Below are 72,089 nucleotides of genomic sequence, written 5' to 3'. Positions count from 1 at the left end.
ATGTCATTGCAAATGTATTCCTTGAGTCATATCAGATGTTTTATCGATTCCAAATCCTTAAATATGTTAAAGCAAAATGCTAGTTGATTCTATTGAGGCTTGAGATGTGTTGATAGAAGCATGGGAAAATGTGATGAATTGTGTTGATCAGACCATGTTTAATGATTGTGTGAATCGTCTTAAATACGCCTCTAGTTCATGGCCTTTATTCTTTGAATATGTGAATCATTATTCCATGCAATACATACTTTGTAAAGGCCTGTACGAATAAAGTAATGCATTTAGGGAACATAACCACAAATAGATATGTGTTAGTGATTTTACTTAGTTGTGTTTGATAAATATTGTTTGATATTGTTGATGCTTTTCTTTTAGGGTTGAGTCTGCTCATTAGAGCTTGAAGAAACTTTTGGACAGTAGAATGAGAGATATTTGTTCTTTTTGGGATGTTATTTATAATGTTATCTTGCAACACAACAAGATTAAGGCATCATTTGAAATAAGTCTCAGAAAACTGTCCGAGGACCAAGAGGTGAAGTAGCATCGACACATCATTAAGAGTCACAGACATCTAATTCACAAGGAGATGAAAACTGCTTGTCTCGAAATGTCATCCCTCAATGAATCTGAACAATAAACCCTTATCGGCATAATCATAAGAAATGTTCGTGAGAGACATTAAAGTCGAATTCAACACAATTTGTTGAATTCCATCATGGCAGGGTCTTAATTTATCTAAGTTTTTTTTTCCTGTGAGAGAACAACTTAATCTTCCCTTGATCCTACATAATAATATTTATTTAATATATTTTTTATTCAAAATAAGCAATAATAATTATAATTTAAGTTTTGTAGTCACCCAACCCTGCTAAATTGCATAAGTAATATGTTGAACATAGTGCGCGAATAAGGAATAAGTATGTGAACCTCCAAGAAATTCACCAACTTCCTTATCTATTCGAGGAACATCCTGATGCTCCTCCTCCTCAACATGCGCTTCAAATGTGTGCATCTCAGGCTCCTCATATGCGTGCTCCTCAACTATAGGGTTATCTATATAAGCATCAATAACAACTTTCATGCCTTCTCCGAGCTAAAGTTGTGGGTCTTCTCGTTGTTTCATCAACTATATCCACCACGGTATAATTAAAAAATTAAATAACACAATAAATAAACAAAATTACTACAAAACTAAACCAATATTTATTAAAAACTATTACAAAATTGAACATATTATATATATATATATATATATATATATATATATATATATATATATATATATATATATATATATAAGATATTAATATATTAATGGAAAAAAAGTTATAGAAATTTCAAACCTATCTTAAAACCAAACAAATTTATTTTAAAAAAAATTACTTATTAGATAACATATCTAAAAATTAAATAAAATATTCATTTAATTATATACATTAAGAAATATCCAAAAAAAAGAACACAATTGTTTAAAACAATTTTAATTACAAATTATTGCTTTAAATATAAATTTTTTGAATAAATTCTAATTCCATAAAATATTAACCTATCTCTAACAATTATTAAAAATTAATTACAAATAATTTAATATTATCATTTAAAAACATATAAAAAAATTAATTAACAAATAATTAAAGAAAACAAAAACAATTAATTAATTAACTATAAATAAATTAAAAAAATAAAGAAAAAGTTAATTAACTATAAATAATTTATAAAAATAAAGCAAATAAATAATTAACTATAAATAAAATAATTTTTTAATATAAAAACTATAAAAAAAATAATTACACAATAAATAATTAATTAACTAAAATAAATATGTTGAAGGTCTTCAACGGATATGGAAATCCATTTGTAATAGATTTTAAAATTCGTTGAGATAGATTTTAAAATTCGTCGAAGATCGCAACAAATTTTTCACATGGCTTCAACGTTTTCTTTATTTAAAACAATTTTAGTCATAAATTTGTAATAAATTATTTTAATAAATTTTATTTCTATAAATGGTTAACAACCTATCCCTAACATTTATAAAAAAAATTAATTACGAATAATTTAATATTATCATTTAAAAACATATCAAAAGCAATTTTAATTAATTATGAATAAATTAAAAAATTAATTAATTAACTATAAATAAATTATAAAAATAAAACAAATAATTAAATAACTATAAATAAAACCATTTTATGATTTAAAAATTATAAATGAAATAATGTAAAAAATAATAAATTAATTAACTAAAAGAACATTAAAGGTCTTCAATCGATATGGGAAATTAGTTGCAACAAATTCGTTGAAGAATTTTGAAGACCGTAACAAATTTACCATTCCATTGGCTTTCAATCTTTTCTTTTTACAAATTTATCAGAACATATCAAAATACAATTTTCATATACATGTTCACAAATTCATATTGCAACTAAATATACATGCAAACGAGAACCTCACATGCAAAAGATCAAATAAACATTAATATCATGAATAGGAAAGATTGAAACAGAAATAACACGAGAAGACGAACCAACCTAGATTTAAAGAACAAACGAACCAAACTGAGATAACAAACCAAGCACACAAATTAGTAAACGGAAGCAACGAAAGAATTAAACAGAGAGTACAAGAATACTCAAAACAGAGAGGAAGAAAGTAAGATGTGTGCAAGATAGGAAAAGAAAAAGATGTGGGGGTGAGGTGCTGGAACGTGCCTCAAGTAAGAGGGGGAAACAAGGGATTAGAATTTAAAAAAAAAAAAGTAAATGTTAAAGAGTACTTTTGTAAAGAAAATAAAATGGAGAGATGCAGAGAGAAATTGGAATGGTGCGGGAAAAAACTCTCATTAGTCCGAAGCACATACCAACTATCCTCCACCACCTTAACTTTTATATTGCATCTCTATAACTTTTCTTTCATTTTTCCCTTTTCAGAATACATAATCCAAAAGTTATTTTTTTCTAAAAGAAATAACTTCCATATTACAATTCAGAAGATAAAAATGATTTTCAAGTTATATAATCTAAAAATAACTTTCAAACTTTCTGAATACATGATTCAGAAGATAAAAATGACTTTCAAATTATATAAAAATCTAAAAATAAAAATTAACTTTTACATAATATGATCCAGAAATCAAAATAACTCTTGAATGGTATAATCTAAAATTCAAAAATGACTTTTAGATAGTGTAATATATATTTTTTTTCAAATAAGTAAATTCTGGATTACATAATTCAAAATTCATTCGGCTTTTAAATTACACAATCCAAAAATCATTTTTATGAGAAAATATAGGAAGAAGCTGAGGTGCACGAAGAGACTGTCCAGAAAGTGTTATAAACCCAATTTCACTAAGCCCAAATTACTCCGTTGAACTTAAGTCTTAAAGCTGAGATATACTATTTACAACTCCTATTTACTATTTAATCGTCATATGAAAAGCCCACGGTAAACGTTTGTTTATTCATTACACATACAATATGAACAAGTTTCCATTGTATTAATTTTCAAAAAGTATTTAACATCAAAACGTTATATTTTTTAGAGAATTTACTTATATACAAATTATTTTAGAAAAAAAGACTACACAAAGGTAGGAGTGAAGGCGTTCACTTGTTATGGAAGAGTCTTCTCAACAAAAACAAATATGTAAGAAAAATTTGCAAGTTACTTTTGTAAGAAATCAGAAATCTAAAAAAAAGAGTATTAAGTATGTCACTTAGTATTTAAAAAATGACAAATTTATTACTTTAATTTATTCTAAATTTAATTTGACTTTTGTACACGGAATAATTGGTGAGTGGATTATGGTGGTTGACCTCCAATCGATGAAAGAATCACTTATAGACATATTTTATTTCCAAACTTGTGTTATACCATGTTTGGGGAAGCATTAACTCAATTATATTTCTAGTTTGGTCAAATTTGAATTTTCTTCTTCATCGGAAAACAATATAATGTTTATTTCTATCAAAATTCAAATGTTCTTGTTCTTAATTAATTTCTTGGATGATAATTTATATATGCTTGGTATTCTTAGTTCTTATAATGAAATATTGCAAACAAATTCACGTGGTATAAAACAAAAATTGAATTAGAAACACTAACACTAAATTCATATATAAAAATAGAGAATTTACGTACTTGTGTGGATGAGAATCTTAATTTCAAGATCATTTTCCAATTTTCGAAATGCAAAATTTTTTTATTGAGGAAGTTGAATTTGGGAGGGAAGATAATATAATAAATAATTTCTTTCAAGATGTTATTGATAATGATACGATAATCATACTTGATATTGTTTAATATTCCAATAGTAGAAGATAATGTTTATGTCATTATTTTAAAGCAAGATAATGATAAGGTTCTCTCTAAGTACTTATAAAAATAATTTTAATAGTCATAGAAATGTATTAAAAAAAATTACTAAAGAGAAGGTAAACGCAATCTTAAATTATTATATCATCTATTTCAAGACATAGAATGATAGATATAACTTTTGGCTTATAATATATTCATGTTGATACAATAAGGCTTAAATGCTTTACTTCGTTCTCATGTGAAGTAAATTTTTGTTTAGTACCCGGTTTGTTGAACTTGTTCTTTCTTTGTGGACCTTATTCATATACTTTTCATAACATAGGACAATGTCTTCATTTTTAAAATTGGGTACTAAACAGAAATTCACCTCTTAACATGGGGACGGAGTAAGCATCCATAAAATAATTATAAATGTTATTATTGGAGAACTAATTTATATGTTGTAACTATATATTTTTAAAGTCAAGTATCTCAAATATGAGGGGTAAAATAAAGAAATTTATATTTACGGTTTCTTTATGGAAAACAACCTAACAAAAAAATAATACTAACGTTTGTAATAGATATAACACTTTTAAAATTACAATAATATATTAGAAACAAAATAAAAAATCATAATAATAACCAAGAAAATAGAAGATCAATATTTTTAACATGCAAAAACTCTCTTATTTTTAAAAGTAAAAACATATATAATAATTTAAAATTGAAGGATGAAAAAGGAAAAACCTAAAAATAGACCAAAAATATATGAAACTTATTTTTCTAACCACAAATATTGATTTTATAATCTAAATGATTAAAATGAAGAGTTATATGTTATAAATCCATTGTCAAAATTTTAGCCCAAACAATTGTTAATTAAGTGAAAATTCTAATTTTATTGAGATGACTTGATAAATATATCAACCAAATTTGTCTTTTGTTTTTTCTTTCAAAGACGCAAAAATAGCATGCTCTCTTAACCTAGAAAACCTTTCTCCACTTAGGTTAAGTCATACAATGTGGTTTTGGTTTGAACTTTTTATATACATAGTTGGGTGCTCAACCCAACACATCTTTCCCTTGACAATTATGTGAACGTAACTATAAATTAATTTTGTAGTTTTCCTATGTTCCTAACTCATTCTATAAAAACTATTCTAGGATATTAAGATTCATGATTCTCACACATTCATACACATAAATAATAATAGGATACTAATATTGATAATAAGAATGTGTTATTCAATCTTTGTTTTTCAACCTCCTTTCTTCAATATATCTTTTTTCATTTCTTTTTCCTCTCATACTTTTTTGATGACTTAATATGAAAAAACCTTATAAAGAGAGAGAAAACTTAATCCCTTTTATAAATCAAAGTCCATCAAATTGAGTTTTATTTTATCCTTATTTTATTTTATTACTTTCCATGATAACCGATATGTATTTATATTTTATTAAATTATATTTGAGTTTATCATAATATTTCAAATGATTCACATATAGTAGAATTAATTCATCAATTAATTTTAACCATAACCAACAATTTCACAATCTCACAATAAGATTCAAACTTCTTTCTTAATAGTGTCTTAGTCATCATATCAACATCATTGTATCAGTATGAATTTTATCCAACTTCAACAACTTAGGATCTAAAGCATCACATTTCCAATTATACCTCACATCAATATGTTTAGAGTAAGAATGGAAAGTTGAATTCTTAACAAGATGGATAACACTTTAACTATCCACAAATAGTGCATGGCTTTTCTATATAAAACTAAGCGTATGTAAGAATTTATTCAATCATAACAATTCCTCACATGCTTTTATAATGTTTGTGAACTTTGTTTATGTAATACACAATGTTACACACCTTTGCAATCTTGATTGCCTACCACAACTCTTCTTATAAACTTAATCAAATAACTCGAAGTAGACTTTTTTGAGTCAATATCTGTATTTCTGTTCGAATTCGAGTAACTTATCAAACAACAAATCACCAATACCCTGATGATACCTCAAAATTAATTTCACAACATTCTAATGCTCTCTACTTGAATTTGACATAAGTTGACTAAAAATGTTTATCTTCATATAATTTAAATAATTCTGCTGTATAAATCTACTTATATATATCTTTTCCACTTCATTTTAAGGACTCCACTCAATTTATAATGACACAAAATGTCCACAACTTTAACATTTCCATGTGAAAAAAACAAAATATTTTTTGACAAAACTAATTACAAATATATAATTTATTTAATTTTATTAAAATCTATAAATCATCAAACATTTATTTATAATATTAACTATAATATAGAAAAAAAAAATAAGAATTTTCTTACAATAATTTTATACTTTTGTATCTGTTTTTACCAATTTTAGCCCAGTTGTCTCTAAAAGAAATAACCAAGTTAATTAGCTATGAACTCCAAATCAAAAGGAGGAAAAATCTACTTTAAAAACTCTATAAAAAATTTTAAAGAAATATTTATAAACAAAAAGTAGTTATGAAATGATTATACTTCTCGTGATTTCTTGTGATAACATGCATCTATGACTTAATTAGACATATACATAACAGATAAATATTGTTAATAAGTTATATTATTAACAATGATTTTGTTTATGTATCTTATAAATATCATTTTTTTCATTTTAAAATAATTAATATATCGTATACATCTCATATTCAAATGTTTATGTGTCTACTTTTTAACAATAATAAATATGGTTAGGTAAATTCAATATTAATAATAAAAATATCCAAATTAATATAATAAATTTGAGATCTTTCAATGAGAAAATTTTAATATTAAAATATATTTCAGAAATCGTATTTAAAAATCTAAAATAGAGTTTCATAGCTTCAAAATACTAACACTTTGTTCACTCGAATCGATTTGGAAAGATTGAATGAATTTGAGAGGATTTGAAGATAAATTTTTTGTTGTTTATTTGAGTGGATTTGGAGGTAAGTGATGTTGGATTTTGAATAAATTTTTTTAATCGGTCACATCAATCAAATCATATGTTAATTCTCACACTTCCAAATCCACTTTCACTTATCTTCAAATCCACTATAAATAACAAAAAATTTACTTTCAAATTCATTCAATCATTATGTCCTAAATTCATTAAAATGAATAAAGCCTAAGTGAACTTTTATTGTTAGTTTATGATATTTCCGATTTTACTTAAATTAATATTTCAAATAGGTTATTAACGTTCTTAATTTTTTTATAAAATATATTTAACATTTAAACATCAAAACAATATTATCCATGATGAAAAAATTCCTCAACAAAAATCAACCTCAAATTTAAGATAGGAATATATTTTGGTAATTTAATATAAATCTAGACAAATAAAAAAAACTCAAAAATTACTTCTAATATTGTAATTAATATATAGAGAGAATAAAAAATGCAACTATATTTTGGCCAAAAAAGATATTACAGTTAGTTTGATAACAAAATTATCAGTTTGCTAATATTAGGATTAGGTCAACATAATTACTAAAAAAGTTATATTTAGATAATACTTGATAAATGTGGAGACAATTTTGTGTGATGGGGTTCTGAAATTTTCTTTAGATTTTTTAAAATAATTTTTTAAATATTTCATAAAAAAAAATTCATGTTAATCAAGATTTTAAAGAATTTTAAAGAAATTAAAAAAATAATTTTCAACCCAGCTCATTTGGAAGAAGATGTTTTATATTATTATCAATATCATAATAGAACAAAACAATCTATCAAAAACTAATGTTCATCAACTAGTAGAAAGGCTTAGCAATAAGAATTAAAGAATTAATCAACGTTCGTCCTGCAGATAGTCTCACAATGATTTGTCTCCTAACCCATATATAATAGAAAAAAAAATGATTAGCCATACTTTTGACTAATCTACTAATCAAATGATAAATTACAGAGACGTATTTGTATATATACACACACCCACAACACTTAAATTACATGTAGTGTGTAATGCTCGACGATAATAAACAAACATCTGCATGAAGAAATCAGGAAGATCTATCGAATTACGGAACGTATATAATCTTGTAAGATATACGCATTAGTACATCCTAATTAAGTTTGTAGAGTAATTAATTCCTTAATGAAGTAATTTTTAAAAGTATTATGAGCTGAGAAGCATAATTGTTTATCTTGTGATAGAATAAAATAGGAATAGAAATGCAAAATAATATATATTGTACGGAACATTCCCCAGAATCTACCAGACATGATGACACGCGGAGGACGGTGACGTGCCACCTCCTAAACTCATCTCAACCATTCATTCGTATTTCATAACCAAAAATAAACAAATGAGAAAGAAATATTGTAATAAAATAAATTGGAATTTAAATCTCCCTGTATTTTACTTTCATTTTTTATTCTAAAAGTTCCGTATTTTATCTTCATAATTTTATAAGGGACCTAATTTCTTCTTTTTTTTATATTTGCGTGCATGTTTTTTGGATAACAAAAAATTTAAGATGGAAAATAAAATAATTAACGGTAGTAGAAACTACCTATTAATTGTTAGAGATTTGTTTGTAAATTACCCACGAATTTAATTCCTGTTAAATATATTTTTCACAATTATGAAAACAGTCAGAAAAAATAGAGTGGATAAATAATTATGGACAATTTTTTTAACTGATGTTATTTGTGGGATTTTCAAACTCGCCATTACTTATTATAGTACAACTAAGAATAAATTGGTAAAATGGATATTCTTAAAAAATTGTAGACGTTTCATAGTTAAAAATAAATAAGTCAAATAAAAAGTTGTAGGGGCATGCAAATATATGATACAAAGTGTAACATCCCAAAATACAGTAATCACTATAATTCAGAATTAATTACAATTAACAGTAATCACAAACAGTCTTTGCATTTAAAACTGGATTGAAAAGCCTAACGGCATCAGTACAGAGGACGCGTGTAAACGCATACAATAAAACCAAGAATGAACGCCCTTAAATACATAAACTAACGTGCACCAAAATACAATCAGAGATGAATAAGACGAACGGCCTTACAAAATAGGTGGCCGAACGTTATAACTATGCTAACATGTACAGCCTAAATCAAACGAGCACTCTAAGGCTCGGCCTTTACTTCAACTTCAACCAGATTGGAGTCGTCCAAATTTTCTTCTTCCAGCATTGCTTCAAGGGATGCACCACCATCTGCTCACATCCACAACGGATGATCATTGCATTTGACAAGACGGAGTATACATGTACAGTAGACAACACAATGGAAATGCAAGGGTAAGCTTATAATATTTAATTTATACAATCAACACATACAGTTACATTTCTAAACACACATACAGCATGTAATTCATCAAATAATAATCATATAAAGGCATATAATAAGACAGACCGTCCGGACTGTATGAACCATGTAGTTACAGGCGTCCTTGCACCCGAGTGGTGTAGTAACTGGGTAACACCAAACAGCTGCCACTCGAGGTAAGTCCGTTCTTACGTCGCCCATGTTAACTTATGGACTAAGGACCTCCTGCCATTCCCACGCATGACTACCCCCTTCTACTTGAAGAGGTGTATCACGGAATATCAGGATGGACCAAGCCAGCATTAACTAACCACAGTCATACTTTACCAATTCAATATTCAATCATATAAGAGACGTTCCTCCCTGGAACGCTCGTAAAAATCCAATTCCAATAATTCGTTCAACATATCATTCGTCCACATTAAACATTTCTCATTTTCACATTTTCATTCTATGTTCCACTCTCTTAACATTAACGTCATGCATTCTTTACTTAAATAAAACGAACTTATTACAGAACCTTTGATTTCACGTTTCTGAACAAAAGAAACGAACTCTTATTCACTGATGGACATTAAGAATTCTTAAAGAATTTAGATGAGATTGAATTTAGAAGTTCAGAATAATACTTAGAAGATGTTGAGTACAAGAACTTTAGGTTGAATCAAAAGAAATAATTATCTTACAGAATAACTTAGATAAATAACCAGAATATTTAAAGTACAGAAACAACTCTTACTGTCAATGAATGAACGTTCAGAAATTTACTTTGGACGAACGTCAATTACGTTCGCTCAGAATTCAATAATAAGGACGAGCGTTCAGTTAGAAACCGAACCCTGCTGTGGACGAACGCTAGGTCAATGACCAAGCACGAATCAGCACTAACGCTGGTTATAACCCAAGCGCTTTATAGGACGAGCGTTTCGGTATAGGACCGAACGCCAACTTTGGACGAACGTTCAGTATAAGGACGAACGCTCTCTAGAACTAACGTTCGATATAAGGTCGAACAACAATAAGGACGAACGCTCGACATGAGGCCGAACGTCATTGAGGACGAACGCTCGACTTAAGACCGAACGTCACTTATTTATAAAGTTTTAAATATTGATCTATACTGAGCAGAACGAACGCTCATTCACTCAATTGGGGGACGCTCGTTCTCGAGCAGAATTCATTCCAAATGAATGAATTCCAATCTAAGTCATGTTAATCAAAACCGAACGGTCTAAGACCGTACAGTGACGAACGTCCTTTTAGCAACAGAGAATGATCAGAAAATTTAGATTTTTCACACTTAGCAGAATTTTTCCAGATTTCCATTTTCCAACTTTATACTTCCATTTCAGGTTTAATTCCCTTCAAACATCATCATCATGCAGATTTCAACATTTAAAATCATTCCAACCACACAATAGCCATTCTCCATTCATCCATAATCAACTCAACATGCATTTAAAACAAATTCAACATCAAATATAATTCATACAAGCCGTATCAGTTCATGACAGATTCATCCAAACCAGAATGCATATCAGATATCAGTGATCATTTCTAACAACTCAACTTCATATTTTTCACACATGCAAAACAAACCAGAAATCATATTCCATATCAGTAAACGTTTCAAAATACTCAAACATCATGCTTTCCATACATGCATCTCAGATCATAAATCAAACAGTATAAATTAAACATATAAACTTCCCTTACCTTATCAAGCAGTTCACTTCAATTGTTTAGAGTTTCTTTCGTGCTCTTACAGCTTTCTATCAGACTTTCACTCAACCACCTCCACTTAATCTAACACACCAAAACCGTAAGCAGATCAGACTTCTAACTTATGCATGCAACCAGAATTTTGGTGTGCATGAACCAAATGGACGAAGGTGCAGAGATGAGAACTTACCAGTTCAGTTCTCAATTCTGTTCGGATCAGAATGAGGTTCACAGTGCAGGGAAGGTTTCTATGGTGTCTGAAACAAGATCAAAGGTTTTCTGGTGAATTTTCTTAGGAAGAAGATGAAAACAGTTTAGAGAGAGGGCAGAGAATTTTGGAAGCATAAATTCTGAGAAGAAGATGAAGCATGCAGGAGGAAGAGGGAGAGTTTTTCCAGAATTATTTTTCTCTTTCCCTGCAGAATAAACTCCCCATCCTCCACACGCCACTTGTCTCCCACTAACCTTCTCAGAATGCTCCAACCGTGACACATGGCAGGCGCATGCAGTGGAAAGGTGAGTGCATTTTGACGTGTCACGGTGCATTAAATAGTGATCAGAGATTGATTTAATGTGTACTAATTATCAGGTTCTCACATTCCCCCTAACTACAAAAATTTTCGTCCTCGAAAATTCTAAAGCTTACCAGGGAATAGGTGAGGGTACAACTCCTTCACAGTCTTTTCCACCTCCCATGTTGAGTCACCAGTCTTGGCATTCCACACTACTTTCACGAGATGAACATCTTTGCCTTTGTAGAGTCTGGTGCGGCTGTCTTCCACACAAACAGGTTGCATCTCCAGTGTCCGGTCTGGGCGAATTTGGATGTCTTCTAACTCCAGCACGTGTGAGGGATCAGCCATGTACTTCTTGAGTTGTGAAACGTGGAAGACTGGATGAAGGTTGGACAGTTGAGGTGGTAACGCCAATTCATACGCCACTGCTCCAATCTTCTTTAGAATTTGATAAGGGCCAACGTACTTTGGTGATAGCTTCTTTGGACGAAGAATTCTCCCTACTCCAGTGATAGGATTCAGCCTTAGAAACACGTGGTCTCCAGCAGCAAATTCTAAGGGTCTTCTCCTCTTATCAGCATACGATTTCTGCCTGCTTTGAGACGTCTTCAATCGCTCCTGGATCAGTTTCACTTTTTCTGTTGTTTGCTGAATTAATTCTGGTCCAGTTACTGCAGTTTCACCTTCTTGGAACCAACACAGAGGAGTTCTACACTTTCTTCCATAAAGAGCTTCGAACGGTGCCATTCCTATGCTTGCTTGATAGCTGTTATTATATGTGAATTCAACAAGCGGCAGAACTTCATCCCACACTCCCACATGATCTATAACGCATGTCCTCAACAAGTCTTCAAGAGTCTGGATGGTTCGCTCAGATTGGCCATCCGTCTGAGGGTGATATGCAGAACTCATCTGCAATTTGCTTCCCAATTCGCCTTGCAGTGATTGCCAAAACCGAGATGTAAATCTCGTGTCTCGGTCAGAAATGATGCTTGAGGGCACTCCATGAAGACGAACGATCTCCTTGATATACAACTTAGCCAAATTCGTCATTGACATCTTCAAATTCACTGGTAGGAAGTGAGCGCTCTTCGTTAGTCTGTCCACGATCACCCAAATTGAGCCATGATTCCTCACTGTTCGTGGCAGGTGAGTCACAAAATCCATGGAGATGCTGTCCCACTTCCATTCTGGAATTTCCAGTGATTGAAGCAACCCTCCTGGACGTTGGTGTTCAGCCTTTGCACGTTGACAGGTCAAGCAAGATGCCACAAAGCGTGCAACATCACTCTTCATTCCAGGCCACCAAAATGATTTTCGTAGGTCTTGATACATCTTAGTCATGCCAGGGTGCATGCTAAGACGACTGTGATGAGCTTCCTCCAAAATAATCCGCTTCAGCTCGCCATCGTTGGGAATGCACGTCCTACCAAGGTAACGTAACATACCATCTGTTCCAGCATTAAACTCCTTAGCTTTGTCTGTACCGAGTGCATCAAAGATCTTCACCAATTCTTCATCCTCTCTTTGCTTCTTCCAAATTCTGTCAAACACATCACTGGAAATTCTAAGATTACAGCACCTTATCACATCCGCTCCTAGATCAAATTGTAATCTCAAATCCCTAAAACTCTCCACCAAATTAAACTCTTTCACCATCATAAACGAAACTTGCACTGCCTTCCTGCTCAGAGCGTCTGCCACTACATTGGCTTTCCCAGGGTGATACAGTAGTTCAAAATCATAGTCTTTTAAAAACTCCAACCAACGTCTTTGCCTCATATTCAGCTCCCTCTGATCAAACAAATATTTGAGGCTCTTGTGATCACTAAAGACTTGAAATGTTGATCCGTATAGATAGTGCCTCCAAATCTTTAATGCGAACACAACTGCTGCTAACTCCAAATCGTGAGTGGGATAATTCTTTTCATGAATCTTCAATTGGCGAGACGCGTATGCTACTGCACGTCCCTCTTGCATGAGCACACAGCCCAAGCCTTGGTGAGAAGCGTCACAGTACACTTCAAATGGCTTGGACGTGTCTGGAATAATTAGAACTGGCGCGCTCGTCAGTTTCACCTTCAGCTCCTGGAATCGCTCCTCACACAGATCAGTCCAAGCAAAGGGTTGATCCTTTCTAGTCAACCGGGTAAGCGGAGCCACTATCTTGGCGAACCCCTCTATGAAACGTCTGTAATAGCCTGCCAGTCCCACAAAACTTCTCACTTCCGTGACTGAACGCGGGCTCTTCCAATCCAACACTGCTCTCACCTTAGAGGGATCCACTGAAATGCCTTCAGCCGAGATCACATGTCCCAAAAACTGCACCTCCTTTAACCAGAATTCACACTTTGACAGCTTTGCGTACAACTCTTTCTCCCTCAATACGGTTAGTACTGTTCTCAAATGCTCCTCATGTTCGGCATTGCTTTTGGAGTAGATGAGAATATCATCTATAAACACAACTACAAACTTATCCAAATAGGGTCTGAATATCCGGTTCATGTAATCCATGAAGATGGCTGGAGCGTTCGTTACTCCGAATGGCATGACCACGTACTCATAATGTCCATAACGTGATCTAAATGCTGTCTTCTGGATGTCGTCCTCCTTAACCCTTATTTGGTGATATCCTGAACGCAAATCAATTTTTGAAAATATCGTTGCTCCATGCAGCTGATCCAGCAAATCGTCTATCCTTGGCAACGGGTATTTGTTCTTGATGGTCAGCTTATTTAATTGCCTGTAGTCTATACATAACCGAGAGCTACCATCTTTCTTTTTCACCAAGAGTACAGGAGCTCCCCATGGTGATACACTTGGTCTGATGAATTGCTTCTCCATAAGTTCTTCAATCTGTTTCTTAAGCTCGGTCAATTCTGCAGGCGCCATCCGGTAAGGTTGAACAGATATAGGTGCAGCTGTTGTCACCAAATCAATGGTGAATTCAATCTCTCTAACAGGAGGCAATCCTGGTATCTCTTCTGGAAATACGTCCAGAAATTCATTCACAACCGTGCTCTCAATACTGCTCCCCTTGTACATCCGTGCTTCTGTCAACCCCCTTAACTCCTTATCTTCATGCGTCATGATGAGAAAACAGCTTGCACCTTCCATTATATCCTCTTTCAATTGACCGAAAGTTACACCCAAGTATTCTTCATCCTCTTCAGGAAACACTAATTCCTTCTTGCCACAGTCAATAATAATATGGTTGGCAGCTAGCCAATCCATTCCTAGAATTATCTCCAAGTCCTTCAAAGGTAAACAGATCAAATTCACCTTATAACTATGCCCCTCTACCACAATAGGACATCTAATGCATACGGTAGATGTCCTAAGCTCTCCAGCCGCTGGTGTTGATACCACCAACTCAAACTGCATATCTCTCTCCACTATTCCCAGCTTTTCAACACACGCCTTCGAGATGAAGGAGTGCGTCGCCCCCGAATCAAACAGCACACAACATTGCATTCCATATAACAAGCAAGTACTGGTGATAAGTGTACCTGAACTTGCTGCTTCCGCACCAGTAATTGCGTACACCCGTCCAGTAGCTTGGGCTCGACCACCCCTTCCTTGCTGATTTCTCCCTGCGTTTGGCGGCCTCATGACTGCTCTCCCACCAGAGTTGCACTCATTCGTTCCATGTCCACTTCTTCCGCAACGAGTACAAGATTTTCCTCTCGCCAACTGAGGGCATGATGAACGGTAGTGTGGCCCTCCACACTGAAAACAAGTGATACTACCTTGCTGTCCAGACTGTCCAGCAGGAATCAAGGCTTGAGATCCACTTGTGTTGGCTGCTGGACGAGCGTAAGGGGATCCTCTCTGATTCACATTCCCCCTTGAGACAATTGGCCCCCTTACTGTTTGCTGTTTCTTGTACCGTTCTGCCTCTGCCAAATTCTTCTCTAACACCTTAGCTCTTTCCACCATAGCAGGGAATGTTCGGATACACAAGCTGGAAATTACAACCTTCAAATCACTGCGCAAACCGTTTTCAAATTTTCTGCACTGCCACTCCTCACTAGTGGCCATTGTATTGAATCTGACAAGGTGTTTAAACTTATTGGTGTATTCTGATACAGACATTCCACCTTGAACCAGTTGTAAAAACTCCACCTCCTTTGCAAACTTTACGCTGTCAGGGAAATATTCCTCATAAAACTTATTACGGAATACTTCCCAAGTAACAGGGCGGTGAGCGTCTACCAGTATGGCCCTTGTGCTCGTCCACCAATGGCTCGCTTCTCCAGTTAATAAGTATTCTGTATACGCCAACCTGTTCTCATCCGGACACCTTTTGGCGTTAAAAATCCTCTCCATATCCCTCAGCCACTGATCAGCCTCATCAGGGAGGCACTTCCCACTGAACTTAGCTGGGTGATGCTGCAGAAAGCTCTCCAAACTCCACTCGGCAGCAGGTTGAGCAGCGTTTGAAGAAGATGCTCCAGGCGCACCTCTAGTTGCAGCCAAGATTTCCATCAACTGCCTTTGCGTGTTTTCAGAATTGACACGCGAGGCCTCCAAACCTTGCATAGCAGCTTGGTTTTGCTGCATCAGGGTGGCGTTTTGCTCCAGCAACGTGGTATTCTGTTGATGCAATCTTTCCACCACGGTTTCCAACAATCTAGTGTTGTTGGACGTTTCGGACTCATTCGGTTGAGGAGGAGGAGGAAGTCTAGGTGCCATTTGTTCTCTGGATGCAGAGAAAAACAAACGAGCATTAGTTATGTCCAAGAGTTAAAACAATAATAACTCATTAAACATGCAATAAGCACACAGCAAAACACAGTGCACTCATAACCCTACAGTGTCCTTAGAAGAACAAAACTGCTCTGATACCACTAATGTAACATCCCAAAATACAGTAATCACTATAATTCAGAATTAATTACAATTAACAGTAATCACAAACAGTCTTTGCATTTAAAACTGGATTGAAAAGCCTAACGGCATCAGTACAGAGGACGCGTGTAAACGCATACAATAAAACCAAGAATGAACGCCCTTAAATACATAAACTAACGTGCACCAAAATACAATCAGAGATGAATAAGACGAACGGCCTTACAAAATAGGTGGCCGAACGTTATAACTATGCTAACATGTACAGCCTAAATCAAACGAGCACTCTAAGGCTCGGCCTTTACTTCAACTTCAACCAGATTGGAGTCGTCCAAATTTTCTTCTTCCAGCATTGCTTCAAGGGATGCACCACCATCTGCTCACATCCACAACGGATGATCATTGCATTTGACAAGACGGAGTATACATGTACAGTAGACAACACAATGGAAATGCAAGGGTAAGCTTATAATATTTAATTTATACAATCAACACATACAGTTACATTTCTAAACACACATACAGCATGTAATTCATCAAATAATAATCATATAAAGGCATATAATAAGACAGACCGTCCGGACTGTATGAACCATGTAGTTACAGGCGTCCTTGCACCCGAGTGGTGTAGTAACTGGGTAACACCAAACAGCTGCCACTCGAGGTAAGTCCGTTCTTACGTCGCCCATGTTAACTTATGGACTAAGGACCTCCTGCCATTCCCACGCATGACTACCCCCTTCTACTTGAAGAGGTGTATCACGGAATATCAGGATGGACCAAGCCAGCATTAACTAACCACAGTCATACTTTACCAATTCAATATTCAATCATATAAGAGACGTTCCTCCCTGGAACGCTCGTAAAAATCCAATTCCAATAATTCGTTCAACATATCATTCGTCCACATTAAACATTTCTCATTTTCACATTTTCATTCTATGTTCCACTCTCTTAACATTAACGTCATGCATTCTTTACTTAAATAAAACGAACTTATTACAGAACCTTTGATTTCACGTTTCTGAACAAAAGAAACGAACTCTTATTCACTGATGGACATTAAGAATTCTTAAAGAATTTAGATGAGATTGAATTTAGAAGTTCAGAATAATACTTAGAAGATGTTGAGTACAAGAACTTTAGGTTGAATCAAAAGAAATAATTATCTTACAGAATAACTTAGATAAATAACCAGAATATTTAAAGTACAGAAACAACTCTTACTGTCAATGAATGAACGTTCAGAAATTTACTTTGGACGAACGTCAATTACGTTCGCTCAGAATTCAATAATAAGGACGAGCGTTCAGTTAGAAACCGAACCCTGCTGTGGACGAACGCTAGGTCAATGACCAAGCACGAATCAGCACTAACGCTGGTTATAACCCAAGCGCTTTATAGGACGAGCGTTTCGGTATAGGACCGAACGCCAACTTTGGACGAACGTTCAGTATAAGGACGAACGCTCTCTAGAACTAACGTTCGATATAAGGTCGAACAACAATAAGGACGAACGCTCGACATGAGGCCGAACGTCATTGAGGACGAACGCTCGACTTAAGACCGAACGTCACTTATTTATAAAGTTTTAAATATTGATCTATACTGAGCAGAACGAACGCTCATTCACTCAATTGGGGGACGCTCGTTCTCGAGCAGAATTCATTCCAAATGAATGAATTCCAATCTAAGTCATGTTAATCAAAACCGAACGGTCTAAGACCGTACAGTGACGAACGTCCTTTTAGCAACAGAGAATGATCAGAAAATTTAGATTTTTCACACTTAGCAGAATTTTTCCAGATTTCCATTTTCCAACTTTATACTTCCATTTCAGGTTTAATTCCCTTCAAACATCATCATCATGCAGATTTCAACATTTAAAATCATTCCAACCACACAATAGCCATTCTCCATTCATCCATAATCAACTCAACATGCATTTAAAACAAATTCAACATCAAATATAATTCATACAAGCCGTATCAGTTCATGACAGATTCATCCAAACCAGAATGCATATCAGATATCAGTGATCATTTCTAACAACTCAACTTCATATTTTTCACACATGCAAAACAAACCAGAAATCATATTCCATATCAGTAAACGTTTCAAAATACTCAAACATCATGCTTTCCATACATGCATCTCAGATCATAAATCAAACAGTATAAATTAAACATATAAACTTCCCTTACCTTATCAAGCAGTTCACTTCAATTGTTTAGAGTTTCTTTCGTGCTCTTACAGCTTTCTATCAGACTTTCACTCAACCACCTCCACTTAATCTAACACACCAAAACCGTAAGCAGATCAGACTTCTAACTTATGCATGCAACCAGAATTTTGGTGTGCATGAACCAAATGGACGAAGGTGCAGAGATGAGAACTTACCAGTTCAGTTCTCAATTCTGTTCGGATCAGAATGAGGTTCACAGTGCAGGGAAGGTTTCTATGGTGTCTGAAACAAGATCAAAGGTTTTCTGGTGAATTTTCTTAGGAAGAAGATGAAAACAGTTTAGAGAGAGGGCAGAGAATTTTGGAAGCATAAATTCTGAGAAGAAGATGAAGCATGCAGGAGGAAGAGGGAGAGTTTTTCCAGAATTATTTTTCTCTTTCCCTGCAGAATAAACTCCCCATCCTCCACACGCCACTTGTCTCCCACTAACCTTCTCAGAATGCTCCAACCGTGACACATGGCAGGCGCATGCAGTGGAAAGGTGAGTGCATTTTGACGTGTCACGGTGCATTAAATAGTGATCAGAGATTGATTTAATGTGTACTAATTATCAGGTTCTCACACAAAGACATCATATGGTTTAAAATTTTGTCTAATTTTAATTTTTTTTTTCTTTTAGACCAATTAAACTTTTAAAACAATTTAATCGCATAGAATGTAGAAATAAAACGTACGTAGAATTAAAAATTAGAAACATATAATTTTAATTTATGAAATGTGTGAAATACAATTGCAAAAATAAATAAGGAGATAAAAATTGTACATAATGCATTCATTTTTTTTCTAATTTAATGATTAACTAAATGGTTAGTAAATAATTTATCTCTAACCATTAAAGTAAAAAAAGAACTAATAGTAAGTAACTTTAAAAGATTTATTCACCGTTGCAATATTTTATTTTTAATTTAATAACTAAGATTAACCACATGATAAAATGATTTTAAAGAAATAAATATTGAAGGATAAATCTTTTAAATATACTCCAAAAGTAAATTAAAGAAAGATTAAGTTGTTCTAAAAATAATTTTTGTTCTCACTTTGATTCTTGTCTAATATAAATTTTTAACATACAGTTCTCAGTATCGTTAAATAAAAGAAATGAAGAACAAAGATGGTAAGTGTTGTTATATCCCTTCTACAATAAATTTACCTTGTTAAGATCAGTTTCCTTGTTTTTTATGTTTTGAATAACCGGTTATCACTTTCACCAGTCGTAGGCGTAGGAGTAAAATGTTATGAATTAATAAACAAATACAACTTTTAACTTTTATCTTCTAATTATATAACGCTTTATTAGGTGGAAACTTTATATAAGATGATATTAATATCGTTAATCAGTATAAGATAACCAGACAAACTATATCTTTATGTGAATTGCTTTCAAGAAAGTCATTCAGGAAAAAAAAATAAAATCATGTAAACGAACACAAAATAAAAACTTAGTAGCACGATACTATTTTAAGGAGTTTGTAACTTTCAATAGAAATTTTGTAAATACCTTTTGCTATAATAAATTATTAAAGAAAATGACACTTGACATCTTTTGAACATGACTCCATCATACATACCGAGTACCCCTCTTTATTTTAAAAATCACACTAATAAATATTTAACTTTCTTTTAGGCTAGTTTAGCATGAATTTCAATTAACTCTAGATATATGCACAAGAAAATTGAATCTCAAGGTGATGCATTTGAACCTTATATATGTTAAATGTAATTGAACTAAACTTTAAAGACGCTTTTATATATGTATAAATTATGTGATTCGTTTTTTTAATTTGAACTGAGATATTATTATTTGATTTTGAATAGGTTGGGCACACTATATGTTGAAAATTTCACACACTTGAAAGTATTAAAATAACGCTTCTGTGATATTAAAGTGCAACTAAAAATAAGAGGAGGAAAACAAAGGAGCCTGCAGGTTTGACAAAAGAGTAACGTATATTTACAGAGATATGGAGACAAAAGCTTCGAATAATTCAAATTACGGGTGTGTTGTCGTAAAAACATCAATACAAGAACATAAACCACATCGTATTTTACAATGAAAAATTTTAAAATGTTTTTGACTATAATATTGTAATATGATTGTCCTATCCTGAATTGCAAAATCAAGTCCAGTATACCAAACAGACTAAATTTGAAAAAGTAGATTAAAGAAGAGATAGAGAATGTGTTGTTTTTATGGTTGGAAATATAATATATGTTTGGAAGTTGTGATGAGTTTGTTGCATGTTGAGTAAGTTGGTATCACAAAGGAGATGAAAAGTTGCGTCATGCGAATAATTGATGTTTTTACTCATTCCTGTATGACTGGTAACTATCGAAAGAGAGCCTCATATATGAAATAATTAGCTTAATTCGTAGGAAGAAATAAATTAATGGGAGTCTGAGGAAGAAGAAGTCCAAAGGGAGGCAGAAAGCAAGCGCCGAGATTTCCAATCCAACACCAACTTATTAGTCCCCAACTCCTCCACCCGATATCCGTCGTTGAAAAGACCCAGTAGAAGCTTCGCTTGGCAATGATTGGCGAAGCTCATCGGGACTCCCCTGAACCCTGCCGCACCCAACCACTCCCCCCATGACCTTCTCTCCTCCAGCTCTTCACCCGTCCGATATATCCGGGCCAGCGAGCCAACTATCCTTGGGCCTAAGAAAATCCGCTCTACAAGGGCCCTGGCTCGCCCCTGCATCGGAAACCCAGCCTCCAGCGAGTCAAACACCGCCGAGTAGTGATGCAGCGAGTCCATGAACCTTCCCACGAACCCTCCCACACTGGACCCCACCTCTTCCTCCACCAAAGTCACCAGCCTCGTCTTCAACTCTTTCGCTCCACTCAAAAACGACGCAATCGAATCGGGCGCGCGGTAACTCAGGTGCGGCAAGTTTAACATACAGTTAAAAACCAAAGCCTCTCCGCGAACCAGCTTCAGAGAGGAAGGTTTAAACGTTTCGTCGGGATCCAACCTGCACTGGTGGAACGTGAACGGCTGCCCAAGGGATGCGGCAAACGCCGTCAACCGCCTCCCGGTCTCCTGCACGCTGGCGATGGAGCGGCGTCCGGTGCCGGTTCTGGACAATGCTGTGATTCGAAGGTGTGGGCCCGGTGGACCTGTTTTGTCGGAGGCAAGGGCCTGCATGAGAGAAGCCCACTGGACGCCCTCCATGATGTCGTAGTCTACGATGTGGACTCGGCGCTCGTGGGCCACGGCCTCGAGGATGGCCTGGTTGGCGGTGAAGTGTCCGAACTTGACGTAGGGAGATATGTCCTGGAGCAGTTGGAAGGCCGCGAGGGTGTCGTTTTGATGATGATGATGATCGTCGCGGGGGTGGTGGGACCCACATGTGATGTAGTAGTGATGTTTGCTGTTATTGTGCGCACCCCCGGCGCCTTCTAGCAGGCCCTGGAGTGCGTCGGTGAAGTAGGCGGCGAGTCTCTCCATGTTGGAGCCGTGCGAGGCGTGGGACACCAAATCCCTGAGCCGAACCAATATCACTCGAGCCAGGTCGCGACTCTTGGTGGCGCCGGTGAGGGCCTCCGCGGCGGCCATGAGCAGATGGACCAGTCTTAGGCCCTTGGAATCGTCGGCGGCAGCCGTTTCTTCCTCGGCGTCATCTTCCTCGGTTATGGAGGTGGAGGGGGAGTTACTGGCGGCGTGGTCTTCGGGGCTGGGGTACTCGGCGGGACCGTCGGAGACGATAGAGTCGATGAGGTGGTGGAAGTCATCGTGGGATCCGGTGAAGGCGTCCCAGTTGACGAGGGGGGACCAGTGGTTCCAGTTGCAACCGTAGTCGTCGTCAGAAGAGGGGGTGGTGTCGGTGATGGTAGTGTATCCGGAGAAGTGGAGGTTGTGGATTGCATCGATGTCTGTGTTCATGTCTATTTCCATGGTTGTTGGAGTTGAGTATGTTGGTGGGTGGGGAGAAAAGAAGAGAGAATAGCAAGAAGGTGTGGGTAGATGTAGAAATGGTGTTGTGTTGTGTTGTGTGGGGTGGGGTGGGAGATTTATAAAGGGGTTGAGGATGGAAGAAGGGAAGAAGGGTCCGGAGCATGCGACAGTAGAAGTCCAAAAATTGATGGGTGACTACAGAGTTTTGCGGCCGATGACTGCCCAGTTTATGTTTCATTCAATTTCAATAAAATATTACCTATTCTTCATCATTACCAGTGCCGTTTTTTATGGATTTATACAACTTTTTAACTTTTAATTTACTCATAACCCCTTCCTTCTGTTTCTACTTATCTTTCAATTCCCTCCTTACCAATCAAAGAAATCAAGAATTAATTTATAAAAAATAAAAAATAAAAAATACATCTTCAAAAAAAATTTATAGTTGAATATTGCGTTATATACAAAGATATAATTACTTATGCTTTTAATATAATTTGTTAAATTTTTTATTCATATTTACAGATTTTGATGAAGTTATTTGGATGAAATACGTTTGTGTCCTCATAAACACGATATAGAAATCATCAACATGAAAGCTAAGTTTTGTTCAAAAGTTTAATTTTAACCTCATACGATACATCAGGAAAAAGACATATAGCCCTCAATATCTCATAGTGGTATCTCAAAGGAAAAATGTTAAAAAAATTTAAACTCTCTCTCTCGAGCCTATCTCAGTGGCCTAGCCACGTCATCTTGAAGTGCCGCTCTCTCATTGGCCGAGACCATATTCATCCCACGTCAGCACTTGGGGGGGAATGTCTTCTCCTCTGCCATTGGTTGAAGTTCAAAAAGTCTCCACACAGCTCAATTAGAACATAGGAGGGCACGCAATTTTCATTACCGAGATAAACTTCTAAATATACGAAGGGCTATGCAGTGTCTACCTTTAAGGGCACACACATATACTTTTTATAACGTATTCAGTGACATAACTCCTCGTTTAGGGTTTTTAAATAAATGATCCCACCCATGCCTAGAGCTCTTTCATTGCGTTATTCCCAGTTGCAATAATCGATGCTGCCGCCAATAAACGTGACGAGCCAAGTTAATTTGATGTAGAATTACTTTTCATTTAATTACGAGATCGTGTTTGTGTCACAGGTACAAAACTAAGCACCTTGAGATATTATGAAGGGACATAATTAAATAGCCCTATTAGAAGACCACCCCGTGATTAGTGCTAATCAACACGTTAATAATGTGCAGTATATATACACGTAAAATGCCTTTCTACATACCTAAAAGTTATAAATATTCTGTGTATGAATCGATTTACGTACATGTACTTGTAAACATGCCATTGGAAAACGTACTTTGATTTTTGCTACAGAGCTTGACTTTTTCATGTTCATGAAAGTTGACTCATCGCATTTTATATTCGTCTCTCTTGGCCAATGAAGGAGTCTAATTGTAAAAACTGTCACTGATTGTAAAAACTGTCACTTCTCCAATCAGTATATAACCTATGTCTAGATATTATGAACAGATAAGGATACTGTAAAACTAGAGACAATTGTTACTGAAACAAAATAAAAATTAAGAAAAAATGAGTAGATCATGTTCTGACAAACTTTTCCTCAAAACAAAATGAAAAAAAAAAAATTGTTTGACACCAATAACGACGTTTGACAACTACGGTCATAATAAAAGTGAGGTTTTGTAGTTATAAGAAAAAGAGAACATGAATAGTAATAAACTATATAATCAAATGAATAAAAAAAACCTTTTGGGTTGTAAAATATAATTTTCCAAACAAAGTATATTATCTTTTTTGTCTCTTTAATTTACCCGGGATGTCCTTTTATTTTAACCATGGATTAATATAACCATGGATTAATTATTATTTTGGTCTTAACTTTTGTGGTATTTACCCAATTTAATCTTCTTATTTTTGTTAGTTCAATTAATTTTCATGTGAAATTGATTTTTTTTTCCCCATTATATTTGTATAAATGACGTTAATACTGTTTTCTAAATGTTACGTGTTAAGTTGTAGTATTTTTTGTTTTTTTATTTTAACTTTTATGATTTTTTATTTGTTTTTTTTTCATATATCAGTGTCAATATTATGCTACGAATATTTCATTCTTAAATCACAAGATGGATAGGAACATTTTTATCAAAAAAAATTAAAAACTATATAATTTAAAATAAGTATTTAAAAGAAATTAAATTAAAAAAATAAAATTAATTTTAAGTAAGATTATTTGATATATAAATTCTAAAACACATTATTTTAACATAAATATATAAATTGTAATTAAACTTAATTATTAATTTCGTTATAATTTTTACAAAGACTAACATTGTTCAATTTTAAACAAATTTAAACTCAATTCAATCAAAAAATAAATTAAATATAAAATATTAACATTTAACACTAACATTATTACATGATACTAACAATGACAATGATACATGAGAAAAGAACATAAAAAAATAAAATAAAAACAAAAATACAATAAATTGACATGTAACGTTTATAAAAACGACGTTATTATCGTTTATTTAAATCTAATGAAAATTCTAGTATAACATAGAACTTACTCTTACAAATTTTCCTTGACAAACAACTTAAGTTTATATGGTAGAATGAATCTAACCCGCCATAACAGTAAAGAAATTGCAGAGTAAATGTGTTTGGAGATCATATTACCTAAAGATCACAAAAGGATATAAACATATATGATAGCAGTAGATAGGACTATTACTTACTGACATAGGACTCTTAATACTTTTGACAGTCAGAGAAAAATATTATCAATTAATCATTAATTAATCGCGATGTGATATTTAAAGATAATTATTTTGAAAAGAAAAAACTTATATTATTTATGTGCAATCAGAGAACAGTCTAAAATTTTCACATCATCATTATGTATTAATTATTCAACACAAAAGAAAATACAATTATGTGTTAGAATTTAGTTTGCAAAATGTTTTTTTACCAATAAAATGACCTATTTAAGAAAATTTCAAATATCAATTTTTCCGTCTATTCGCTTCAAATATTTGTCCTCTCCTTTAATTCTAAAGCATAAATAAGTTTTGTAATTTAATAATTTCGGATATTGATATGATTTCGTATATTTAAATTCAAACTGTTTGGATATCACTTTACTATAAAGAGATTAGGATGGAATTATTGATTTTGTGTATTTAAAATTTTACATAATATATTTACAATGATTAATTCATGTTAATCCCATAGTAAAAAAAATAGTGTCTTAAAATTTTAAAAAATTAAGTTTTTAAAAATTATTTGTAGTCTTTCAAATTTAATATTTAAGAACTAAAATCAAGTTTAGTTAAATATTTAAGAGATTAAAGAGATATGTTTAAACTTAAATGATTAAAAATAATCTATCCCAAACTAATAAAGTTATAATTGAAAGTAGACGTTCATATCATACCCAACCTTATGTAATTGTTTCTCATTTAATAAAAGTATTCTATAAAAAAATGTTTTTTTCCTTCTCTTTCTCGGATCTTAAATCATTCACATACACTCCAATATTTTATAGTAACTGGCGTGTCTAAAAAAAAGATAAATCTGGCGTGTTAAAAAATAAAAGAAAAAACACTTCTTGACTAGCAATTGCATTAACCGACAGTTTATATAATATATATTGCACATAAATAGCTCCAATGAAAAACATACGTACGACCGTTTTAAATTATGCTTCAAGACTAGTGTCATCAATTATTTAAGTTAGTTGTAGGGAAAAACCTAGAAATATGAAATTACTTGTCTTTTTAACCATCGGAAAACCAACTAAGAAAAGAAAACGACTCTAACATTTTATATCTATATTTTGTTTAACAATCAGTAAAAGAACTTAGATAAGTACTAACCAATATATTCTTAGGATATTTAACTAGAAATAAACAAGGTGAAAAATTTGAATTCTTAACATAAATATTGTTGCAATTTATATGAACCTTTTAATTACCGAATTCAATTTAAGCAATAATGATATAGTGTTTATTTTTTGTTTACAAAGTCACTACATTTTTAAAGGGTAATAAATACCTCGTTTAAAAAAAGCATTATATTTTTAGTCACTTCTAATTAAGTCTGATTATGAGTTATTTTTCCACTACTTCTGATAAAATTCAATTAGCAAATTCATTGAAACTAAAAAATAATAATGAACTTAGTTGGTAGATTTAAATTTCTCGATAAAATTATATATCTTTAAAGCACTCTTAACGTTAATAAGACATACTTTTATTATTTTTGCAATATTTTGTGTGTATTTTATTTTTTCACGTCATTAATATATTTTCTTTGTTATCATTTTTATAAATTATTTATGTACGTAGTCAAAATATTTTTTTTTCCTAAATACTCGTAGACAAAAGCTGGCCAATGTCTTGTAACAAATAAAAACGAAATTTGTTGAAAGTGCATCGCTTTTAGAGTTTATGAGCGCAATAGGATTTCAGTAAATAAATATTTTTAAACTGGTTAGAAAAACGCATATTTTCTTTATGCAGGATAAAGTTAAAGTTATAATGTGAATTTTTATTTTTGTTACTCTTCCATTTAAATTTATTTGATCAAATTAGGATATGACATATAAAAGATGCTCAAATGTGAAAATCAATAAAAATTCAATTATTTAAATAATTAATGCGTAATAAGTATATAATCATTTATTTTTTATCTTATAATTTTTTAAATATGTGTTAGAATAACTATAACATAATTATAATTTAATTGTTAATAATCATATTTTCTTTTAAGTTAATTAATATTAGTGGTAATATTTTTGGACCGTTTAATTCATCGATAATAGCTTACCATCTAACCATTCGTCAATAACTAACCGTCCGATTATATATGATACAGATGTCATTAATTAAAGTATTTAGAGCGCATATACTAGTGAGTGTCAAACAACAAAGAACTGATACTTTCGGCAACACAGGTTGCAATTCTAGAATCTGAAGATGTGTGAGCCAACTGCAAACAACAAAGAACTGCTTCTACAACATTATTCTTGAACTGATACTTTATCTCTTCCTCAGATTAATCGACTGTAAAAGCACCTTTGTATTATTTAACTCAATTTTACTTAAGTGATTCAGTAAAGTGAGATTTGTTATAATTTATATATTATAATTTGTCTTTATATCTAACTAATAATAATAATTAGAGATCGCCAAATCAAAACCTACGTGATCAGAACACCATGATTAACACTTATGAGATAAGAATTTTTCCAATTTACAACTTTTCAGAGACATGCATGTTTTTCTCTAGTAGCTATGTGGTCGGCAATGAGGAACTTGATAGATCATGGTAACCCCTACAAAATCTTGTCTGAAAATGACATTGAGTTGTCGGGCTAGCAACTAATTAAAGTTTGTATCCCTCGGTTAAAATGGGCACAAGCCACGCCCACAGCTTTAAATAATTGGGCACAGCATATAATGAGAGTGGTGGTATAGTATAGTGACATCAGTGATAGTTAATAATAATTTAGTAGCTGATGGACTAAAAAAGTCAATGGTTGACTTGATATGTACAAGCTATGAGATTGTTGCAGTACCCATAAATGCACCCAAAGAGTTATTACCTGATCAAATGGCCGGCATGTTCCTCAAAACCAGGCAAGGAGGCAGTCCCATATTTGTGAGGCAGTTTCCCTTTTCACGACTCATAATCTTGTTCGGGCGGCAAACAAGATCGCTTGTCACTAACAATGGTTGTTATAATGTCTTTTTATACACATCATACTTAATTAAACAAACGCATGCATTTTAGATACAAAGAAACAACCATGATTATTCATCTCGACATTTCATTCTACCATTTCTGATTTCTTCAAATAATGCAAAATCCAATAAAGATTTAATGAGTTTTTTAGACCAGGTTTCCAAGATCAAGACAATGAATTCTACAAATCCTAGAGACTCCTGCTCCACCGGCATGCGTTTCCTTGCATCATCTTTGCAATTTGAGGAGCATGGCATGTCACAATACAGGACCATCAAATTCCTTCTCTATCTATATATCTCAAATATTAGAGTTATAATGCTGAGAAAACACTTTTACATTTCTACATAAATATAAGATCTATTTATATTACATAAGTGATGATAATGACTTAAATTTATTTTTTAATATAATATTATAAGTAAAGTTATGTTAGATTTATCTAATTATTTATTTTCGAACCATTATATATATGTTGTTGTATTTAATTAGACAGTGAGTAGTCCACACTAATTAATTAAAAGTCCAATCCAAAATCTATAAATAAAAGTTTAAAATAAGAAAATATCTTATATTTATTACATCATTAATTATTAATTGTGAACATTGAAATGACATTAAAGTTTCTTATCCTTTTAATAGTTTGGATGATTAATTTGACCCAATCTTGGATTTCACTACAACTTTTACGCTTTAAACAACTAATCATAACTTAAACCATTAACCTCAATCCCATACCCAAAACAAATATTAAAATCCATTTTAATAAAATTTGTTGAATTTACTAAATCATCTATTATTAATTCATTAACAAATATATATATATGCATACCTCTTATAACATTAACAAATATTATCAAATACAAAATCTATTTATATCACAGATCAGTAAGACTTAAGTTTTAATTTTAATATGATATCATAAGTATATCTAATTATTTATTTTCGTATCATTCGCATTACTTGTAAATATGTTGTTCTATTTAAATTTACTCATATATAATACTAAAATCTATTTTAATAAAATTTGTTTAACTTACCATATCATTTATTATTAATTCATTCACAAATATATAATCTTAGAAGCGTACCTCTTTTAACATTAAACAAATACTATCAAATGTTCCATTTATCACAATCATAATGATAATATTTCAAATATTTTTTATATCTATTTTGTTTTACTTTCCTAATAAAAGGCTTCGAAAATGAGGTTGTCTTGGTGAGAGATCCTACAGTATTTTAAGCAAAGGAATTCAAATATCTAATTTGATGTTATTATTATTGAATAACATATATACATATGAGATCAAACTATTGATTTATTATGATGGTGGTTTAGAAGTTGTTCCTAGGGTTGACTTAGCCCTACACCAGAAGTCATATATACTCGGAGTGAATTATGATTAGTCAATAATGTAAAAATCTTAGCGTTGAGAACTAGGAAAATTAAATTGTAAAACTAATAATAGTTGTTTATATTTATTATCTCGTAAAACAGTATTAAGCTATTATGCTCCCTAAACAGGCAACTATAATAAAAATGTCAAACATCATATTTATATAATAATATTTAGGGTTACATGCAATATGTGGTATAACATAAAAAATAGCCACTCCTAGGAAATAAAAATAATTAGGAAGCAGGCAAGAGAATCTTTGGTCACAAACTAAAACCATTTTAATTAATATAGACTTAGGTGGCTCTATAGTTGAGTCCCAATCTGCAAAGTGAATGTCAAACAGAAATAATTAGAAAAACAAGTGAAAGTACAAACCCATAAATGTCATGGTTCGAAAATTCCAGGCACAGGTGTGATCTTCATCTGCCAGTTGTTGCTTGAACAGTGTCCACGATTATTATATTATAATCGTATTACACTAATCAATTCTCTAAATTTATAAACTACTGATAGCATAACCTTTTAAACATATTGATTTTAATACGGTATAATTCAGGTTTAAATCTTAACTATTTATTTAATATATTCACCTCATAATCAACACAATATTTATAGATACGCCAAAATATACTTTTATTACTATAGGATATATTAATTCTGGTTTATTCTCAATACTTTTAAAATTTAATTGATGCTTTTGGTGAAAACAATTAAAATGATTTTTTAACAGCTGATGGAATTAAAAAAAAAGTAAATCATACGATAAAAATAACTTTTAGAAGGCTAAATCAAGATATCACAAAGCATTTAAATAATGTGCAAAATCTGTATTAAAAGCCACATTAAAATTACTGTATCAGATGAACCCCGGACGGTCAGTTGCAAAACACGTTCGGCAGGATTCGAGCACTCAGACTGGACGGTCATAACAGGTAGATCTGCATAGGTGATTAAGGTAAAGCACCGATTAGAGGGTTGGGCCGTGATTAAGGCTTTGCTAATCTTAGACCCATGACCAAAACTATAAATACAGATCAAAGGTAAGCGGTAGACAAATTCATTAATTACGCATTTATTGCAGTACCTTTGAAGCACCTTTAACAGGTACCTTCCCAAGCGTACAAGACGGACGGACGTCGACCCACAGAAGGAAGGATCGCGAGAAGACCAGACGGACGTAGCGGAGAGCGCGCGGATTTAAGTGACTCGACCCCGTACAAGAACAATTACTTTAACATTTTCTTAAACCCTCCCCTCACCAACAACAAATATAAGAAGTTTGTCAATTGTTTAGTATGTAACATCATTGTGTTTATTTTAATTATTAGTTGTTTTAAATTAAATTCATTAATTAAAAGCTAGTGTATTTATTTATCTATATTAAAATTATTTGTGATATCTTATAATAACGCCAACTTAAGATTTACAGATATAATTTGAATTACCTAATGAATCTTTAAAATTTCCAAGTTATTTATAAACAATGTTAGTTTTGTATTTGAGTCTTCCCGAAAAAATCAACAAGTTAGTTTTTTTTTTCTTTTATAAATATGAGTCTCTTAATACAAATTTAAATTAATCACTATAAATACTATGGTGAAGAGGATGAGGATTCACTATTGGTTTTCGTTAAGGAGGCTAAGTTAGACAATTCAGAAAATCAAGAATTATTTATTTTCTTTCAAAAAAAAGAGTTAATAGGATAATAGAAAAAAATTTAAAGACAATTAATGTGTGTAAATATGATTTCACTCCAAGGACATTACTAAAGAAATTGACTTAACATTGATTATGGAGAGTGTTCAACATTCAATCGGAATAAATGTAGAAAGGATAGAAATCGAAAGGAGGTAAAGTTTTTCATTGAATATAATATTCATCTTGAAATTCCATTAAAATATGGATTATATGAACAAATTATAGTAATTTAAAATGTGTTATTTGGGTAACATATCTTCATTTTTTTTGCTTTAATTAATATTAGACATCGAAAATAAAAAGTAATTTTCTGTAACATGTGTTGGTATAAAGTTAATTCTTAAATTTGATTGGAAAAGGAACATAAAATCTTCAAATATTTATAGGAAAAGCAAACCATTACACAAGTTTCACATTTAAAATAAAATTAGAGACATTACTATAGTTAAATTATGTAGGAAATAACTTCTTAAGATGGCTAAAATGTAGATGTCCTAATCGCTTATGTCAATGTCTTCTTTATTTCTTTTCTTATGCCCCTTATGAAATAAATTTGTATACTTTTTCTTTATAATGTTTAGAATTGTATAAGAGATAGTATAATCCTTCACTCTTTTTTCACTTTGAATCTTATATTTGTAGAGTAGAATAAGTCGAAGATAATGAGACTTGGTAGTTAATTAACAGAGAACATTGCACTTGAGAGGGAACAAACAATACATAAAAAATGGATATTGTACCAAATACCTGCGATACGATACGGGAAGAAATACCATTAACGTTTATAATAATTGAAATAAGACTCTTATAGAAAAATATGTCAAAAAATTTATCTATCACAAGTCATATCATCTATTGAACTAGTATAAGTTATCTAATCACTGTCTCTAACAATAAAAAAAACAAAACAAACTAAGAATTTTCATAATTATCAACAAAATTTTATTAATGGATTTATTTGTTAGAAAACATAATATCACAAAAAATATCTCGGTTTCATTCACTCCTTAGAGTGGTTTTATTAATTCAATTTCATGTTGAGAACATGGTGATACTTTTCCACATATCATGGTCTTCAAACGAGTGCAAATAAATTGTTGAGCTTGAGCTGCAAGAGTCACGTGTACTTGCAGATTTGATGTCACAAGACGTGGAGAACGTTACCGTAAAAAGCTTGTAACCGCAAGCCTCCAAATGCCTATAAAGAGCTCGATATTCCTCTCAAAAATACACACTTTCATGCTATCTTTTTCCGTTTTCAAAAATGTTTCTATTGTGTTTTCATGTGGTATAATTACATCAATCAAGTCCTATCTCTGGCTACGAACGCACATAGAGACATAATAGAGACGTCTTTCAAAGCGGATGAGGACTAAATAAGCAATTAAGCCTTTATTTTTTAAAATTTCTTACTAGTTCTGAAATCCTCGAAAAATTCTGAAATTTTTTGTTATATTTTAGGAAGACTTTAGAACACATTGTAGATAAGTCTTTAAGAATAATAAATATACACATCTCACGGAGTTATTTTTGTTTGTGATTTCATTAGTTACGACAACATTATTTTTATCAATATAAGACCAAATTTATCGACAAATTTTATCATTAATAAATTAAATTTTGTATTATCAACAAATGTTTACATTGTTAACATTTTATCGGTAAAAGTTTTCAATAACATCAACTGCTAAATTAAAAATTGTATTAATGAAAGATATTTTTGTTAATAATTTACATTTTTTATTATTCGTTGATAAATCTGACAACAAATTTTCTATCAAGTCTGATGATATTTTTTTATAAATTAAGTGGAGATGGGTGAGTAAAAAATGAAATGAAAAAGAAAAAGAGAAAGGAGGAAGAGAAAAAGCCAAAACTAAAGGCAAAGGCGTAACAGAGGTACAACGATGTGGAGACAATAATGGCAGCTAGAGTTACACGAGGAGAAGAAGAAAAAAAAAAAGTAAAAAAGAGAAGAAGAGGAGGAAAAGAAAGTTTCAACATTCACCGAAAAATTCTACCAGAATGAAATTCATATTCTCCTATAGATCTTTTGCTGTGTTTTCATTATTATATAATGGAACTAAATATTTGAGAATTAGGTTATGGATTCATATCAAAAATCACAAATGGAGTTTTACTAATCATTTATTTGTTGTTGACTTGAGTTTGTTTTCATTTTTCCAAAGTTTGATATTTTTCGTGATATGAATTTGTATTTCTAAAATTAAACTTAAAATTAAAATTAAAAACCAATTGAATTTTAATTCAATAATGAAATATAAAAATAATATTTAGGTTTAATTAGTATAAATCGGTTTAATCGATTGATTAAATCAATAAATTATTTAAATTTAAATACAATTTTTAGATAACTATAAATTTTGGATTATTTCGGTGTTTAAGTGTGTGGATTGATATTTTTTATTATTATTAGTTTTAATTTTAACCTATAAATTTTGTTTTTCATTTCGTATTTTATCCTTTTGTCGTTAAATCCTGAATTTTAATTTTTTAAAAGAAATTCCAAAAAAAAGTTCAAAGACATTGAGTCCAAAAATAATTTAAAATTAAAAAAAGAAAACAAAAATAAATTGTTTATTATTAAAAGAAAATTACAAATATTGTTAATTGCTTAAACTATTATATAATTATACTCCAAGTAATGATTTTTATGTTTATTGAATTTCAATCTTTATAGAATATCATAAACCTAAAGGAGATTTGTTCTTCTAACTGTTTGTTTTTTAACTTTGTCATAGATCTTTTGAATTGCAAATATTCTTCCTCAAGTTCATTTTCTATAGGATCAAAGAATAATCTCTATAAGAAGATGTCACGAGCTCAATAATTTCACACTCATTATCGACTTATTATCAACAATTTAGTTCAAAAACCGTCATAAATATATATATATATATATATATATATATATATATATATATATATATATATATATATATATATAACTGTAACCTTTACGAACTATTTACTCCTGAAAATCTTTGAAAATCTTAAAATAAAAATAAATTTAACTACGATGTATACTGCTAGAAATTTATGGAGTTAACCAATTATCAAAAATTAACCCTAGTAAAATTATATATTTTTTATAGTAATGAATCTATAAATTTCAAAAATTCAATTAATTTATTTATATATTTTTTATACAATTTTGGGTTTTAAGTCAAACTTTGCCAACTCTATCTCCTAGCTAACTGGGTAGTTTATTGTCTACACAAGTTGCTTAGTGATTTGCACATATAATTGTATTCTAAATAATTCAGAATTATGGGTAGGAGAGTTTATTCAGTGTATGATATTAATAAAGTAGCACCTTAATAATTTAAGAATTCAGAATTACGTTAGAAATAGACAACGGATACATCAAACATGTGGTTGTTTGTACATAATGCATTATGCATGGTTATGGTGGGTGGGTCAAGTAACACGTATTCTAATAACTGCAAGTTATTTTCTTTGCACTAGTATAAATCATAGTTTGAATTAAAAATAATAAGGGAATCTTGGGTCTTTGCAAAGAGACAAGAATCTTTATATCTTATTAGGTATATGCTAGCACAAATCTCATATATAATAAAGTTGCGAAAACATGTCCATAAGCTCTTTTTTTTTCATGTATTTTAAACTTATTTCGTCAAACTGTGCCAACAATACTGTATTTCTGACTTGGATAATTAATATATAATCCCCCTCTGCTTTCATGACCTATAATTTGTTAATAATTAATATGGATGTTCGTTGAGCCATTCTGAAGAATATTTATTAATTAAACCCTAATTGCATTCAATTTGTTAATCTTGATCTGAGTATGTGGTTAAACGTTTTTCATTTGACTTTAATTAAAACTCTTCAATACTTTTTTGAAGAAGCATAACGTAATGTTTTGAATTTGAACTACATACTATTCTTCTCTTCACATTTTTAATTAGATAGGTTTAATTTCTTTCAATAACCATTCAGCACGTTTGCATACATGTTAAAGAAAGCCAACCAGTGTGTAAAATTAGCAAATAATGCAACTTGGTAAATAATGTTTGTGAGTATTCTAACTAACTAATATAATTTAATATAGAAGCAATGCAAATTTTCTGAACAGCATGAAATGAAATTTGTACTGCATAGGAAATTTAATAAATTCTTACGTCAACCTTACGCTATTATTTTCATTAACCTGTCAAATTTGCTATTCAATTTGTAATTTAAATTGAAACAACGTTACGACTTATTCGTTCTTTTTCCCTGCAAAAGACTTCCAACGAAAGTGCTAATTAGCAAACCAAAACGAATTATTCCTTTGTTTTAGTGAATAAAAAATATCTTGCTTCTTTAATTTGAACAAATCTTAAATTAGAACTGACTATATAAAATAAAATAAATTTAACAAATTTATGTTTTATATTACAGACATGGGTTAAGAATCATCATCAAAACATTTTCAAATTATGTGAGAGTGTATCAAATGTACACTTAAGTCAGTATTATGACTGTTCGGTTAACACAGTAAAATCTTAAATTCGCAATAAATGTAATCATTTAACTTTTTATTCCAGACTTATATTTATAAGTTCCGATATTTATTTAAGATTAGTACATGTTTAGTCATGGTCAATATTTGATAAACATATTTTACCTATAAATTTAACTATTAATTATACTCAAAGTGTTTGAATATTTATCATCATTCGATCATCCTTACTATATGGTCCAAAGGTTGTTTGATTTGAGTCTTAATATGCATTTCTAGGCGGTCATTAACATGTCAAATCTTCTAGTTAATTTACAATTTAAAAGTAAACAATGTTACGATTTATTCGTACTTTTTTCACTGCAAAAGACTTCGTACGATCGTACTAATTATCAAACTAAAACACATTATTTCTTGTTTTATTGAATAAAAAATATCTAGCTTCTTTAATTTGAACAAATCTTAAATTAGAACCGACTGTATAAATTAAAATATATCTCCAACATATTTATGTGTTATTAAAAACTCAACCTTCCAGTGAATCACCAACATCATTCCTATGATGTTGTAGGAGGGACAATCAACTGATGAATCCAAGTTTTCTTTTTACGTTGTACCGATCTAATAGTTTGACCCATAAGTTTAAAGATTATGTGATGAATGGTTTTAGTAACCATAAGTAATATACTTAAAAGGTTTTGTTGATCAAACTCATTTAATCTTTTTAGTTTTACTTTAATTAACGAACAATTCAATTTGATTTATGTATAGATGAAATGAATGGTTAATTAGCGAATAAATAATATAGATGTTAATTGAATAAATTATTGTACCATGGGCCAAGTTCCATATGCTAATAATTTCATTTATGCCCATCAGCATAATTAGATGTTAATTATAAAATTAGGCAGAAAAGGTTAAAACTGAAGCCTAATGATGTCAGTGATTCACATACCTCATCCAGATTATAAAAAGGGTTTAAAAACTAAGAAAGGGGCTGTGAGAGCTATTTAATTGTCCTTTTAATGGGAAAGAATAAACAAATATGTTATTTGAAGTAATTGAAAGGAATTTAATTGTTTTTTTTTCCTCCCACTTGAAATCTTGCAAGCATCATATACAGTTTAATTTTGCCCATTAGGAAACCAAGTTATTTGGACAAAAATGAAAAAATTTGGAAATATATCAAAAAGTTTGGAGAGAAATGGAGGTTTGTTCATACCCTCTGTCTTCTTTTAAAATATCTTTTGTATTTTACTATTTTTTTTTCTTTTAACCCTTTTTCTCTTTTGTTGGATGGAGCATTGGCTACACATAGAAAATATATATATATTTGGAGGGGCATTGGTCCATGAATTGACAACTTAAACTCCATAATTAAATTAGTTAATTATTTCTTATTGTAAATTTAAATCGGATAAAATTACTCTCTTTTGTCCTTTTACAAAACTGAAACCAACTTATCTGGATTAAAAATATTAGTTAATTTAGTTGAAAGTATTAAATCGGTCTTAAGTTTACTTATTCCCAAAATTACCCTTTAATAAAAGATAAAACACCTAATCACTCACTGACTATTTATTTAACTAATTGAAAAGACAGAAATTTTCGGTAAAGAAGTGATTGATAAGAACGTTTTCGATGTTGTATGAAAGAAGCAAATAAATACTACTTTTTTATCTGAATTCTATAAAATGAATCTTTTATATTGATTTGGTAGTTTTTTTTTCTTTTTCTATTTGAATTAATCTCATCACCTGATGAATAGAGCACAATAATTTCTTCGTTTTTAAAGAATGATAAATAATCAAATTTCTCAATTTAAAGAAAAAAAATCTATATTTGAATAAAACAATTAGTTTTGACTTATAAAATATTTTATTTTTTCAATAAAAAATAATTTAAATAAAGTAATTGATATTTCATACTTATTTTATTTATATTTTTTCAAAGGGTTAATGACAAGCCACTACTATAATTATTTATTTTACGCATAGGTAACTTGTTGCTACAAATTCAAATCTTACAATACCAACGTCAAAAGATTTGATTGGCAAAAGGTATCAAGTAAACTCTTATTTGTGTTTGTAACAATGCAAAAATTAACAAACGGGAAATTTGTTCGTGTGTATGTATAGATAAAATTTATTGTGAATAATTCGTTTTTAGGTATATGCGAATATCCATTATAGATAAAAGATTAAAATTAATATTTTATTATATTAAATTTAATTTACATTTTATTATATTAAATTTAATTAAAATTAAAATTTAATTTGTATATTCTTTTTGTAATTTAATTTTAAAAATTTATAAATATTTTTTAAATGGATATCTAACAAATAATTAAACCGATAATAGATTGAATATGTAAATTTTGAATTCTTTATATTATAACTAGAATCCATTATCTATCGATTTAGTTTTAGGTTCAAGACATAAACACAACAGTTTCTTTTTACACCCTGTCAAATTTCTACCTGCATTTCATCATTCTGAATTTTAGTTTTCCCAACACATTAAATCAATTGTAGAAATTTTTATTCGAATTAAGAGTGGATGATTGTCTGCGAATGAATGTCTTAAAGAAAAATATTTGATTTAGTGTATTCCAGAAAATAAAATATAAAATAATGAGGTACAGGAAGAAAGTTAACAAGGTACAGAAAGAAACTGCCTTAAACAAAAGACTGTTGTTGAGCCTAAAATGTACAAAACAACGAAAACAAAAATGTTGAGAAGAATATGGGCCTGGCCCAACAGTAAACTCAATTCCGGATAGGTCAGCAGGGACAAAGGCTCGGCCTAGAAGACTTTAAGAAAACAAAAGGATAGAAGCGTTTGAGAAGCTGCTTGAATGCAGAGTGAAAGAAAAGGACCCAAATTTAATAGGATGCAGAAAGTTCTTGTGTTGAATTATTTTGTCAATTTCTGTCGGAAACGTGTGTTTTCTCTTTCAATTTCTTTCTTTGTTCGGTTCATGTTTATTTTATCAATAGATATTCTAAATATTTTTTTAACATTTGACATTATTAATTTATATTTTTATCTGTATCTATTACATTGTGTCCATATCATTCTCGATCTTTTCTATACCATATGCTTTGTTTCAAGACTCATCTATATTGCAAAATATTTCCTAAAGAACATCATGGAAAAATATATATTTTTTTTCATTAGGCAATGGAGCTCATACATTTTTGCTAGCCCTATATAAAAGCTCCATAAAAAAATATAACAAAGGCATGAGAGACCAAAAATGTACTACTAATAATAGAAAAAATGATAAGGGTCGAACAATTATGAATTTGTCTTTCAACAACTTAATGATTGACAGCAATCAATTGCTGATAATTTGTACAATAAAGATAACAACTGACCTCTACATTCCCACGACGAGGCTATTAAAGTCACCAGCAGCACACCAAGCAACAGCTAAAAAGTTGAATAACCATATAACGTGGAACAATGATGAACACATATTATTTTTCTGTTTCCAAATACTAATTGTTTCTACCAAAAATAAATGTATTTAGCTCAATTATAAATGGGTAATCTTTGATTTTTATGAAACCACGAAGAAAAAAACTCCACCAATAAAGAGTACATATATTAATTGAATGGAAATCTATCTATGAATGATGCTCTAACATTGCCAGTAAGGAAATAAGACAATAGAACATTTAACAGTAGTTATACATATTGAGAAAGTAAGAGTGATGTCCATTGTAAAAGAAATTTTACATAATCACACTAATCTTACGTGTTATAACTAAACAATACATTAGAGATGGTAGTTCTCGATATATTGTTTTTTAAATAAACAGATATAGATTTTCCATTGTTAGAGTATGACATTGGAAATCACGAAAGAAATTATTATTATATTTTTCAATAGAAAAAAAATTATAATTTCAATTCTTTTATCGATAATATTTTGTATAAGAAAGTACCGGACATTTTTTAAGATTTTCTTAATATGTTTTATATTTTTTTATCATTGCTGATAAGAAGTACATGTAATGTGAAAAAATAAATATAAAAGTTTGCGTAGATTTTAAATGATTTGGAAAGTGAATATATTAAAAAAATTCAAACGCTATTAATATAATTTAATCTAAAATAAATAAATTCAATAAATAATAAGATGTAAAATATAAGAAAAGAACATTATCTAAACATATATAACAGAAAGGAAAATGAGTGGTTGCGGATTCTTTCCTTTAATCAAACCTGTCTAGATTAAATTATATTAGAAAAAAGAATTTACATATTCAAGCTAAAGTAATAAACTGTCCTTTCAGTAAGATTGTTTTAAAAAAAAAGTTAACAGACAAAATCATATTTCAAGATTGTGAAATTTTAAAGTTGATTTTAAATGGATCAATTTCCCTTGTAACGAACAAATATACTAGTGCAGTTAGCGATTATTTTCTATTATAGACAAGTGATTCTATAATCGAAATATATATAGATGAAACAAAAAGAATAAACTTTTTGTCTGGGTTCTGAACCGAGACAAAAGGATTCGGATTCTGTCTCAGTTTACAGACAATCGAGGCAGTAAAATGTTTTTTTTATTTTTTTAGTTCCAAATCGCACATCCATTTTTTCAGAAATCCTAGTTGTGTCTTCTCCGCGCCTCCACTAAATCGCGTCGTCGTGAAGCCATCATCTTCGAACCTCCAAGCATGCGAGCTCATCGTTATCTCCTCCATATATGAAACCCATTGCAACAACTACCGCAAGAACTCATCTTCATCACGTGAAGCCATCGTGCCACCATGGAAATTGAGAGACAACGCCATTGCAAGCTTCGTCTTCACAGAACTCCATTCGTGACCTACAAAGAAAAATCACCAAACCAGAAATCAAGCCCCAAATCGCAAAATGCATATCCAACACCTAACCGCCACCACGCCGCTGCCGCGTCCTAAGAAAAGAGTTTCTTCCTGATCTCGCGAAACTTCGCCATGCCCAACGAGAAACTTTGAAGCAGCAGCGAGACACTTTGGAGGGATGCAGCTAGACACTTTGGAGCAGCAGCGAGAGAACCTGAGGCACCAACGCGTGAAGAAAACGAGCAACGAGGATGGCGCTAGAGCAATGGAGGCTTGCACGAGGAAGAAGAAGACTTCTTGGGTGTGCGAGGAAGAAGAGCTCTTGCGGGAGGAAGAAGAAAATTAAACAGTAGATTAAAATTTTTAACGCATTCTAGAGTATAAAAAGTCATACTACCTCGGTTCTTCACTTACCCGAGACAATAGATGCATATATGCCTCGTTAACAAAGCAACTGATGTCTATACACCTCATAAATAAATAAAAATAAAATATAAAATGACATTTTTGAAATTACATTCAACTTATACGTCTCGATTCGCCACAAAACCGAGGCAATATGCGTGATTTGAAAAATTGCCAAGCGTGGGAAGTCAGTTCTGTAGGGAGGTAGTTGAATTTTTCAGGGTATTAAGCATCAGTTGGAATTACAACCAAGGTAATACAACTTATATGTCTCGGTTCCTTTTGCACCGATGCATATAAGTTCGACTAAACTACAAAAATATCACCGCATTCTGATAGGTTTCGGTTTCTCCTAAACCGAGACCTATTGTGCGAATTTAAATACTATTTTTTTACTAGTAATATATTATTAATGAGATATAAATACAGAAAAATAATGCTAAGTGACACATATTTATATTTATTTAATATATATCATAAAGATAAAATAATTATAAACATATAAATTTTTGTATTTTTAAAAAAAATATATAAAACATAAAAAAAAATGTTAAATGAATGGAAAAAATTTGTATACCTTAAAGTACCATTTCTTTATATAAGATAATGAATAGTTTGCAATGGAAGTTGAAAGACAACAAATTGTATGAGAAGAAAACATTGTCGTTCACGTAGGCAGGATTCCTTTGTTGTTCCATGAAAGCACGTGGTACGTGAATCACAAAGGTTGTAAAATGACCATGTGATTTTGCATGAGTTGATTAAAGAAAAACAGATTTATTTAAAGAATGGGATGCGAATAACATGTATTCCTAAAGTCAGAAAAAAAAAAAAGAAAGAAGAATGGATATACATGGGTCATGAGATTCACGTCTCCTCCAAGTTATATAAAGGTTTTGAGAAGGATGACTTCCACATCATTACCTTCTACTCTCAAGTCTCTCTTCATATTCGCTGCTTCATGTCTTCTACCGTGGACACTGCTTCCATTCAGAATTTCCAGGTCTTTCCAACTACTTTTATAACTATTTTCTGTTAGTTCTTGGGCATCTTTTCTCAATGTTAATTTGCTATTCATCATTTATAACTGTTTTCTGTTAGGTTCTGCATTGTTATCATTTTCTTAATGTTAATTTGCTGTTCATCATTTCCGGTGTTCAAAACATTTCTTTTACTTTGTTTCTCATGATTAATTTTTTACATAAATGGTCTTAAATAATATCCACCACTTATACAACAAACACAGGTAACATATTCAAATATATTTTGTTCTTTTTTTTACATAAATAAAATAAATTTGTTTACAACACTTTCTAACACAAAATCATATGCACACCACACCATTTACTATAAAATTTTGAAAAAGTAAAATTGTGTGGCAAGAATAAGATTTTGTGGATTTTTTTAATGAAACCGTCTGTGATAATTTTTAATTTGATCTTTCAAAACTTAATATGTATATCAACCCTCAGAAATTATGATATCTCAATCTCTATAGAAGTTGTGAAGAGTTATGATAATTTCATTTTGTTGAAAAGTCATTAACTGAAGTTATCATACTTGCTTATGATTTCTAAACAAATTAAACTCATTATAATTTCTCATTAGTTCTATACATCATCTTTTTATTGAAGTCACTCTCTTACCACACAACTTCACTTTTTCAAAATTTCACACAAAAATAATGTAGTATACATAAAATTTTGTTTTAAATTTCGTGTGGAATTTAAACGATATATTATTAAAATATAGAGATAAACAAACAATTATTTTATTTTTACTATGTATAATTTCTTCATCTCCTGTTTTTTTTTAAGATGTTTAGTAAATAATCTCTAGATATTTTCAAAGTTATATATTTTATATTGGCTTAATTAAGTTGAGTCCTTGACAAGTTTAGAAACTTTCAATTAAGTGTTTTATTAAATTTTTGTGGTCTATTGACTTCTTTAAATTTTAAAATTTATAATATTTTTTTACAAGAGACCACGAGAGTCCTCTATAGTTTTAATGATTTTTTTAAGTTAATTAAAATTATAACGTATCAAATTAATAATTTTAAAAATATAAAATTGTAAAATATAAAAATATAATATTTTATATTTTTATATTTTTTCAATTTTTTAATTTATATTTTATAATTTTATATATTTTTTAATTTTGCAAATTTATATTTTATAATTTTATTATTTCAAATTTATAATTGATATTTTATAATTTTGATTTTATAATTTGATATTTTATAATTTTAATTAACTTTAAAATAATTACATTAAATATTGTAAATCGTCTTTTGTAGAAAAATATCATATTACGACATTTAAATTTAGTGATAAAATAAAATAACTATCGCGTCAAATATTAAAAAACAATAATTGTACGGATTCGGTTAAAAAATTTCAAAATTTAAAAATTTTGATGAGTAATATAACTACTCAACTTTAATAAAAAAAAATAATTGAAAGTTTCAAAAATTGTCAACTTTATTAAGTCTTTTTTTTAAATAAGTTACGGATAGTCAAATAAGAACCTAACATTTAAATAAATAAACATTAAATTTAATGTAGTCCGGAAATATATCTCATCACATTTTTTTCTTGTAAAAAGGTAAATTTTTTTATATTATTTTTCAGACAGAAACTACAATATACAATTTTATCTAAATTTCGTGTACACTAAATAGATCTATTAAAATGTAGTAACATCTAAAATCAATTTTTTTTTCTATAATGATTCTCTGTTTTTTCTTCTTCATATTAATCAATTTGAAACTATGGTGAACAATTGAAAAGCAATTCTTACTATAAGAAAAAAAATGGAAAAAACTCTTGCTTGCCCTTTATTCAGTTTCTTTAAATATTTTGAAGATTTTTATCTGCTTCTAATATTGCTCTTCTTTAGTCTGAATTATTTATTTTCCTTTTTCTTACAATTGTTGGATCCGAAAATATATTATCACCAGAAATTTTGGTCATATGAATATTAGATGGAATAAGTTTGTTCAGTTTTAAAATGTAGTTTTAGAGTGAAGATTGCGTATATTTAACCTGATCAATCATTTTGTTGTATATGATATTCATACGGATAAAAAATCAGGTTTAAATAAATTTAGCTCTCTAAATTTTATTTTAAGCAACTATTTTTTTTAAAATTAAGCATCTAATAAATTAAAATTTTTGAATTAGGTCTTTTATGACACCTAGAATATTAAGGAGTGATATTCATTAAATCAATTGCATGATAAAAAAATATATAAGTTACTGTAAGGCTTAAAAAGCTTTGGACATGATAATTTTTACTTTAAGTACATAATAATATTTTTTTTTCAGATTATGTAAATGAATTAAAATATTTTAATTTAAGTAGAAACATATTTCACATAAATATAATGTATTACAGGATGATATATACTAAGTCATTTATGTTATTTGTATTGATAGTACAAATCAATATATGATAAAAAAAATCGATTGTTATAATAAAAATGTTATTGTTTCCACATTAAGACAAACAAGATCAAAATAAATATAAGGTTTTTTCATTAAGTAAGCAAATATAAATGACATGACTATGCTACAACGGAAGTAACAACTAATTATTCTAAAAAGTAATATTTATAAAATAATATTTAGAGGTTCTAACTCTTGTGTGCACTGTTACAGAGTACATAATATCTGAATTTATTTCATATGTGAAAATTCAACCAGAAAAAACAAATATTGGTGTTACTAATTTCACAATATTAAAATAAATGATTTCATATAATTCATTATTAAAATATTAGTTTTTAAAGTGATAAGAAAATAACTAACTAAAAAACCACAAACGTTATCAAATTTATAAGTCTCTTTCATCAAATCTTCTAATAAAATAATCTCCACGATCTTCCTCATCTTCTTCATAAATTCGTCTGAGATGATAAATGTTCATCAACAATGCCGTCGAAAATGTCCAACAACACAAACGTTTATGATAATTGTTCATGGACATTACATTTGAAAATGTTTAATAACACAATTAGACAAGATATATCCGAATTCATGATTCTAAGTAATAAACTTTAAAATTAACTCAACCTCTCCAAATTTGAAACTCTCTATAATTTAAATTCGCTTTATATGTATAGATGTGAGAGTTCACCAAAAATAACTATATCCGGAATTAACCAAAAGAAAAGAGACAGCAATGGGGTCACATCATAATACCTTAAACTGAAATTGAAGCCCCACTCTCAAGATAAAGTTAAATCCCAAATAACAAGCAGCCACACCGCACTCCAAATCAAATTAACGCAGTCCAGTTCAAACCGTACTTGAAAACGTAAGAAGAATAGAAGGAAGACCCGGTGTAGAACGGCGGAGCAAGGCGAGGCTTGGCAGGCGAGAACGCAACGACGGAGAAGATACAAGAAGAGGTGGTAGACGTAGAAGAAACGCGAAAATGGAGGCACGCGTCTGCAATTTGGGTTTTTGGAGTTTTAATTTGGGTTTCTCATTTAGGTTTTTGGGGTTGAGTTGGGTTTTCAAAACAGAGACTACTACAACGACAATTTAGTGTAGTTTTTGTGCCCATTTCGCGAGTCTGCTAAAAAACCAGTCAACTCGTAAACAGAAACTAAAACTCGTAGACTCGTATGAGTTCCGTGTTAACTCGGGAGTTTGATTATCTCCGTATCTAACATTTCTCTTCGTTGATCTATTTATCAATCCTTTCGCAAATGATTTCGTATTGATTGGCCTGTGCAATGTGAAACTGATCCTTTTCTATTTGCCACTGGAAGGCGTGGATTCACCTGCAGTTAATCAGCTTCTCGTCAAGAAGTCTGTCTTTAGTTGAATGGATTAACAATGCTATTGAAAGAATGAATTTGAGAAGATTTAAAAGTGAATTTTTTATTGTTTATTTGGATGAATTTAGAAGTAAGTGAATAGATTTTGAAGGATTGATTGCAGGATTTGATTCATCTGATAGATTAAAAAATTTAGAACACTTAGACTCCAAATGTACTCAAATAAATAACAAAAAAATTTATCTTCAAATTTTTTTAAATTCATTCCATCACTCTCCCCGAATCCAATAACAAAATGTAAATTATTTAACTGGGTGAAAGTTTTTAAGCTGTCATTAGTTATTTAGGTTCAGTTTTGGATAAGAAGTATAAGAATAATAAAATGATGCACATTTTTTTATCTTGCTCCTTCCAGAAACTGATATATGTAATTTGATCTAACTTTTGAATAAAGCTATATTTTTCTTCGTGTTACTAGTAATTGGAAAATTCATTAGTCTTTAACGCTCTTATGTCAAATCATCCTACACGGTTCATTCACATTAATAGTCAACCATTTTGGGCTTATCTTGGTTTTTTCTTTGCTTGTCAGGTTGCAAAGCGCTTAGAGAAGTTCCAAAAATCCAGGGAAACAATTAACAACCTGAAAGATGGAATCATAAACCTTGGACGAGGCTTTCCGAACTTTGATGGTCCAGAGTTTATAAAGGAAGCAGCAATTCAAGCAATAAGGGATGGGAAAAATCAGTATGCACGAGGTTCTGGAGTTCCAGAGTTGAACATTGCTATTGCTGATAGATTTAGGAAAGATACTGGATTACCGATAGACCCTGATAATGAAGTTACTGTCACAAATGGGTGCTTGGAAGCATTTGCAGCAACTGTGCTAGGATTAATAAATCCCGGCGATGAGGTTATTCTCTTTTCTCCTTTATATGATTCTTATGAAGGTAATTTAGCCATGGCTGGTGCAAAAATAGTAAGCATCCCTCTGCAAGCTCCAAATTTTGCTATCCCCATTCAAAAACTGAAGTCCATTGTGTCAAGGAGTACACGTGCCATTGTTATAAATACTCCTCACAACCCTACCGGAAAGATGTTCTCTCTGGGGGAGCTCAATGCCATTGCATCCCTTTGCATTGAGAACGATGTTCTAGTTTTTGCTGATGAAGTTTATCATAAGTTGGCATTTGATGTGGAGCACATTTCTATAGCTTCTTTGCCTGGAATGTTTGAAAGGACCGTGACAATGAACTCATTGGCAAAGACATTTAGCTTAACAGGATGGAAGATTGGTTGGGCCATAGCACCCTCACACCTGACATGGGGGCTGCGACTGGCGCATTCTTTCATCACTTTCTCAAACGCCACTCCTTTGCAGTGTGCAGCTGCAGTAGCTCTCAGGGCACCAGAGTCTTATTATGTGGAGCTGAAGAGGGATTATAGGGCAAAGAGGGATATTTTGGTTGAAGGATTAAAGGCCGTTGGCTTTAAGGTATTCCCACCCGATGGAACATTCTTTGTTTTGGCAGATCATACCCCTTTTGGATTGGAAAATGATGTTGCATTTTGTGAATATCTGCTTAAGGAGGTGGGGGTGCTGGCAATTCCTTGCAGTGTGTTTTGCTTGAATCCCGAAGAGGGAAAGAACCTAGTCAGATTTGTTTTCTGCAAGGATGATGAAACTCTTAGGGTCGCGGTTGAGAGGATGAAGGAGAAGCTTAGGAAATGATCTCACCGCTTGATCAAGTCCTATGATATATATTGGATGTTCTACATTATCTAGCCGTTATCAGCTCTTGTTTGCATGTTCTTCTTCCCAAGATTCATTATCTTTTTATTGATATGTGTTGTGAGATTTCTTGTGGCACTAAGTAAATCCAATGTTTAGAAAAATAAAATCTAGTCTTTGTTTGGATATGATGTACTCTTAATTGGAATGGATTAGAATGGAAGTTTCGGATTTGAATTGAATTGATTTTGAATGAAAGATTTGAAGAAAATTTCTTTGTTCAATTGGTGAGAAAAGATGAAAATGTCAAATTGACATATAGAGGAATGATTGGTCAATTTCTTTCATTGGGAATGAATAATGGATTACGTTAAAAAGACACAGTATATGATTGCTTATGTTAAATCATAATTAATTATATGTGTATATTATACTGTAATCATTTTGTGGGGATGATGGCTATTAGCATAAAGATTCACACAAGTTCCTTTGTGTCGGAATGTACACGAATTCATTTCTCTTAGAGTAAGAATTACCCTGTTCGTATGGATTTCAGAATTGATATAGATAAATGAGTGTGCCTATTAAATTAGATTAAAATATTTTGAGAATCAAATCATGAAATATTTAATTTATATACTTAAATAATAAAAATAGCTATTGAACTTGTAATATCATCATCTACATCCAGAAAGCCGTATGCTTTGTAAGAAGCTTGTACAGTTTGGGAAGAGGTTTTGATTGATCAAAAAGAAGAATCTACTTCAACCGATATGCCCTTAGGCACGGCCATACATAACATAGAAATCACACTCGGAAAGGGTGGACAATTAGCTAGAGCAGCTGGTGCTGTAGCGAAACTAATTGCAAAAGAGGGGAAATCGGCCACATTAAAATTACCTTCTGGGGAGGTCCGTTTGATATCCAAAAACTGCTCGGCAACAGTTGGACAAGTGGGAAATGTTGGGGTAAACCAGAAAAATTTAGGTAGAGCCGGATCTAAATGTTGGCTAGGTAAACGTCCTATAGTAAGAGGAGTAGTTATGAACCCTGTAGACCATCCGCATGGGGGTGGTGAAGGGAGGGCCCCAATTGGTAGAAAAAAACCCGCAACTCCTTGGGGTTTTCCTGCACTTGGAAGAAGATTAACCATGGAGTTCTTATGGGTTAGGGTACCGAAAAACAAATGCATTTTGGTGATATGAGTAGCCAAATCAATCCCTTTAAGCTATCCTTCAACTGTATAGTCCCATACCTATACAGTCTCTAGATCCCTCTCATTCCGGTGTATGTTCGATTCATTCATGTGTCCCTTCCACTGGAAGCCTGTCAGGAGTTGCTCCTTGTCAGTGTCCCTTGCACTTCGTGCTTCTTGCACAGACGATCACTCCCGCCCTCGTCAGTGTCCGAAACTTATATTTTAAATCTATAATTTTTTTTATTTTAATGTAGTCAATGCTTAAAATAATTTTATAAAATTCTTGAAATGCTATTTATAAAATGAAAGAGATGTATACTACTTGGACTTGTCTATAAAAATATGTGATGCTCGCTACACTTTATTATTATAAGTTTTTATTTTTGTGAACATAGACAAAGAAGCTTATTTAGGAAGAGAAACAATAAACTAATTTTCCATGTGAAGAAATTTTTTTCTTAATTATGAAATTTTGTAACAAAAGAAATACAACATAAAAATCTATTTTCTTTTTCTCAAAGGATACATTTTTATATTTTTTTTCTTTTAAAATATTTTAGAATTCTATTTCTATAACTAAAGAAATTTAATGTATTTTTAGTCCCCTTAGAATGAATGAACTTTGATGTTGTTCCAATCAAATGTCCTGTTTTTTATTCTTCTATTATTTAAAATCACTACCTTGATGATCTCTAGTATATAATATTAATTGTTTATTTGTTGAAAAAAAATATCAAGTGACTCATATCTGTGTTAAAATATAAGATAGGTTTGTGACATTTTTAAAATTATTAATAACGTTTAAGCTTTAATCCTTTTAAAAATGGAAATCTACAGAGGAATAAACTTAATTATCTAAGAATCATGTCTAAAGATTTCTAATAAAAAAATGTCACTAAATTTAAAATATTTTAGTATCAAGTTGTAATTTTCGATTATTTGTAAAATCTAAACATATTAGTTTATAACCTCCAATTTTATAAAGAAGTGAAACCCTATGCTTATGGTTAATTTTGACAAAATTTTATAAAGACGTAAAGTCTCTGTTTTATTGTTCCATTGGAGCAATTCTTGTTTTCTCCTCTTCCTCCGTTGCAAAAGTTATTCCTTCATTATTGTTGTTCTTTTCTTGTTTTATTTTTTTTTTCACTTTTTGTGAATCTCACGTTCAACATGTTCTTCATGTTTGTTCTCACCATAGTTTAACTCTATTTTTTCAGAACTTCCACTCTCCAACGTTGAACATTAATGAGTGATTTTTCTTTTTTTTCTTATTTGATTTTTTGTTTTTGGTGTTTTTTTTTTGTTGAATTTGTGTTTTCCTCTGAGGTTGATTGTTCTTAAAGTTTGTGTTTTCTTATGTGTCTAGCTACTCTTACATTGTGGTAGAATTGTGCAGCTTTTCCAACAGCTTGCATTTTGTGCTCTCAAGTTCCTTTTATTAGCTTAAAAATTTATATTTAATATGAGCCTATATTTTTTTAATATGTTATTTTTTTATATTAAATATGTAATGAATTATATGTTTAAATATATTAATTTATTTTGTTTTATTTGAGGCTGTTGTGTTAACCAAGTTTTTTGTTTGAGATTTAATTTGAATTTGAAAATTATTTTCGGTCTCTAAGTTCTTTTGAAGAAATTAAACTTTTTAAAAATTCATATAAAAAGAGATTGTACAGATAATTTATATATATTGAATCTGTTTGATTAAACAATTTAAAAAATTAATCATTTTATCATAATTCATTATATATATATATATATATATATATATATATATATATATATATATATATATTAATATACATATCTTAAAATTTTAGAATATTTAACTACTGTATTTGTTGAATATAGAAAAATCTATATTTGAGTAGTGTAAAATCTACGATGCTTTATTTATAATAGAAAATATATAAACTAATATAAAATATAAATAAAAAATAATAACAAATTAAAAATTACAAATAAAATTTTTATATTTAAGAGTATTTTGTATTGATTTGGGATACATTTAGAAAACTGAAATTCTCCCCTAAAATTTAAATTATTTTTAAAATTTGAAAAAGATTAGATTTTGATTATTATCAATCTTTTTCTTTATTTTTATAATTTCATATTTTTGTTCAAAACCTATTTTTTATTTTTTCAGAATATATTTCAATTATAAAATTAAAATACAATATCTAAAATGGCTGGTGTCCAAATTCTTGTCAGTAAAAATATTGTTTGTGATGATAATTTGTAACAACCTTCAATTTTTATTAATTATGATATATATTTTTGTAATAAAGTTGTTAATTTCTTAAAATTACATTCACATGTTATAATTTATATTTATTGACTTGTTATATTATTATACTTAAAACTAAAATTAAATTCATTAAACGTCTTAAATATTAAAAACATATTTTTCTCATTTTTATTTTAATTTGTGTTTTTTTTAAATTGGTCAAAAGGAATTGTAAACTTGACGTGGGATTGGATCATATTGCAAAAGTGTAATCGATTTAAAAAATGAATTAAACCAACTTGATAATTTTTTTTCAAGTGACCAATTCAAGGGAAAGGAGCCGATGTGACCCATTGCTCCAATCCTACATTCTCACGTCACTACAAAATAGACAAATAAAAATAAGATATATAATAATATACATCAATGATAACAATAAGGATTAAATATATTTTTCGTTTCTTAATTATCACACTATTTTAGATTTGATCCATATTCGAAACTTGATGATTTTTAGTTTCATAGTTTTAAAACTGAGAGTTGATCCCTCCACCACCACCAACCGTTCCCTGCACCTTCCCATACCTTATTTGCCCTTCTATAAAACGGATGTCAACATCCGTTTCACCTTCAACGGATGTTGACATCTGTAACATCCATTTACATATTTTATATTTTAGTTTATTATTTTTATTTAAAAAAAAAAAACTTCAACGGATGTGGCCACATCCGTTTAATAGATTTTTAAAAAGTTTTTTATTTATTATTTAAATAATAATATATAAATTAAAATAATAATAATAATTTTATTAAATAAAATAAAATTAATTTATAAATAATTAAATAATAATTTTTAAAAAGTTAAATAATATTTATATATTAATTTAAAATATAAAAAATTAAAAAACTAAAAACTAAAATACAAAAAAAGGCAACGGATGTCGCCACATCCGTTTTAATATATTTATAAAAAAAATTTAATTATTATTTAAATAATAATACATAAATTAAAATTAATAATAATTATTTTATTAAATAAAATAAAATTAATTTATAAATAATTAAGTAATAATTTTAAAATAATTAAATTATATTTATATATTAATTTAAAAAAAAAATAAAAAAACTAAACTAAAAAACAAAAAAAGCAACGGATGTCGCCACATCCGTTTTAATATATGTATAATAAATTTTTTAATTATTATTTAAATAATAATACATAAATTAAAATTAATAATAATTATTTTATTAAATAAAATAAAATTAATTTATAAATAATTAAGTAATAATTTTAAAATAATTAAATAATATTTATATATTAATTTAAAACAAAAAAATAAAAAAACTAAAAACTAAAAAACAAAAAAAGGCAACGAATGTCGCCACATCCGTTGCACGTTCGTGGAAGAATTTTTTTTCAACGGATGTTGACATCCGTTGAAGAAAAGAGGTGGGGTGTAGGATATTTTAAAATAGGTTTAATTGCTTCTTTTGTCCCCAGTTTGGTTGAATTGTGTCAAATTCATCCTCATTTTTAAAAAAGTTTCATTGTCGTCCTCACGTGGTATAAAAGTGTCAATTGAATCCAAACATAGAAAAAATTTGTGTCAAAGTAGTCATTTTTCCTATATCTCTGTGTCTTCCTTTCATATGTCACTTCTCTGGAGCTATGAAAAGCCTTAAATTGGATAAGGTAAAATGAATATCTGTACTTGATTGTATGAAAGGAAGACACAGATATATAGGAAAAATGACTACTTTGACACAAATTTTTTCTATGTTTGGATTCAATTGACACTTTTACACCACGTGAGGACGACAATGAAACTTTTACACCACGTGAGGATGACAATGAAACTTTTTTAAAAATGAGGATGAATTTGACACAATTCAACCAAACTGGGGACAAAGGAAGCAATTAAACCTTTAAAATATAAAGGATAGTTTTGGAATTTTAAAAAAATGTGGTGGTGCAGGGAGTAAAGTGGGGTGGTGTAGGGAGTAACCCTCTTTAAAACTCTTAATATTAGTCCTTAAAAATTAACGCTGTCTAATTTACTAAGTCCAAGGCGTCGCCGACGACACCAATCACCACCGCGACCATTGCCGACAACGACATCGATTTCTCCCTCCATACCTTTTCTCCGCGAGAGAAGCTCTCTCGTTCCTCCGCTAATGGCTTCTGCGAGCCACAAACCTACGTGGTTTGTCCTGCCAACAAAAGAAAATTTTAATAACAAACATATAAAATGGCTTGGCAAATATAAAATGGCACAATTGTATTCACCATGAAGCCTGTTCCATTATACAACTGAGTGGGAGATGAAACATCAGGCTATTGAGAGTTTTTCAAAAATCGATGTTCTAGTAAAACTGCAGCTGCTGGCCGCTCTGCTGGATTCCTTATAAAGAAGCACCTCAAGAAATCTTTACCCTCGGGCAACAATGTTTCAGGAATAGGAGGGGTTTCCTTCATAACCTTAAACAGAGCTACAACTTGTATAATTAGAAAAAAAAATCATTTAACAAGCTAAAAAATAAAGTACCCGTATACATACATCATCTCTGCCAAATCCACAAGCTGAAAACAGAAAAAAGTTGGCTCAGAGATGCCCTAGCTCATATTGAGGTTTTCCAAAATAAGTAAAAAGTTGGTGCATTATCATCCGTTACCAGCCTTCAGAATCCCATATTCTCATATAAACCGATAGAAAACCATCCATCTTTGAATAAGTAGTTTTGGAAACCATTGGGATTCTGTTACCAATGAGAAATCTTATACTAATACTATATCAGTATGGAATTGAAGTAGCCTAAGAATCACAAAGTTGGAAAGAGGCAAAGTAAAATTTTCTTCAGGTGCTTACTCCTTCATATTCTGTTAGGGGCTGGCGAGTTTACGAGAGAAGAAGATATAGGAGAGAGAGAGAAGGGTTCTGTACGGTAGAGGACAGTGGCCGAACGGTTGAAAGGGGGGAGCACGATGACCGAACGATAGGGGGAAGAGAAAAAGAGGGCTAAGCGAGTAGAGCGATGACGAGCGTCCTAAGCGAGTGGAAGCAACAACGAGCGTTCTATCTGACAACAGTAGGATAGGCGGGAAACTCAAAGGACGTACTTCAGGATATTATAGAAGTAAATATAGTAAATAAGGATAGGAAATATTCTTACCAGATAATGATAATAAATAGGCATAATTACTATTATTCTTTACCTTTTTGGGAAGGAGTAATTAGTATTAATAAAGGAGGAACCTAGGGTTGAGGTAGTTTTTGATTAAGGAGTTTTGTCAGAGAGGTTAGGCTCTCAGGTAACTGACGGAGACCCTGCTCCCAGGTATTGGATGTTTATTGTGATACCAATATTTTCAATTCAATAAAGAGTTTTATTCATTCAAATACTATTGTTTATTGCGTGTGGGAGTGTGAGAGGTTGTGAGTGGCAAGTTCACGTACTCAGGTACGTAACAATTGGTCCGACTTGCCGGATCATCAAGGGAGGAAACCGCCGGATCCTAATAGAGACGAGGGAAAATCATCATGGAGGGAAGAGTGAATGTCATTGAAGGAAGATTGGAGGTCATAGAAATCTCCATGGGAGGACTGGAGGCCGCAGTCTAGGAACTGGTGAAGGTGATGGGAGAGCGAGGTCGACGACATGAGGGAAATCCTGATGGAAGTCAGGGGTCTGTCAACGGGAGAAGGAATGAGGAGGACGAGAGAGAAGGCAGCGGGCTAGATGGTGGTCACCGAGAGGAGCAACCGTATTGGAGGAGAAGGGTAGACTTACCCCTCTTCGAAGGCAGCGATCCTTTGAATTGGATCTATAGAGCGGACAAATTCTTTGAACTGCAAGGAGTGCCGGAGGAAGAAAAGCTGCGCCTAGCCTACATCAGCATGGAGGGAATCGCGGGACACTGGTTCAGGTTTTGGAGGGAGAAGTCCAGGAACCGCTCGTGGGCCGGATTAAAGGAGTCGTTGGTGAATCGTTTCGGAGGCAGAAGCCGGGGAACGATCTTCGAGAGACTGGCGGCCTGTAAACAATCAGGGACCGTGGAAGAATACATCCAAGAATTCGAAGTGTTGGTCGGCCAAGCAGAAAAAATACCTGATGCACAGCTGATGGGATACTTCATGGCAGGATTGCAGGAGGGGATCCGTAATCAACTCCGATTGCTTGACCCGAGGGAATTGATGGACGTAATTAGACTAGCAAAGGACGTGGAAGAGTTCCAAGGGGGCGTAAAGGCTGGAGGAGGAATCATAAGCAAGAGCCAGACGTGGGGAAAACCGAGCGGTTCAGTAATGAGGACGAATGCCAGTCGGCATAATCCGAACCGAACGGGAATCGCAGAGAGGGGGCCGACAGGAGGAAAGGAAGGGATCCCGAGGCGAGAAGGAGAACGAACGTTCTCAAACAACTAAGAAAGGAACGTGCGGGATTTACCGTACACTGAATATGTCAAACGAAGGGAAGAAGGGAGGTGTTTCAGGTGTGGGGACCGTTCGGTCCATGCCATCGTTGTCCGGAAAGGAGTCTTCGGATGCTGATATTGGCCGAAGACGAGGAATCAAGTGGGGGAGAAGAAGCTGAGACCGAACTCGACCAAATGGAGCTATCGGCATTCTCGGCAAGAGGGCTCACCCAGCCCAAAACGATGAAATTGCATGGACAGATAGGAACCAAACAGGTACTGACTTTGATTGACAGTGGCGCCAGCCACAACTTCATTAGGAAAGAATTGGTAGAGGAACTGGCACTACCCGTAGTAGATACACCACCCTATAGGGTGAGTTTGGGAGATGGGCAGAGAAAGGAGACGAGGGGTTGTTGTGAAGAAGTAATGATTCGCATGGGAGAAGCGGTGATCACCGAACGGTTCCACCTGTTTGAACTGGGCGGAGTTGACGTGATACTGGGGGTAGAATGGCTGGCTAAGCTGGGAGAAGTAACATTAAACTGGGGCACACTAACCATGGTGTTCGGTCAAGCAGGGAGGAACGTGACCATTAAAGGAGATCCTACTTTAACTAGGAGAGTGGTGGAACCCGAAGCATTATTCAAAATGAAAGAAGTAGAGGTCTGGTTGCTAGTGTGGGAGCTTGGGGAGGCAGAAAAGGACGACGAAAGAAAATCGTACGGTCAGAGAGAAGGACCGTTCAGTCCGGAGATGACAAAGAAGCAGACGCATGACATGACTCGAATTTTGGATCAGCACGCGAGCGTATTTCACGAACCGAGGGGACTACCGCCAGATAGGGGCATGGTTCATCAAATTCCATTAAAAGAGGGTACGGATCCCGTGAATGTAAGGTCGTACCGTTACCCCCATGTGATCAAGGGAGAGATTGAGAAACAGGTGGCCGAAATGCTAAAAACGGGCGTCATAAGGTCAAGCAACAGTCCATATTCGAGTCCGGTAATATTAGTGAAGAAGAAGGATGGCAGCTGGAGATTTTGTGTGGATTTTAAGGCCCTTAACCGAGCCACAGTACCCGATAAATTCCCTATCCCACTGATAAAGGAATTGTTAGACGAACTGAGAGGGGCCAAATATTTTTCGAAGGTGGATTTGAAGTCAGGCTACCACCAGATCCGAATGGGAGATGGAGACATAGAGAAAACGGCCTTCCGGACGCACCAGGGTCACTATGAATTCATGGTTATGCCGTTCGGCCTCACGAACGCACCAGCCACATTCCAGAGTGCAATGAACAGCCTGCTGCAACCTTACTTGCGGAAATTCGTACTGGTGTTCTTTGATGATATATTGGTGTATAGCCGATCCTAGGAGGAGCACTTAGAGCATGTGGGGACGGTGCTAAGGGAACTCATGACCAATAGGTGGGTGGCCAACCGAAAGAAATGTGAGTTCGGCAAAACTCAAATAGGATATTTGGGTCATCGGATATCCGCGAGGGGTGTAGAAATGGACGAAGACAAAGTAAGAGTCGTGATAGACTGGGAAAAACCTAAGACGGTGAAGGCCTTGAGGGGATTTCTGGGTTTGACAGGATACTATAGAAGGTTTGTGAAGGATTATGGGAAGATTGCCAAACCCTTGACCGACCTTCTTAAAAAGGGGGAGTTTGCATAGACGGAGCAAGCCGAGGAAGCTATGTCAAGGTTAAAGAAGGCCGTCACTACTGCACCGGTGCTGGTTCTACCTAATTTTGACCAGCCTTTCCACATTGAGTGTGATGCATCAGGAAGAGGGATAGGAGCGGTACTCATGCAAGGAAAGAAACCCATAGCTTTCTTTAGTAAAGCGTTATCCGAGGGGTCACTAAGTAAATCGATATATGAGAAGGAATTAATGGCATTGGTTTTAGCCATACAACACTGGAGGCCCTACCTCTTGGGACAACGGTTTGTGGTTCACACCGATCAAAGGAGCCTGAAGTACCTTGTGGAGCAGCGTATCACCACTCAGAATCAGCAGAATTGGATTGCGAAGCTCCTGGGCTATGACTTTGAAATTGTGTACAAATCAGGTGTCACCAACAAGGTAGCAGACGCCCTATCACGGAAGGAAGAGGATGATCCGCAGGAAGAAAAGGAATTGAGGGTTGTAGCCCGACCTTACTGGCAAGACTTTAGGGAGATTCTGGAAGAAGTTGAGGCAGATGAAGAGTTAAAGAAGGTGATAGAAGATTTGAGAAAAGATCCCAACTCACATCCCTCGTTCACTCTGGAACACGAGAGGTTACACTATAAGGGGAGGCTTGTGCTGTCTGGCCGATCCGCCTGGGTACCCAAGTTGATAGCCGAGTTTCATACCACGCAAACAGGAGGACACTCAGGGGTATATCGGACGTATCGCAAGGTGGCGCAATCTCTTTATTGGGTAGGAATGAAGAAAGCCGTAACGGACTTTGTTGCAAGCTGCCTGGTATGTCAACAACATAAATATCTGTCATCCTCTCCGCAGGGGTTGTTGCAACCTTTACCCATACCCAACGCCATTTGGGAGGAGATAAGCATGGATTTTATTGTTAAGTTGCCCAAGTCCCACGGGTATGATGTTGTGCTGGTAGTGGTAGACCGCCTCAGCAAATATGGACACTTCATACCACTGAAACATCCCTATTCCGCTCGGACCGTAGCTGAAGTGTTTGTAAAGGAGATTGTCCGGTTGCATGGGGTGCCAATATCTATCGTGAGTGACCGGGATCCATTGTTCCTGAGTAATTTTTGGAAGGAGCTGTTTAAATTACAAGGAACTCAACTGAAGATGAGCACCGCCTATCATCCTGAATCCGATGGCAGACTGAGGTCGTGAATAGGGTATTGGAGGGTTATCTGAGATGCTTCTGCTCAGAGCAACCAAAGGAATGGAGCATAGTACTACCCTGGGCGGAATATTGGTATAATACCAGCTATCAAGAGTCGGCGAGATGCACCCCATTTGAAACAGTATATGGGAGGTCTCCTCCCTCCCTGCACAGGTTCGTTTCGGGGGAAACCTTAGTGGAAGTCGTCGGCCAGGAGTTACAGACGAGGGATGAGGCACTCAGCCAGCTAAAACTCCATCTAGTCAGGGCTCAAGAATTAATGGTGAGGCAGGCCGACAAGGTAAGGAGACCATCCAATGTGGAGGTAGGAGATTGGGTGTATCTAAAGATCAGACCCCACCGACAGTCATCGATGCCATCCATACTGCATTCTAAACTAGCCGCTCAGTATTTTGGACCTTTCCTGGTCATCCAACAGATAAGAGAAGTGGCATTTAAGTTGCAACTACCCGAAGCCGCGCGGATACATCCAGTGTTCCATGTGTCGCAATTAAAGAAGGTCGTGGGGGAGAACAGTGTGGAGAAAGAGTTACCTATAGACTTAGAGATGGAGGGACCGTCTCCCTGGTCGATCAGAGTTCTGGATCAAAGACAGGTGCAACAAGGAGAGGACAAATGGCAGGAATTGTTGATCGAATGGCAAGAGGGAGGGCCGGACGGGGCAACATGGGAAGATGGCATAACCATCCGAGATCAATATCCGGACTTCAACCTTGAGGGCAAGGTTGATCTTTAGGAGGTGGGTAATGTTAGGGGCTGGCGAGTTTACGAGAGAAGAAGATATAGGAGAGAGAGAGAAGGGTTTCGTACGGTAGAGGACAGTGGCCGAACGGTTGAAAGGGGGGAGCACGATGACCGAACGATAGGGGGAAGAGAAAAAGAGGGCTAAGCGAGTAGAGCGATGACGAGCGTCCTAAGCGAGTGGAAGCAACAATGAGCGTTCTATCTGACAGCAGTAGGATAGGCGGGAAACTCAAAGGACGTACTTCAGGATATTATAGAAGTAAATATAGTAAATAAGGACAGGAAATATTCTTACCAGATAATGATAATAAATAGGCATAATTACTATTATTCTTTACCTTTTTGGGAAGGAGTAATTAGTATTAATAAAGGAGGAACCTAGGGTTGAGGTAGTTTTTGATTAAGGAGTTTTGTCAGAGAGGTTAGGCTCTCAGGTAACTGACGGAGACCCTGCTCCCAGTTATTGGATGTTTATTGTGATACCAATATTTTCAATTCAATAAAGAGTTTTATTCAGTCAAATACTATTGTTTATTGCCTGTAGGAGTGTGAGAGGTTGTGAGTGGCAAGTTCACGTACTCAGGTACTTAACATATTCACTCCAAGGAGGCTTCCCTGTGAACATTTCAATGATGGTACAACCCAGACTCCAAATATCAATAACAAAAGCAAGATCAGGGCTGTTATCCTTTTGCATCACAGCCTGCAAAAGTTGAATGAGAAAAGTGTTAATAAGAATTGCACGAGACATTACAGGATAGTGCAGTGTAATATTATATAATATACCTCTGGAGCCATCCAGTATGGACTTCCCCTCAAAGATAGATTAGCTTCGAACCCAGTTAGCTGTGACATAAAGGGATCCCGAGTTATAAACTTAATGAAACACCCATGAACAGATTCAACAGCAGAAAATATGCACCAAAGCGTCTGAAGATACATATTCAACCAATGAAATTGAAAAACAATACATGAAGCACCTGATTATTATACAATCAAATTCAGAAACATCTGAATCTGCTTTAAGGGGAGACAAGATTGCTCATCTCAAGCGAGAGAAAGGAATTTTAAAAGCAATAACTTTGAACTTTTTAACATGAGGCCTGTGTTTCTGATGCCAATCACTTCTTGGGATTTTTCAACAATAAACAGATAATCTTATTAAATAGAAGAAATACAAAGATTCTACAGAATTACCGAACCACTCTGAGCATGAAAAAGAACTGAAACTAGAAAATGTGAATTAAAGGGGAAGGCTTCTAACTCACATGCTTAGCCATCCCAAAATCAACAAGTTTAACAACTCCAGCGGAGTCAACAAGCAAGTTAGCCCCTTTGATGTCCCTATATGCATACAAGAAAAATATAAGCAAATAAAAAAGTGACAAAGGTTCAAATATAAGATAAATTAAAAATTTTAGGAAAAGTCGTTTTCCAACTAGAACAAAGCAGTTGCATGTGGATCAATAAAGGTTTTGAATTCAAGTTGGTATGAGTTGTGAATGCACCTATGAATTGTTTTTTTGCTATGTAAATAAGCCAATCCAGATAGAATATGTCGAGTGAAATTCCGAATGGCAGATTCTGTTATGGCACCACAATGTTCACAGACGTATTTATTAATTGAACCAGGATGAACATATTCCAGATAAATATAAAATCGGCCCTCAACCCGCAAACGCATACTCCAAAGATGTTATAAGGTTTTAAGGTTGTAATAAAAAAATGAATAATCTTCAGCGGCTAATTATGAAGTAAGAGATTGTTTACTATTTCACTACAAATACTGCACGATGTCCATAGCTAAGAACTTTAATTTCCTGGAGAAAGAGAATAAACTAGTAAGAAGGATAGAGAGGATAATAGAGAATAAAATATCCTCATAATTAATGAGGGGAGGGTAAAATGTATAGCCAAACCATAAAAACAACAAAGCAACCTCACAAAGTAATTAAGCATAATGGTCCCGATTGGCGGACGAACCAGAGAGTTTCTCTCGCGCGCGGAGAAAAGGCAAGGAGGAAGAAATCGACGTCGCAGCCGACAATAGTCTCGGTTGGTGATTGGTGTCGTCAGCGACGCCTTGGATTGAGCGGAAGGTTCGACACGTGAAGAGGCAAGCTGTCATAAGACGTGGCCTCGCCGTTTTCCACATCTACTAAAAGTTAACGCCGTCCAATTTTAAGGACTAATATTAAGAGTTTTAAAACTATGAGAACTAAAAACTATGAGAACAAAAAACCATCAAAGTTTCGAGTATGAGAACTAAAAACTATGAGAACTAAAAAGGCTTAAATACTTACTTAGTCCCCATGTTCAGAGGTAATTTGCTGTTTAGTACCCGGTTTTAAAAATGTAGGCATTTGATACCTATGTTTTGAAATTTGTATCAATTGAATCCTACCCACTTAACGCCGTTATAAATCTAACGTTTTTTCTGACTGTGTATGTGATTTGTGGACGAGCGGTTATGGACGAGCGTTCGCTTCGTTGGACGAGCGTCCTCTTCTGCCTGACTGGGCGTTCGCTTCGCTGGACGAGCGTCCTCTTCTGCCTGACTGGACGTTCGCTTCGCTGGACGAGCGTCCTCTTCTGCCTCGCTGGACGCTCGTCAAGCGAAGAGGACGCTCGTCCAGCGAAGAGGACGCTCGTCCAGCGATGAGGACGCTCGTCCAGCGAGGCAGAAGAGGACGCTCGTCATGCGAAGCGAACGCCCAGTCAGGCAGAAGAGGACGCTCGTCCAACGAAGCGAACGCTCGTCCATAACCGCTCGTCCACAAATCACATACACAGTCAGAAAAAACGTTAGATTTATAACGGCGTTAAGTGGGTAGGATTCAATTGATACAAATTTCAAAACATAGGTACCAAATGCCTACATTTTTAAAACCGGGTACTAAACAGCAAATTACCTCTGAACATGGGGACTAAGTAGGTAATTAAGCCGAACTAAAAACCATCAAAGTTTCGAGTAAGAAAAATCATGTGATAATTAAGGGACGAAAAACATATTTAACCATAACAAATAATTTATTACAAGAGGATAATGTGATACTATTTTACAATTAACTATAATGAAAAAACTAAAATAATAATTTATATTTTAGGTTTTTGTTTCGTTTCTTTAAATTTGTTTCAATGGATGAAATTTATATTTCCTTTAATTTATAATATATTTTGGTGTAATATAATAAATTGTGAGATATATAATGCTAATTAAAGTTATGTAATTATTAAAAATTGATTTAATTTAGAAGAGACAAAGTATTTTTTTTGAAATTTTAAAGATAAAATATAAATAATGACACAACTATTTTAGAAAGAAAAAAAAAAGAGTATCTTTATCGATAACATTGGCAGCCCTCGTGAGGCACTCCGGCAAGTAGAAAGAATCAAATTGGACTCGATTGCAGCAGGTCTATGCTAACTTCCCATATATACTCACTCATGAGATTCACGCCTTCATCAAAGTTCTTAGGCTTTTCAAATCACTTCCACAGCGTTATCGCACCCTCTTTTTCTCTAACCTCAAAGTTCCCATCTTCCATTGCTGCCACCATGTCCACTCAGAACGACACCGCCACCCTCAAAACGCATCAACCTTTGCAAGTTCGTATTTCCCCTCTTTCAAATCCCTTTACCATGAATGAATATTTTAATGTTCTTATTTGAATTAGATGTCTGAATGTGAATCGTATTATCTTTTTATCTCAGCTTTTGTTTCTGCTTACTACCTGTTTCTTACAATTTACATCATGCCGCGGTGTTCGTTCACACATGGGATGGGACATTCCCGCATTTTAATTCGCCCTTGTTTTTCAGTTTCCTTTGATTTATAGAGTTACCCAAACAAATTTAAGGGTTTTGGTAAAGTTATCTTTTTGGGGCAATAGATGAATGGGTTTGGGCGCACCAAGGGAGAGATTGAAGGAGGGGGGAGTTTCGCGGTAACATTACCAGGATCTTTAAATTACGGAGAGTACCGTAGTCTATTTTATATTCATGTTCCTCTTGAATTACTTAGTTTTTTGGTGAAAGTTGTTTTTGCTACAATTGAGTTTCAATTTATTTGACGATGCTAGCATCTTTATGGGTATGTTTGGATAACTTTTTTCGAACTTAATTTCATTTCCTATCAGAGTTTATGAAAAGGTTTGTCTGAACATGTTCTGTGAATAAAACTAAAACCTTGTAGCGCAAGGACCAAAGATTATATCTTGGTAAAAAAGAGGAGGGTTTGGGGAAGAGATGGCATCTACTGACCAAAATAATGCCTTAAAGAAAACGTGATATATATGAGACGTTCATAGCTCATAGTTGAACTGCATGTTTACTTTAATTCTTGTTGATTTTGTCAGATTGCAAAGCGCTTAGAGAAATTTCAGACAACTATCTTCACTCAAATGAGCTTGCTAGCCATCAAACATAAAGCCATAAACCTTGGTCAAGGCTTTCCCAACTTTGATGGTCCAGAGTTTATAAAGGAAGCAGCCATTCAATCAATCAGGGATGGGAAAAATCAGTATGCCCGGGGTTATGGAGTTCCAGACCTTAACATTGCTATTTCTGAGAGATTTAAGAAAGATACTGGATTAGTGGTAGACCCTGAAAAGGAAGTTACTGTTACATCTGGATGCACTGAGGCTATTGCTGCAACTATACTAGGATTAATAAATCCTGGTGATGAGGTTATTATGTTTGCTCCATTTTATGATTCTTATGAGGCCACTTTGTCTATGGCCGGTGCAAAAGTCAAAAGCGTTACTTTGCGCCCGCCAGATTTTGCTGTCCCTATTGAAGAGCTGAAGTCCATCATCTCAAAGAATACCCGTGCCATTCTTATAAATACACCTCACAACCCTACTGGAAAGATGTTCACTCGCGAGGAGCTTGATTGCATTGCATCTCTTTCCATTGAGAATGATGTGCTGGTTTTCACTGATGAGGTCTATGATAAGTTGGCTTTTGATATGGAGCACATTTCGATGGCTTCTTTGCCTGGAATGTACGAAAGGACAGTGACAATGAATTCCTTGGGAAAGACATTCTCCTTAACCGGATGGAAAATTGGTTGGGCAATAGCACCCCCACATTTAACATGGGGAGTGCGTCAGGCACACGCATACCTCACTTTTGCAACCTCCCATCCTTTCCAGTGTGCTGCTGCGGTAGCTCTGAGAGCATCAGACTCTTACTATGAAGAGCTGAAGAGGGATTATATGGCAAAGAGAGCTATTTTGGTTGAGGGGTTGAAGGCTGTTGGCTTCAAGGTATTCCCATCCAGTGGAACCTACTTTGTGGTTGTAGATCACACCCCTTTTGGACTGGAAGATGATATTGCATTTTGTGAATATCTAGTTAAGGAAGTGGGAGTAGTGGCAATTCCTACTAGTGTATTTTACTTGAATCCAGAAGAGGGAAAGAATCTTGTCAGATTCACGTTTTGCAAGGATGAGGGAACTATTAGGTCTGCTGTTGACAGGATGAAAGAGAAGCTTAAAAAATGATCCCTGCGCATTATCGAGTTGTGATGTGTGTTAGATCGATGACATTAATTTACCTTTAAAAAAAAACCAAATATAAGATTGAAATAACTTCTGGTTTATTGAACTGAATACCCTGCAGTCTTTAGTATCTAGAAATCATGCCTACCTATCAGCTAGTAAGCAATGCCATTCGGATTTGTTCTGTTTAACTTCTACATTTGTAGGATGCATTTTCATGAACCATGATCATGACCTTACTGAATCTTACCGCCTGTTCTTATGCCTTTTTTCCTTTAGTTTGGTTGCAAATAATTAATAGTGAAGCACTCATGATCCTTAATTATTTCCTTAAGATTTGGAGCGTTATAATCTCTAGGAGGATAGACCTCTTATGCATCCCTATCACACGACAGCAATTTGATGTTCAACTTTTTTGTTTTTATTTTACTAAATCTCGTCCTATGATTCTGTGTTTCCATGCAGGCGTTAACTCCTCTAAATTTCAAACTAAACCAATTTAACTTTGAATAGGACCTAATATCTAGTATACCAAGCAAACCAATATTTTCTGGAGAACAATTGTCCTTGTTAGGAAGTGGAGAAAACACACAAAGTGATGAATAGTTTACGGAGAACGATGTATAAGAAGCAAAGGGAAGTGAATGAGAGTGTTGTTTACATCAATATTATTTGAGAAGGCAACATCATATAAACACAGTTGGCACCACAATATCTATCAACTGGTAATCATAATCCATCAAATTGTACTCCTTCTATAGCCTGCAACTAATGTAAGTAGAGAGACTATGACAAGATCCTAACCTTTGGATTTGACTCATCAATCATCACTCATTAACACTTGCCTCCATCCAAGCAGGGTTTGTCTATGGAGATACTTGGTTATGGGATTCTGGAAAGTAATAATAATAATCACGATTGACTTAAGGGATAAGCAAGTAAAGTTCTTTAAACATTGAAAAAAAAAGTTTCAAAATTTCGTTTTTTTAGTATTAACTACCTTAGATCTAAAACAAAAGAAAAAAAGCTTTATATTTCTTTTAATATTAATTGTTTTAAATCTTTAAAAAAATCTAAAAAAATGTCTCATTCATCCGAGAATATTCATGATCTAGATTAAATACAACATGTTGTATCAATTTGTAAAATTTAAAATTTAGCTGTAATGTCTAAGAAACATAGTTTGAGATCCAAAGGGTGACAAAAAAGGAAGTATTACAAGATTACTGGTAGAGTAAGCAAGGCTATATGTAAACAGTATGTAGCTGGTATGAATCAAGTATGAATTATTTGTACTCTGTAACGGAAGACAGGATAAGCATATTTGATAGTTACAACTTACAAACTTGTATCGCAGTATTATTGCACCCTTTTACAGCCACAAATTTTTCGTTTTTCTTTATCCTTTCCTCGTGGCATTCATTACATTACAAAAATTGTATTGATATTTCCTTCTTCTTTTTTCATTTTATTCTTTCATAAAATAACTGAATTTTTGTGTTACTTCACCAATTATTAGTTATTCTCACGGATGTGTTGAGTGGTTATTTGTTTTCCATTTGTTATTTACTAATTTACTACAAATATTATTATATACTTTTTATAATCTAGGAATATCTTAAGTCAAAGTTGCTTTTCTTTTCTTTTATTTTTACACAATCAAATTTAAACATATTTCCAACTTAATTTATTCAATATCTTTGTTTGAAATTCAAGGAGATAAAAATAAAACATATCTTCAATCATATATTACTATACAAACGAACTTCACACTCCATAAGGTTTGCTGTTATAATCACTTCCTAATCGAGGTTTGATCTACAATTATGTATAGTTAGTTAATATTATATAATCTATCAAAATATGAATATATTATCATGTTTGTATTAACATATTAATTTTAATTAAACAAACATTATCTGTAAAAGATAAGTATAAATAGTATTATTAATATAAAACAGCCCATTTCTTTCTAATTGAAGGTATCTCATAATTTCTTTATCTATACTAACATACACACATAACGCTACATTTTTAAATATCTATAAATCATTTAAATTTTAAAAATAGAAATTAAAACGATAAAATTGCAAAAAAAAGTATATATAATTATAGATAAAATGAATTTTATGTATTGAAATAAAAGTATTATAAATAATAGTGTTAATATTTTTTAATATGAGTAATTATTTAAATTTGAAAAAGTAATTGATAAAAGAGTAAATAATTTTTTTTGTAATGAGTAAATTATTTGAATTAAAAAATAGTTACAAAAATGATAAAACTAAACACTAGTTTTTTTATTATGAATTATTATCTAAATTAAAAAAAAAGCAATTATGTGAATAAAATTGAAAAAAGAAAGAACACCAAAATTATACACAAATATATAATTATATTTTTTATATAGTTATGGTTAATAATATATAATTGGAAACTATAAACAAATCATTTATTTATTTATATCTTTAAATATATTTGAAAGCTACAACATCTTGACTCTGATAACCAACTTTCTTATATAAATTATTATCTCAATTATACACAAGAGAGAAAACGACCACCTCATAAATACTCCTTTTAATACAAAAATTCTATTTGAAGAAAAATTAGACTCTAAATATATTTTCTTCTAAAAGAATACATAAATGTTAAAGTTTATGTCAGAATAAAAAACATGGAAATATGAAAGGGTAGTATTTATTAATTTGTGAAGTGGAACTTTTATTGAACTAATTAAAATTGTTTGTATAATAGAAAGTATTGAGAAAAAGGTTTTGAAGTATTTGATCTGTCAGAAAGGGCCCAACATGCACACATTCTTCATTCGCAAGGGACTTACTTTCACATGGACTCATCAATCATCTTTGTTTCTTCATCATTCCAACCATCCACTTGGATGCAACTTGTTATCATCATGGATAACTACATTCAATTAATTAATCAGTATGATATTACATATATTATGTTGACAAAATTTCTTAAAACATTCATTTCTGAATATTTTTAACTTAGAGTTTTTTTCCATTCCTTTCAAATGTAAACTTTAGTTCACTCGTATTTGACTTGACCAGAATTCAGAAGACGAAAAACTTCATCACTGATGTGGAAAGCTACAATGAACTTACAACAGAGTAGAAAAGAGTGAGTAAAAGAACCTCCCAACTATAGGAGTCAGAAATAAATCAGTGATGTTCAATGCACCAAAGCATATGTTGTGATCTTCTACCTTTACCTTCACCTTCGTTTAACACTACAGTGGAAAAGAGAATATTTCAAATTTGAAAACATAGCACGTATCAAAAGTAGAACTATAAATTACGAATAAAAGTAAAGTGTACATTTCAAATGTGTATACATGTGACATAGCCTCAATGCATTTTTTTTAAAATGTATCATAATTTTTTTAAAATTTGTTTTTTGAGTTTTTTGTGATGTAAAATTATCATAATTTATTTATTTTAACATTTTTCAACATATAATAAGATTATTCTATTTAACTTTTGTAATTGTTGATATTAAATAAATTTTTATTATTTTTAACTTTTAAGAGATACTTGAATTGTTAGCATTATTCTATAAGTTATATATGTATTTAAAAAAAATTATGTAATTAAGAATGTTAAATATTGAATTATTATCACAATTTCCTTTAAGATATTTAATTATGAAAATAAATTCAGTATATTGATTTGTTAGAGAATAAAACTAACTAACTAATCCCTTTTTCCTAAACAAAAATATTATTTATTGAAAAAATTTGTTAGTTTACTAAATATGGTTTTTAAAATTAATAAAAATTAACAATCCCTCATAATATTTTAATTAATTTTTATTCTTAAATATAATTTTACAATTAATTTAATAAAAATATATTAATATTAAAAATAATTGGAGACTTTTTTAAGGAATCTAAAATAAGGATTTTAGATACTTGGATCTTAATTATATGAGATACTATTTAAATGTGGATAGGTGAGAGTCATGAACAAACTAAACAAATAAATAAATAAATAATGAATAATGGATAGTTCTATTTAAAATTGAACCTAAATTACTCAATATTATTCTTCAATTTACTATAATTTTGCCTCCTAATTACTTTATGTTGTATAACACTAATACACAGATTAAAATGAGTGCATGCATATTAATTCCATCCAGTAAGTAGATATATGAATTTTAAGATCCATTTACTATCTGTAAATCTAAAGCCTACATTAAATTTCAATCATTAATTTTGTTAAATAATGGCTTTTGCTTATGTAATTAACGAGTCAATTAGGTGAACACAAAAATAATATAATATGAAGAGAACAATCTTAACACGCTTATGTAAATTTAATAAAAGTTAAATTTTATGAATCTTTAGATTCTGTGTAAAGAAATATAAGCTTCTTTCTCTCTCTATTTATATATATATATATATATATATATATATATATTAGTGAGAAAGCCTATACGTTACAAAAGGAGAAGAAGAAATAACAGTTGTTAAGTGAAAATAGGAGAGATTTATAATGTATCATTTGAATAGTTAAACGTTCATGTATCCTTTAATGATTTATTTAAGGGTTAATTATAGTTTTGATTTCTTAACTTTATATAAAAATTTAAATTAATTTTTTTCAAAAGTTTGGACTAAGTTAGTTCTTTACTTTTAGAACAACATGAATTTAGTCAATTTAATTAAACTTTGTTAAGTTTATTTAAAATTTAAAATTTTATTAAGTTTATTTAAAATTTCAAACAAGTTTATTGTAACATCCCAAAAATACAGTATAAACCATATACGAGAATAATCACATATTAATAATATGACAGATCAGTCTTACAAAAGATCGAAAGCACAGTTATGGTCGAACGACCTTACAAAATAATACAGAATCTAAAACTGTACAATGGCTACAACTAGACCGAACGGTTTACAAAATAAACTCATAACAAACGGTCCTACAAAAGAAGAGGCCAACAACTAACCAAATGTTCCTAAGGTTCGGCCTTCACTTCCACCTCTTCCAGTGCTTCTTCCAGCAACTCTTCTCTTTCTGCTCACATCCACACGAATGATCATTGCAACATGACAAACAACCGAACGTACAATACAGACAATATAATAAATAGGGTAAGCTTATGTAATTTAATTAATCCAATAAAACATACAATTTTTGTGATTAAATCAAACAACAACCAAATCATAATTCGTACATCATGGCATGCAAAGACCGACCATTTGACTCTGACTGTCCGGATTGTATGAATCATGTGTAGCTACGACATTTGTGTACCCAGGTGATGTACTAACTGGGATATCCTCAACAGCTACCACTCGAAGTTAATCTGTTCCGTCCAAGTTAACCTTATGGACTAGGACCTCCTGCCATTCCCACACATGACTTACTCCTCTCTACGTGAGAATGAGTAATCACGGAATATTAGGATAAACACCCGCTAAGCTTTGCCCACATTCATACTTTACCATTCAATAACCACTTTCTGAGATATTCCTCCCTAGAATACTCTTTCATAACCAAACTATTTCATTCGCATCACATTTCAAATTCTCTTATACTTCATCATCAATATATTCAACTGAAATAAGATCACACTTTTTCATCATAGCACAAGTCCGAATGGAATAACACTTCTTAGAAACTAATCATGATCGAGAGCTATTTAAGAATTTATCCGCTTCAATGAACTGACCCTTAAGAGTTCAAACCGGACGCCACAAAGCCTAGGCCGAGTACTAAGACTTTAGGTCAAACACCTTTTAAAGACCAAAACTGTTTGACACCAAATACTAATAACTGATGAGATACTATGAAGAAACGAACACTATTGAGTTTGGCCGAAGACTCTTATTTAAAAAAAAAACAGTAATAATATATTACTGAAACGAGACCGAGCGCTTGGTTTAAGACCGAGCCCTGTAGAAACCGAACACTAACGAGCCCTGGTCCAAGACCAAGCACTTATCAAGAACGAGCGCTACTGAGACCGAGCACTACAAAACTTACATAAAATGAATATATATATATATATATATATATATATATATATATATATATATATATATATATATATATATATATATATATATATATATATATATATATATATACACACACACACACACACACACACAATTGTGCCACACTTATTTTTAATGAAAAATAATGATAACATCTACGACTTTAAGTAGTATAGAATACATTAACTAAATTGTTTAGGAATCCTAAAGGAGAACTACACTTAGGCCGAACGCTCATTTATATATATCTAATATTATAAAACGATCTTCATGAACGAAATTATCTGCAGAAGAAGAATTTAGTTTAAACTGACGCTCAAAGAAAAATTGAACGGTCAATACTGACTCTCGGTTATAGTTTACAAAATTATGTAGAGTATTACAGATTGACTCTCAGACAATATCCCTAAAGCATGAGAATTCAGTTAAGACCATACACTTCCATGAAGAATTGAACGATCACGAATGACGCTCGACCACAATTATAGAATTTACTCAGAATACTGCAGTTTGAATATCAAACCCTGTTTCAACTCAGTTCACACCATTTATCAATCATCCATCCACACATCCAAACATTTAGTAACACGCATATTTCATACTCCTCAAATAATCAAACAAAGTATCATACAAACATACAACCATTCAAAACAAGAATCTTAATCAAATTATATAAGCTTTCCTTACCTCTAAACGTAACTGAACGCTCACAAATGCAGAATATAGCTCACCACTACCAAAGACCTTAACGTTCGACAGTCACGCTTTAAGAAACTAAACCAAACAAAAGACCAGAAATACTCAGAATAAGATGATCCGCTCATGCAACCAGAAATCTGGGTTTGCATGCGAAAAGAAACGAATGTGCTAAGGAGAAAGTAACTCACTGGCTTAGAACCACAACTCGATCGGTTTAAACGAAAGCACTTGACGCCGGGAGAGTTCAAACGGTGCCTAAGAGGTGATTGGAAGAAGAAAAGATGAGATTTTCTTAGAGAGAAGGTGGAGATGGTAGAGAGAAGGAGGAGATTCAGAAGGTTGAAGATGAATGATGATGCAGAGAAGTGGCACAAAATTTGAA

The 72,089-nt window shown here is 32.4% G+C and overlaps 5 protein-coding genes and 2 long non-coding RNA genes across 14 annotated transcripts in view; 3 read left to right on the top strand and 4 right to left on the bottom strand.

Moving 5' to 3' along the window:
• Positions 1–814, top strand: part of LOC124849113 (uncharacterized) — a 5,576-nt gene extending 4,762 nt beyond the window's left edge. For 6 of the 7 annotated variants that reach the window (XM_088106877.1, XM_088106876.1, XM_088106875.1 and 3 more), the window contains one exon: positions 1–362. This exon is cut by the window's left edge. The gene's annotated coding sequence lies outside the window, so the exon portion shown is untranslated. The other variant, XR_015784359.1, reaches the window with a different exon arrangement.
• Positions 815–9,306: 8,492 nt separating this feature from the next.
• Positions 9,307–12,504, bottom strand: LOC148204033 (uncharacterized). Its single transcript, XR_015784538.1, has 3 exons — positions 11,539–12,504; positions 11,343–11,432; positions 9,307–9,514 (listed from the first exon to the last, which is right to left on the bottom strand). It is a non-coding gene; the product is annotated as an uncharacterized LOC148204033 (long non-coding RNA).
• Positions 12,505–16,882: 4,378 nt separating this feature from the next.
• Positions 16,883–19,581, bottom strand: LOC148204032 (uncharacterized). The gene is made up of 3 exons (XR_015784537.1): positions 19,115–19,581; positions 18,919–19,008; positions 16,883–17,090 (listed from the first exon to the last, which is right to left on the bottom strand). It is a non-coding gene; the product is annotated as an uncharacterized LOC148204032 (long non-coding RNA).
• Positions 19,582–21,239: 1,658 nt separating this feature from the next.
• LOC124832564 (protein NODULATION SIGNALING PATHWAY 2-like) lies at positions 21,240–23,110 on the bottom strand. Its single transcript, XM_047306800.2, has one exon. It carries the CDS (start codon positions 22,853–22,855, stop codon positions 21,344–21,346), a length of 1,512 nt encoding a protein of 503 aa, XP_047162756.2. The 5' UTR covers positions 22,856–23,110; the 3' UTR covers positions 21,240–21,343.
• A 22,590-nt stretch (positions 23,111–45,700) lies between these two features.
• Positions 45,701–48,242, top strand: LOC124822974 (uncharacterized). 2 transcript variants are annotated; one of them, XM_088106870.1, is made up of 2 exons: positions 45,716–45,925; positions 46,861–48,242. In XM_088106870.1, the coding sequence occupies exons 1-2, from the start codon at positions 45,920–45,922 to the stop codon at positions 47,998–48,000; spliced, it is 1,146 nt and encodes a 381-aa protein (XP_087962996.1). In that variant the 5' UTR covers positions 45,716–45,919; the 3' UTR covers positions 48,001–48,242. The 2 variants fall into 2 exon arrangements, with proteins under 2 accessions (XP_047151041.1, XP_087962996.1); XM_047295085.2 differs by having other exon boundaries at positions 45,701–48,242.
• A 5,524-nt stretch (positions 48,243–53,766) lies between these two features.
• On the bottom strand, positions 53,767–61,154 carry LOC148204031 (mitogen-activated protein kinase kinase kinase 5-like). The gene is made up of 5 exons (XM_088107834.1): positions 60,979–61,154; positions 60,739–60,814; positions 60,259–60,316; positions 60,050–60,184; positions 53,767–53,921 (listed from the first exon to the last, which is right to left on the bottom strand). Exons 1-5 carry the CDS (start codon positions 61,152–61,154, stop codon positions 53,767–53,769), a joined length of 600 nt encoding a protein of 199 aa, XP_087963960.1.
• A 1,652-nt stretch (positions 61,155–62,806) lies between these two features.
• On the top strand, positions 62,807–65,252 carry LOC124832121 (Pyridoxal phosphate (PLP)-dependent transferases superfamily protein). Its single transcript, XM_047306248.2, has 2 exons — positions 62,807–63,079; positions 63,829–65,252. The coding sequence occupies exons 1-2, from the start codon at positions 62,891–62,893 to the stop codon at positions 64,975–64,977; spliced, it is 1,338 nt and encodes a 445-aa protein (XP_047162204.1). The 5' UTR covers positions 62,807–62,890; the 3' UTR covers positions 64,978–65,252.
• Positions 65,253–72,089: the final 6,837 nt, after the last annotated feature.

The sequence above is a fragment of the Vigna umbellata genome, chromosome 2 (genome assembly GCF_029865625.1).
Source record: "Vigna umbellata cultivar VRB3 chromosome 2, Vumbellata_1.0, whole genome shotgun sequence".
NCBI lineage: Eukaryota > Viridiplantae > Streptophyta > Magnoliopsida > Fabales > Fabaceae > Vigna > Vigna umbellata.
This window is presented reverse-complemented; position numbering and strand designations above follow the sequence as displayed.

Excerpts from the sequence above, each read along its gene's own strand:
- LOC124832564 (XM_047306800.2), bottom strand. The coding sequence starts at position 22,855 with ATGGAAATAGACATGAACACAGACATCGATGCAATCCACAACCTCCAC.
- LOC124822974 (XM_047295085.2), top strand. The coding sequence starts at position 46,780 with ATGTCAAATCATCCTACACGGTTCATTCACATTAATAGTCAACCATTT.
- LOC148204031 (XM_088107834.1), bottom strand. The coding sequence starts at position 61,154 with ATGCGTTTGCGGGTTGAGGGCCGATTTTATATTTATCTGGAATATGTT. Across the intron at positions 60,815-60,978 it reads AGCAAAAAAACAATTCATAG|GGACATCAAAGGGGCTAACT; the intron begins GTGCATTCACAA and ends GTATGCATATAG. Across the intron at positions 60,317-60,738 it reads ATTTTGGGATGGCTAAGCAT|CTAACTGGGTTCGAAGCTAA; the intron begins GTGAGTTAGAAG and ends TTTATGTCACAG.
- LOC124832121 (XM_047306248.2), top strand. The coding sequence starts at position 62,891 with ATGCTAACTTCCCATATATACTCACTCATGAGATTCACGCCTTCATCA. Across the intron at positions 63,080-63,828 it reads AAACGCATCAACCTTTGCAA|ATTGCAAAGCGCTTAGAGAA; the intron begins GTTCGTATTTCC and ends TGATTTTGTCAG.